A 65,197-nucleotide genomic window follows, 5' to 3' on the forward strand; every position below is an offset into this window, starting at 1 on the left:
ATAATCTCCAAGGCATGAGTGAATTCAGCTCCGCAAAGCAAAGTTCCCAAAATAACATACTAAGCTGTCAAACCAGTATGACTGTTCCAAATTCCTTACTAGAGAGTTAAATTTTGTCCTTAAACTGGTAGAATAAAATTAAAAATTGGGATGGAATATAGGAAACCAGTACTTGCATACAAGTTCTGCTACCTCTAACAAAAATAGAATTATCTTCCTGACATGTAAAAAAGAAAAAGATGATCAAATACCAAATCTATTGAGAACCAGGTTATCAAGTCATGTATATTTTGATTTCTCTCCAAATTAGAAGTCTGAAAGCTATTATAGGATAAAATACACGTGTAAATATCAATGTTCTAACCCGCTGAAAGGTCATTCCTATTGTATTTTATTGTTTAAGTCTAGAACAAATGGCAAACTCGTGCAAGGAAAACCTGGTGGGAGATGCCAGCAGTTTTTTGAGATAAAGCCAATGACACGGCCTCAGGAGTAACGTCGCCAACATCAAAAATGTCTGGTAATTTGGAGATGCAGCCAGGATTCACTTTTGAAACTATCAGCTCTAGTAACTATTTTCAATTTCAGTTTTACTACACGCCTTTATATACTTTATATTACTTGGAATGCTGCTGTTCTGCAGAACAGCTATGTAGGTATGAAAATCACTTGTCTCTAGAAGTCTTTGAAAATCTTTTTTTTTATGCAATCATAATTTTTTCTCACCTACGCAACAAAAGTCTTTGAAATGATACGTATCTAGCTTCATTAAAGCTTTTTTTTTGTTGTTGTTGTGTTGTGGAAGTACATTACATGCTCCTAATGTGCTGCAGTGCACTGCGTTTTGTTTAAAATAAGTTTCTGTGATCACCAAAAGGTCTTCTGACAGGTTTAAGAAATACTCTGGAAGAATTTGAAGTGATATTTTCTCCCAGATTACTTATTCCTTTTATTTTCATATCTCATTATGCAGTCTAATCGATAACAATTATTTCTGGAAATTACCCATTGTTGTACAGTTGTGGCAGCATTTAGGATTTACCCCACTTTTCCCCCCCCTTTTTTTTTTTTTTTTTTTTTTTGTTTCCCTTTTGGATGTGCCTGTTTTGATCTGTGTGCCCGTGCTAGAATAGGTGATGGGAGCTACTTGCGTGTAGCTGTGAATTCTGGCGAGCAGAACTTCCATGATGTTGCCTGTAGTACGGTATCACGTATTGTCGATACTTTATCAGAAATAAAGTACAGCGTGGGAAGTATTTCGAAACCGAGCTTGTTTTTGTGAACTGAAGTTTAAAAAGAAATTTAGGAAAGTTCGATCGACGAGAGAGGCAAACCGTGGTAATCTACCGCTTCCAGCCACTTTCTGACTCTACCTTCGCAGTCCCCCACTGCGGCAGCTCCCTGCCAGGATCAGGTAAACTTCTCTGCGGAGGTCACGGATGTGGCTGTGAGTCCTTCCTTCGGAGTGACCACAGGACCCTTCTTCCAGCCCTCAACCCCCGCCTCGAGCGCTCCGTCCCCGCGGTGGTCTCCGCTCTCCTGAGAGCAGTGGGTGGGAAAAATGGGGGAAAATTTATCTGGGTCTCCTGCGTGGTGGACACAGCACGGCTGCTGAGAACTTTTTGCTGCCATGGTGCCTTTCAGTGATAACAATAATGACAACTTTTTCTAGAATTCTTGGGAGTCGGTGTAGTAAACAAATGTTGTTTGACAGGCTCTGTGCTGTGCTTGAACAGTCTCTACTCACTAGCTACCTACTGTGTCATAAGTGGTGAACCTGGCATGTGAGTTCAACACATTGATACGTTTGTTGATGCAAAAACTGAAAGGTGAGATGTCTTTCGTGTAATGCCTTAACTTCCTCCTTTCTCGAACACACACTGTGCTGAAGCTCGTTCTGGTGTGAGCAGAATCTCGTAACAGTAGTTTGGGAGAGGTTTGTTGCACTTACTTTTGCTTTTCGTTCTCATCTAGCATTTTGTCTTTGTGGAAGAGATTTATGAAGCCTTTTTTTTTTTTTCCTCCTTTTTCAGTGGTTACTTGGGGGAAACAGGTAAGCAGCAGGAGGTGTTCTGGAACTGTTTTATTTGCCTCCTTCCAAAGGCCAAGTTGAATTGGTGTCTCAGCATGCAGAGTCTAGCGTGTCATATGTAAAAGATCACTCCTTGTTTAAGTCTGTCACAGTGTTGAAAGAGAATAATGCTTTTGGATGTCTTGCGTTTTGTAGGGTTTGTGAAACTTTTAATTATGCGGTGTAATTCTTTTGAAGAAAAAAGAAATTAAGACCTTTACTTTTTTTACGCTGCTTAAGTAAGGACAGGCAGATGGGGATGACCGATGAGGCCATAACCTGTTATTGTAGAGTTGTATCCATTAGCATTTTCTCAGAAGTATAATTAAAAAATATTAATTTAATTGGAATGCCAAGTGGCATAAAAGCATCAACGGGATTCATCATAGAAGCATGACTTAAATTGGAGACTAGTTAAAACGCAAAATTGGTCAAGGCAGTATTTTTGGTCTTAGTTAGCCTTGTGCATGGCAATTGTATGTCATTTGATATGTAAATTCCTTGGGGATGGGAAGTCCCATCCATCTTTGGAGTTCTTTGCAAGATGGATCTGTAAATAAGTCAGAAATGTAAATAGAAAATACTTTACTGATTGTATGGGAGCTTATTTTTAATACGGTCAATCAAATAATCAAATGTACTCTCAGGCACTTTGATGTGAGATTTACTGGCTCCTTCATGTGGTATCAGTTTAGGTGTTAATGTTTCTCTTTGCAGCTTCTCTTTGCCATACCGGTTCTGCACAGGGCTGAGATTGTGCAGAACTTTAGATCAATACATTCTTCTTTGTGATGTACTGTCAACTAATTGCAGCAAAGCATTTAAACTGCTACTGCCAGTTCTGTTAGTAATCTCATGCCCGTTCCCCCCCCCAGAATTTGAAGACTGGGTTATTTTGAGCTGTTCAAAATTTATGTCAACAAGTAATCCTCATTTTAACTGCATGAATTACGATCCAGAGTCTCCTGGTACTAAAATGGAACTAAACTTTAGTTTGGCAGCTGAAAATGGCTGGCTTAGATGTAACTAATTTTTATTTTTTTTAAGTAGTACTACATATGAAGAGAGAAATGAGGCAAAGTTAAAAAGAGAATTTTTTTCAACATAGCTGATGAAGAGGTTACCACTTCACTTGTCAAGTGTCGTGGCTTGGTAAAATCAGTTAAATAACAGATAATTATAACTTTGTAATGTCAGTTGAATAGAATTTGTTATACCTTAAAAAGAAAACTTCTGTCTTCTAATTAAGATCTCAAACATTAGGAATTCAGATGCTTTCCCGGTACTTACTCTTTTTCATAACAGTTCTTTCATAGCTGATGTTGCTTTAACTTGCACAGAATCAGACTGATTTTGTGACTGTCTTCACTTCTGCATCATCAGTTGCTGAAGCACAGCATCATGTATGTATGTAGTTAATTCATTTGGAATTTCCTTGAAATATAAGATAAAGAATAGGACTCATCTCTTTGCTAACTGTTCGACAGCATACTTTGAAAGAAGAGCCGTAGTGCTTCAACGTCAATTCTGAGGACTTGTTAGTCTGTAATAATACAGATGATTTTGTATTTCCGTTTGTGGCATGGGCAGGTTTTCAGAAGCTCTCTAGTCAAACTGGAGTTGTATCCACCTGGCATTTTTCAAAACAACTTTTTTTCTGGTGCTTCTGTTCCCTTTATGCAAAAAATCATTTTGGTGAAGACCAGAGAGAGGAGAGGTGTGGAGGGGGTGGAGTAGGGAATGAGTTGCAGTGACATTTGAAGAAGGAACTGTCCTCAGGAGTGGGCTGATACGGAGACCTTGATTCAAGAAAGCAGAAGGAATGGTAGGATTTATTTATTTTTGTTTTACACAAGGAGCATGGGAAGGTAATACATTGGAAAGAGTGGTAGTTGCTGGTATGTGCAGAGCATCTTGCCTGTGAAGCAGCCAAGTTTGCAGCCCTTTTGCATCTTCTACTGTTCAGCAGATATAATGAAGTTGGCATTTTTCCCTTTGGATATTTGAATTTATTCTGATATAATCTGTTCTGCTTGTTCTTAACTATTGAATTTTTTTTTTCTTTCTAGTAATGTGGAATTTTTTTGTGCTCAGAGTGACTGCTAATTTTGCTTGTACTCATGTGTGCGTTTTAAATTAGTGGAAGTTAGTACTTCTAAGACAAATGGTGGAGAAGGCACAGAATTTACATCTGCCTTTAAGGTTAAGAATTGAGCTGAAAATGCCTGAATTAATGAGAGCTGGGTACAAAACAAATAACAGGCCTGCAACCTGCTGTCCAGGGGGTGGAGGGACTGGAAGGATGGATATGAGTCTATTTTGGTAAGTGTAAATAGGACTTCCTTCTGAAACTGTCAGTTGTGACCAAGGAGGCTACAGTCTTTTCTCCTTTTTTTTTTTTTTCTCCTTTTTCTTCTCCTTCCTCCCACTTGTGGTAGAACCCAGTACATGTTGATGTTTTATTTAGGTTATGTTTGCCATTGGTTTTGTAAACAGATGTTAAGGTTTAAAAATCTTCCATGTGATTCTTTGACTTCAGTTTGATTTAGCATCTAGTCTCGAGTTGGTGGTTTTTAATGAAGCAGAAAAAGTCCAATACTGGGGAGTTCACAGACATTAAGAAACTTTTCTAAGTTATGTTGTTCTGCTATGTTGTAGATATTCAGGAGGTAGCTTTCCTGAGCTAAAGAAAATTGTCAGAATCATGGTTTACGTGATGCTGGAAAGAAAAATAAACTTGAGTGGTCTGTTTTGTTTTCAGTAGATGAGAACTATTATGATCAAGTCTTTTAGTAGCTTTGAAGCTGCACATACTTTTGTAGGTCCATTTGTTTAAAAACCATGCAGCTCTTGGTGCATAGTCAGTTGATTCTCTGGGAAGAAAACTGACTGTCATAAATTTCATGAACGTGGGTAATTCTAGCAAAAATAATAGGAAATTTGCTTTGTGAAAGTGATTGTCGGTTTATGAGAGAATCCTGTTTCTTGTGGCTGTAAAGTCTCTAAGTGCATTGTGTAAGCGTCGACTTGTATGTCTTTCAGGCTAATGGGCTTGAAAGTATTTCTTCTGTCTCCATTCATCTTCCAGTATCTAAGCAGGGATTCAGTACAGACAGCTGGCATATTTATTAGTTGCTGCTATCTGAATTACATCCCTGAAACAGATTCAGTCTACGGGTCTGAGCCTTAAGTCTTCTGCAGTTTCAAGGAGCCTTAGGTATAAACTTGTTATCATGCTAGGCTTTTTTTTTTTTTAGTCCACACTACTGTGATAAGTCAGGAGTACTTTGTACTAGGTGTCTTAACAATGTCTGATTGTCGCTTATGCAGTCTGTCAGATGGGCCTGTGGGTTTAGGTTTTGGCTACAAAAGCTTCCCCTTAGTGTGTGCTTGTTGAGAAGTTAATTTTTATCTTGCTGAACGGTTGGGATGGTCTGCTCAACTATTTACATTTTTTTGACCTCCTCGTTACTGTTTGGCTTGGCAGGGATAAAAAATAATTGTCACTTGATGGCTTTTAAATGGTTTATTTAAAGAAAGTTGTTCAGTGTTGTCTCTAGCAGAAAGTTATTCCCACCTCCCAAAAGCAGAAGGTTTTCTGTTTTAGAGCTGTTTCAGCGTAACTTCCTAGCAGCTCAGAGTACCTTGCAGTGACTAACTTGGGGTTGTTGAAGATGTGTCATGAACAGATTACTAATCATAAGGTTAAAAAATGTTGTTTGTTTTTTTTTTAAAAAAACAAAGAACCGATATCACTCCTTCTCCAGAAGGAGTTTAAATTTATTTCTCCAGTGATACTTGATACTAGTTCTTTGCACTGTGCTAAGCAACAACATAGGCAGTAGTGGTTTTTGTGTGCTGTGGTAATCCCATTTTTGCTTCTTTCTCCCCCAGATTGTTTTGATACTTTGTTTAGCCAGTATTTTAAGAAGAGCTGGATAAAATGAGTGTAGCTTGTATGCCTTACTTGAGCTAGAACTAGTCTTAAATATAGCCTGATTGCAAATGCATATACCAGAGCCGGTCTTTAAGTGTGTCTGAAAGTGGCTCGCCATTAATTAGGAGGAAACTACACAGTAGTTGATGTTGAGTGTGTGTTTCCTCGTTGCATTTAGAGGCAGGTGTTTTTTCTCAGCCAAATGGTGACTATGTCTGTATGTAGCCATGATCTGATCTATTGTCAGCTAGTACTGAGGAGGTCCAGAGGATAATTGCTAGAACTGAATGTCAAACATACAAGTCTTAATACAATGTTCCTTGGCTGTTGGGCAGGTTTAAGTGTGTTAAAGTTTTGATGTTTGACTCCACAGTGTGTTTTTATTCAGAGCATGACATCTGGTTTGCCTCATCTTGTGGATGAGCTGAGATCTAAACACAATGAGTCTCATGTTTTTGGCATCTAGTCTAAACACAGATAAACTTTATTTTTCTGTTTGACCTTGCTTTGTATAAAGAAACCTCTTGTTCAACTTCTGTACTTTGTCCAGCGCAAATATCTTTTAAAATGAAGTTTTAACAATTCTGCTGTGTTTTATTAAGTATGTTTGTTACTGTGTTGTGCATCTTATCTTGAGTCAGTATTCATCTGTTGCTGACTGTTCATGATGATCAGATTCATTAAATGTCGCTGGCTGTAATAATGTGGATATTCTATCATAGCTCATTATTTTGAGTCACTTTGCTTGGTTTTTGATTAGTATTGTGTGGGAGACGCTGTGTATTATGTAACTGTTGATCTGCTTACTCTGTTTTTTCCAAATGGTATTGGTTTCTAAGTAAGCAATCGTATTTAGTCCATCCTAGTGTGTAGTAACATCTTATCTAAACAGTTGTTCACTTTTAAATGAGTTCTAAAACAAAACCAGAAAACCCCTGAAAAATGTAACTTTCCTGAAATAAGAAAGAGGCCTAAGCTGCTGCTAGTGGTTTTTTCTAGGTTGTTTTTAGCAGTTAAGGTTTTCCTAGCTTTTAGTCATGAATTTAATAGAGCTATATGTAGTTTGACCCATTTGAAATGAGTAACAGATAAACCAGAAACTTGTACTTTGCAAGTTACACAGAAGGATTAACCATAGTGGTTATGAGCACAAAAATGCTTCAAGGGATAAACATGAAAATAAAAAAAGCAGAAAGAGTGAATGTTCAGTGTTGTCAAATACTTGTTAATTCAGTGATGAGTTTTCAGCTTTCACAGAGGAGTCTCTTTATAGTTAGGTCTACATCCTAACCTAAAGTTCATTGTCAATTCTCGTGTTTCAGATATACCCTAAGATCTGTAACATATCGTTTGCAAAATTAGGCACCCTGTTGCATTAAAACTGCATATAAATTCTTTTTCTTATGAAAAGTCAGACTTCAAGGTTTATTTGAAATGATAGCAGTTGGATTGGAAGTGTGAATAGAATATTAAAAAGAAAGCTGAAGCAAAATCAGTGTAATTTTTCTGAATACCATAAATCCCTAATAAAGTAGACTTAAGGTGTTGTAAAATGAGATACGAACCCATAAGTCAAAATGAAAGCAATTTTTTAATTATATTTAAACGAAGGCCATCAGAATTCACCCAACCAACAGGCTTTTAAAATGTTTTCAAAAGTTACTACTTACTCTCCCAGATTTTTTAAAATCATATCTAATGATTTTTTTCTTTTGTTTTAGAGAATGCATTTCTTGCAGCATGTTTCTTTGTTGAAAGTTCAAGTCTTCAGGATTTTAACTAATTGCCCACTTGTAAGAGTAGATGACAGATTGTATGGAATGAAGAAGGTCATACCTAAAAATGTGCGGTACAGAGTATTTGTTGACAGCCTAGACTATCAAAACTGAAGGAAAATCTTAAAACTCATTTAACATACTAGCTTATAAATACTAAATACTACTAATAACTAAAATATTTTCATTTTTTCTTTTCGCCATTAATGTTATAGTTTGTAGATTGTGTTGTGATTTACATAACAGTGATTTGTTCCCCAGTGGAACTGAGATTTGTGCCCGTCTTAAGTCCATGGTGGCTCTCTTCAGACAGCAACATTCTTCTGTTATCCGTGTTACCAGGAGCAAAGGAACAGCTCTGCTCCTCAGAAGAGCAGAAGTGATCCCAGTGTGTTTTGAGAGCAGTGCTCTTACTAGGATGAGGATGGGAAGGATAATGTAGTTTGACAAAAGCCTCTGTCTTCCAGAATAGTTCTTGCTTTGTATCTGTATTTGATAAGTTTCTGTGCTCTGTAATGATAGCTGCAGTCTGCGACCCGTTCCTACTGCAGATAGCCAGCTAGTGTTCTTTAAAGAAGTAAACATTTCTGAAGGAAAAAACCCACCTCAGAGCAACTTGCAGAAAATTATCTCAGTGCTCTCTTTCTGAGATGAGAGTGTTTTCTCCTTTCTGCTGATCTGTTTAGCACAGTAACCTTTCATTTTTTATGAACTGTGACAACCAAAGCAAACTCTACTTGCTTTTTAAATTCCTTGCTTCAGTGTATTCAGACCAATACAGAAAGTGCTTCTACATTTGTGACTTTGCAATAATCTTTCCATCCTTTATTATAGTACATAGTTATTGCCCTTACTGCAAAGCGTCCAGATTCAGTGCTGATCCGATTTGGTTGTCCCATTGACAAGGTCAGTGTTAATTTTTTTAAGAAAACTTAATTTGCAGAGATGACAATGGAGCTTATTGTTAGTTCCCTTCAAACTATGGAAGCCTGGGTTCAAGTTTTATGCTTTTAATATACTGGGCTGTGGAGGCTTATGCTGAATTCTTGAGAAAGCAGTCATGCAAGAATAGTGAATAGTTGAAGGTGGAGTAGGTAACTCCAGTAAGTTAAGAGAAGGTCAGTAAAATTCCACCTTGTAAAATGTGAAAACCAAATCTTAATATTTGGCAATAAATTTCAAATTGGTTATTTAAAAACGTAAGTTGTTTTTTTCTGTATTGAGTGTGATGCTTCACAAGGATTCTTAAACTCAGATACCAAAAGTGAATTTGAGCCATGTTAAATAGCCGCGTCTTTCATGTAGGAAATTGAGGAGGTTTTCAGAGAGTGTACAAGTTTGAAAGAAACAAATTGGCCTTTTGGATTTAAACTTGTGTACAGCTCTGTTATCTTCTAGATGTTTCTACTGGCTCTAGTTAAAAATTGGCAAAATTTTTTTTTGAGTCCCATGGTACAGCTTATATGAGCTTTAAAAAGAGACTGGTTAGAGTCAGTGACAGAGTGGCAGTGTTTATAAATGTATTTGTTTGGAAACAGTGAGATCAAACCATTGCTTTGTTTCCTACTATGAACAGTTGACTCAAACTCATCTTATGCGTCTTAAAAACGTTCTGCAGTCTTGCAGAACAAAACCAGCTACAGCTATCTGAATTCAGACTAGTGGGGGTTTTAGCATAACCATTTAAGGTGATAATCCAGATGTGTGATTTTAACAGGCTTTCCTTCTACAGCTTTAATTAGAAGGCTTATTTGTGTATAAATGAACTTCAGTTCTCTAAGAAGTGTGCTAATTTTTATGGGTAACTGGAAGAGAACTTGAGGTAGTGACGTACAAGGGGGAACACTTCTGAAAATGCGTCAAAGTATGTGGGGTTAATCATAGGCAGTTTTTCTTGAAAAGCTGTTTGTCTATCATTGTATATATAAACTTCACAGCAACATTATCCAGCTGTTAGTGAGCAATTACAGCTGTCAGATTCTTGGTAGATGTGCATTTAAATACATCAAGTTTCATAATACGTGAAGAACACAGTCAGTGAAAGTGCTGCCGTTTGATCTTTTGCTTTGACTCACAGTCCTGTTCTCCGCTCCTTGTGGTTGGATGTGTGAAAAGGCTTATTTCTACACTCAGAAACTGCTGGGTTCATAGATTCTGTGTTTGGTTATAGAGACCTCTCTTTCAGAACAAGATGCTTTTCCTTCTTTTGTTCCTCTGAAAAGTTGCTTCAGTGTTTTGAAATAACAATAAATAAACCAGCCTGCCTTTCTTCTTGGAGCAGCCTGAGAGGCAGCTCAGGGGAAGGAGAGTGCATCTCCTTTGCCTTGCAGGTCTTGCTGAAGGCTTGATACCTAAGCTCCCTCTTCCCTGTAAATACAGAAGCAGTTAGCTTTGTTCAAAAAATCTGTACATGGGAGCATAATGAGTTAAGGTGGAAACATCAGTTTGATTGGTATAATTACGTAAGGTTTCTGCCAGCACAATTCCGGCAGAAAATCCGTAGTGTAGACTGGTCTGAAGCAGCATCTGGCCTGTTTACGGGGAGAGGCTTGATTGTTTAATGAAATGGAGCTCGATACTGTTCCTTGTTTGAGCCAAAGGAAAAATAATTTCTGAACATAAGAATTAAATTGAGGGGAGTATAATATATCCTGTCATAAAAATCTTATTTGAGGATTTCATTGTTTCTTCCCAATTTCTGTGTTCCATTTGTGTTTTCCCATGCACCTAAAAAGCAAAATATTCTTAAAAGTTGAAACAAAGCAAAAGAAAAATTTGTGACTCTTCTACGTGACCTTTTCTGACTGTCTTTATTTTGTAAAAAGGTAATCTGGTAATGTTTTGAGTTTTCTTTGTTACTTGATTTATCAGAATGTAATATATTCTCCTCTTTAATGTACTGAGTACTCCACTAGTCTGTCCAGGAAGTATCTAGTGCACTATATAAACTGATCAACTGGAACTTGCTTGGGAGTTTTGTGGGTTTTAATTTCTTGTCTGCTCATGCTTTTTGGACATTAAGGCATGCACCTGCACTTCACAGTCACTGCTGTGCTATTTCTCTGAGAGAGAAGTACTACATGATTCAACTTCTCCTCTGCAAAGAATCTAAATAACAAGTTAAGTTGAAGACAGTGGGAAAGAAGTAATTCTGAAAAAATGTTAACAAGCTTCAGGCTGCTCAGTGGCTGGATGGTGATCCTGTATGGGCAGTAAATCAGATGGTTCTGGTGTCCCTGGGGTGGGGTGCAGTTCAGACCAAGACCTAAAAGTAAAAAAACCCAAACCTGATGAGGAAATTTAGCACTTTCATATATCTAGCTGTGCCATAGTGGGTGTTGGCAGATCTCTCCAAGAAGAGAAACTGCACTGCTCCATTGATTGAGCCTTTTTATATTCTTTACTTCATAGTAACCTGAGGCCTTGTGTTCGGAGGTGGTGAGCTCATATCTTGGAGGCTTTCGAAGCTGCAGATACTCAGCCTGAGAATTATGTCTGAACGCATCTAGCATTTTAAGGGGTGCAGAAAATAATTGCAGCTAAAAACCTCATGAGATCTGTGAAAGCTTTTCTGTAACACAGTATGTGCTGTGCTATTTAGTTTCATACGTGGTATCTCAGTATTTGTTTAGATCATTTTTGCAAGCATCAGCTTTTCAGCCCCAACAGCAATCTCCTTTACCACTTTTAATGTCAGTAAAACACGATGCTGACTTTTCTTGCCCCATCCCAAATGTGGGTTGGGATTTGTTTGCAATGGGAACTGTTGGGTTTAAGGCTTTATAAACTAGGGCAGGTAGGAGACCATTTACAGTTACAGATTCCTCCTGGGCTTCATCACACATTGGTACGCAGATCTGGCTTTTGATTGAAAGCATTACCTCCTCAAAACATAGCAGCTTCTGCTCGAGTAGAAATTATTCTCAAGCTTATATTGGGCACTGAAGTACAGGGACAGCCACTTTCTGTTATCCTTGGTAGCACAACAGCTCTCGGTGGGTTTGCTGGTGGCAGTTAGCAGGTGCACGGGCAGCGTGCTGCTTCCTTCTCTTTTCTGAAAACCACGTTCAACTGCCTTCCATTTCTAACTAGAAAATGTTAATATCTCAGAAAACTACTGTTTATAGAGAGAATAAGCTTATTAAGAAATGTTAAAAGTCGTTAAAAAACTTAGTGTGGGAATTGGGGGGAAAAAAACTTTGGCCAAGCAGAATAGTTAAATCTAGCATATAGTGTACTCATATAGGAGGTGTTTTGGCAAAGCTTTGGTTTGTTTATGGAGTAGTGAAACTGTTTTTCCTCCAAGTTTCTGGAAAGTATTCTTTATGAAGTCACCTTTAGGAAAATCAAGTCGATGTGGTATTCTTATGTATATGTATGCATTTTTCACTTCATTACATGGAGATATGGGGACCCTAGTATGATCTCACTCCTTTTTTTTCCGTTTTGCATGGGCATGGACATTTGAGAAACGGTGGAGGGGAAGCAGTAGGAAGTCTAATTGCCTTCTCAGCACATTCCTCAGTCTGACACAGTTTTGTAAGGTATAGGTGGGAGTGAAGTGCTCTGCAGGCTGTTCAAACACGTCATATTAGAACCCGAGCTTTATAAGAAAGCTTTATGAGTTCCTGATTGCTCTTCTTGCTTTCATGCAGAATAAATATGGATTGCTGCTGAAAATGATAGTCCTGCTCTCTCCTCTGTCCTGGCCATGCGATAGCCCCTCATTCATGCAGCCACCTGATCTGGTGAATAGATCAGAGTCAAGCTGTTGGAAAAAACCTACGCTGTGTGCTGGAGTCCGCCGGAGGGAGATAGTAGGAATAAGGGTGATGAATTTAAGTGGACTTTTAGCTATACCTTGGTAGAGCAAGGTGTGTGTGAAGGTATTTCAGTGGCAAATGTACTAACTCATAAAACACTTCCTGATTGGAGAACAGGTATAAACTACTTTTTAGTTTGATGTGTCTAGTTTTGAATTTAATCCTGTTGTCTGACTTCTCAATTTTGAGTTCTTGTTTACTAGATTCTGGGTGTTTTTGTTAGCCGAGAGAGTTGCGATACAATGAATGAGAATTGTCAGTCAATTGATATGACAAATTTGTATTTGCAACAGTTTTGCATGCTTAAAAATAGCACATAATTGAGACTTATATGTTGGGTTGCTATTCTGTGGTAAGGGAGGAAATAGAGCGTATACGTATTTCTTTGTCCTTTATCTACCTGCCTCACCCTTTCCCTCTATTATGCCCTCTACACAAAGGGTTTTTTTTCTTCCCAATCGTAAGTTTCAGATTGCAATAAGTGTTTATAGATGTTTTGGTGTGAATTTGATGTTGCTTGGATCTAGTTCTTCTACTTCATCAGACTGATCACTTGTGTGGCCACTTGTTCTTGATAAATACTGGTTTGTTTTAACCAGTCTATATGTTAGTCTCAGCAGGTCATGACTGAGTTTAAACAAGTAAATTGGGATCAGAATAGGTGTGGCATTTAATGATTAACTTTCTGGTTACTCAGGTCCAGTAGGAAACCTATAATGAGTCTGTTTTCATTTTGTTTACAGGAATAGTTATCTGCTTAGTCTCATCCTTCATATTTGGCAATCTGAGGAAAAGGTCTGAGCCAGCATGAAGACAGAATCCCCTCTTCAATAGAGAAAAAGTGAGTTGGATTGAAATGGGGGTTTGTAGAATGAAAATGCTGTGTTAGCTTGTCAACACACACAGCTTGTGCTTCCTTTCAAGTGGTATTTTAACTTCGTAACGCTGCTGTTAAGTGATGGCCAATCGAGGCCTAGTCTTGGTTAAGCATATGTATAAAATTCTCAAGTGTACGCATTTTATGTAAACTTCTACACCCTACTATTCTGAAAGAACTGCTTACTCACTCTGTAACTGCCCACCTGATACACTCCTTCTTTCCTTCCAAGTCCTGTGAGGTTGATTGCAAGACCTCCCAGGATCTAGACATCATATTGAATTGAGTTCATATTGAGCTGTATTCATACTGAATTTTATTTTAATAATTTGTGACTTGTTTCTGTAGCTGTACTGGTCTCTTCTTCAGTATTCTCAGTGCTTAATATGTATCTGTGTTCTGAATTTGTTTTGGAAACCTCAGTGCAAATTTAAGAAACTCCAGACACACAGGACTGAATTTTCTTTTCATTTTTGCATTAGGAAATCCCCAATTCTGCATTTTAAATGCTGTTAGCTCACGTCTTACCCTTTTCGTAGTAGTTTTTCTTCCCCTAAATGTTCTAATAGTCTCAAGGAAAAAAGATTGCTTGTTCGCCCAGCCTGATTTTTTATTATTTTATTTGGTGCAGTATGCATCAACTGGGTTAAATCTCATTTACTTTATTTTTTTTTAAACAGAGCTCCTCTGCCACCATTGTGTACTAACGATGTATTCTGATTACTTAGCTTTCTGCCTGACGCAGTTCATTTCAAGAAGTGCACGATGACAGAGCGTGGAATTAAATGGGCTTGTGAGTATTGTACATATGAAAATTGGCCATCTGCAATCAAATGTACCATGTGTCGTGCTCAGAGACCTAGTGGAACAATTATCACAGAAGATCCATTTAAAAGTGGTTCAAGTGATATTGGTAGAGACTGGGATCCTGCGAGCACTGAAGGAGGGAGTAGTCCTTTGATATGTCCGGATTCTAGTGCAAGACCAAGAGTTAAATCATCTTACAGTATGGAAAGTGCAAATAAATGGTCGTGCCACATGTGCACGTACTTGAACTGGCCAAGAGCGATCAGGTGTACTCAGTGCTTGTCTCAACGTAGGACCAGAAGTCCCACGGAGTCTCCTCAGTCTTCAGGTTCTGGTTCCAGACCAGTCCCTTTTTCTGTTGATCCATGTGAGGAATATAATGACAGAAATAAACTAAACACAAGGGCTCAGCACTGGACTTGTTCTGTTTGTACATATGAAAACTGGGCAAAGGCCAGGAAATGTGTTGTTTGTGATCATCCCAGACCTAACAACATAGAAGCAATAGAACTGGCAGACACGGAAGAGGCTTCTTCAATCATAAACGAGCAAGACAGAGCTCGATGGAGAGGAAGCTGTAGTAGTGGTAATAGCCAAAGAAGATCTCCACCCACAACCAAACGTGAATCGGATGTGAAAATGGACTTCCAAAGAATTGAATTGGCTGGAGCTGTTGGCAGCAAGGAAGAACTTGAAGTTGACTTCAAAAAACTAAAGCAAATAAAAAATAGAATGAAAAAGACTGACTGGCTGTTTCTAAATGCTTGTGTTGGTAAGTTGCTTGCTGCTACCTTATACTATTATGCCTGTGGTTTTGGGAGAATGAAGAATTAAAGCATAAACTTGACATTTTATTTGAAACCCATCTTTTTTTAATCTCTGCATTTTAATTTTAAAGAGTAAGCCAAATGTAGAAGTTCCTGAAATAGCTTCTGCTAAGAGAGAGTGCGGAGTTCATCCATAATCTGGACAGGGTTAGACGTGTTTCCCAACTGTGCTTGGACTTTCTTGACCTTTTGTAGAAATGGATATCCTTATAACCAAATCCTGTTGTTCTGTGTAGTCGTTGAAAGGTGGAAAAATTACAAAAGCAGTCTGTTGAACAACGTAATGCATATAGTACTGTAAAAAATGCTATTACTGGATAATTAAAATGACTTCTTTTTGCTATGGCAAGATATGCTAGTAGAATCAGCAGCTGCAGCTTGGGAGTATTTGTAAACAGTGTAGAGCTTGCAACAGTACAAGATGCTCTGTCAGATGTTAAAAATAACACCAAAATATGTAGCTCCAAGAAAGTGCATGTGTAATACTGACCTTGAAAGTAATAATGTTGTATTAATACAGATACTGTGTTGTAAATGTTTACAGGCTTTCTGAAAGTATTTTTGTAGTCAGCTGCTTCAAAAAATTCAAACACCAGTTTTGTTTTGTATTTTAGTGCTTTCCTTAAGGAAATTCTGGATAATCCTCCCAATGCTGTTAAATAACAGAGACGTGAGATCAGGGTTTTCTTCAATTATTGACCTTGCGAGTTAACTTTTGTGCTGTAGCTTCCCAGAAGCAGCTATCTTGGGCCCTAGCATACAAACAGGTTAAACACTTGAAATACATAACTATTTTTAGAGTAAAACACTTCATTTGAAACTCTGGTGCTACTGGTATGTCTCATACCGTTCCTTAATGTTTGACGAAGTCTCCTCATGGTGATTATAATTGAAAAAAACTAATTTGTGGAGCTACTTTATTTAGTATCTTTGATCAGGTGTAAATATTTTTATGGGTGTCATGGGTTTGATTTCTCTGAGCTAATAAATATTCCAGTTTATTTTTGTCTTGCGTGAATGGTTGGACAAGCACATTTCCTTTTGAAAATAGTTAGATGCCTCAATATTTCCTGATACTTTCAGCTGCTTACATGGTAGCAGACATGCCGTGCTTTTTCCTTCTGAAGTGAAGCAATTGAAATTCTGTATGGTATTTCATAAGTTATCAAATACCCAAGCTCACTTGTTGGAGGTCGTTCCTGTGCCTTACAAGAGTCTATCTTGCATTCTGATGGCAATTGTATGAAATGTAATGGGTTTTATCCCCCCTCTGCTTTTTTGAAAAGTGAATTATTTTTTTTTTTACTATTCCAATGCTCACACTTTCATATTTTATCTATGTGGAAATGGTTGAGTTTATATTTAAGAATTTGAGTTTTGCAAGTATTTAATATTTCTTGTGGCTGTACAATTCTACATGAAACTCAAAACTATGTTTATAGAAATTTTCTTAAGGCAATAATGATTTGGTTCTTTTAAAATGAAAATAGTTTGAAGGGATCTTGATGAGAAAGCCAGAATACAAATGGATTTGTGTTCTGATTTTTACTACTGTTCTGCTGAAAGATTTCATCGATTCTTTTCTGTAGCTTAAACACTTACTATAGTTCAGCTTCTTAACTGAGGGGGGGAAAAACCCAGCAACCAGAGCCATTCATTATCAGTCCTTCATTTCAGAATGTAATTTTGCGTATCACAGATGTAATATTTTTCCAAATGCTCCCTGTAGGAGGAATAACCTTAGGAAGATTGATGGAAGCTTCATGGATTCTTTTGTGGTTGTCTCTGGATGTTTTGCAAAGTATCTATATTGGAAGGGTATACCAGTTTAACCAGTAATTTTAAAATCAATAAGCCACATTTGTGCCGGTTGTTTTGTTGTCTTAGTGTGACATACTTAAAACAATTTCACTGTCGATTGAACAGTTGTGCCTGAAGCATATCTCCTTACCATTGCCATCAACTTAGTTGTGGCCAGCAGGGACAGGGAAGTGATCTTGCCCCTGTACTTGGTGCTGGTGAGGCTGCACCTTGATTACTGTGTTCAGTTTTGGGCCCCTCACTACAAAAAGGACATTGAGTTACTCGAACATGTCCAGAGAAGGGCTACAAAGCTGGTGCAGGATCTGGAACACATGTCCTATGAGGAGCAGCTGAGGGAACTGGGTTGTTTAGTCTGGAGAAGAGGAGGCTGAGGGGAGACCTTATCACCCTCTACAGCTCCCTGACAGGAGGGTGCAGAGAGCTGGGCTTGAGCCTCTTTAGCCTAGTAGAAAGCGACAGGACAGGAGGGAATGGCCTCAAGTTGCACCAGGGAAAGTTCAGACTGGATATTAGGAAGCATTTCTTTCCAGAAGGGGTTGTTGGGTGTTGGAATGGGCTGCCCAGGGAGGTGGTGGAGTCCCCATCCCTTGAGGGGTTCAAGAGTCGGGTCGATTTAGAGCTTAAGGATATGCTGTCGGTGGGAACTGTGCTAGGCGAACGGTTGGACTAGATGATCTCCAGGGTCCTTTCCAACCGAGATGATTCTGTGATTGTGACTTAGTGAGTTACTGCTTGATAACCAGCTGGAGCTCTTGTGAACTTTCAACTGAGCTGCCTTGTCAGTCCTTAGCCAGACACAACTATAAAATAGGACAAGTTCATGTTAAATGTCAAGTAAGTTTGTAAAAATTGATGGAGTAAGAGTTGGTTTGTAATTTATTATTGTAGTCCAGCTGAGAAGTAGTGGCTTGATAGGATTCGGTAACTTCAGGCTGCACACCTCCAGGTTTAAGCTTAATCAGTTGTGGAGGGTCCATCTTATGTGGGAGAGATGCACAAAGTGTAGCTTTCCCTGAAGTTAAAAATAAAAATTAGAGGAGCAGGAGTAGGAGTAATTCTTGGCAGACTGGTTATTTTCTTTTCTCTTAGAAGAAATTATCTTTCAGAAGGTACCAAGGAAAATGTTTGATACTTTAGGACAGCTGTTTAGTTGAACTCCACATATTGCTTCTAGTATAAAATTATTTTTACTAGAGTTTAAATGTAATGTCAAGTTTCATTAAAAACGTGTATCAGACCACTTTTTCCCTAATCTGTTTTTTCAGCTGAAGCATGAAGGTAGATATGTATCTGGTGTGGATTTAGAAAAGTACCTCTGTGTGTGTGTGTGTATGTTTGTGGGTTTTTGTGTTTTGTTGGAGACATCCATTAACGCTCCACCCACCTCAGTACACAAACATACCATGTCATCAACGCTTCTATTCCTTGCCAATCTAGGCTGTACAAAATGTGATGAGTGCAACTCTTATATTTCGCTATTCATATTTATATGAATAGTTTCCTTAATGGAGGCTATTATTTCCAAATCAGAAGGATGAGCGGCATTCCCCCTTTCAAACTCTTCAAGTTAATGTGCTTAAATGTTATTTTTGTTACTGACTTGGTTTTTGCAGCAGCGGATGCATCCATCAAATGATTCTTTCTCAAAAGAGTGAGATTTTAGAACTGATCATTTGGTTAAAATTTATTAAAATCAAAGCAGAATATCTAGTAAATATGGCTGTTGAGTAACATGACTTGCTATAAATGCCAGTTTGAGTTACAGTGAGAAATTACAAATGGCTTCTGCAAGGACACCAATGCTTTCTACTGGACTGGCCTAGTAAATGTTTGTGTGAAGTCCAAGGTGACTCATTTCTTGGGGGTGAAGCTAATGTATATTTAAAATTAAGCTTCATCGCCTTTTGTCTAACTCGTGGTGCCTGTTGCCAAAGAGAGAGGTAAGAGAGGTTTGGTGGCCTGTGGGGCTTAGGAATCCGATGTGCAAGAAGAGCAGTACTGCTTGGGGCCTGGTGAAGCTGGTTACAGCTGGCTGTGGAATTAAGTAGTATAGATGGATGAAGATAGTCATGGCTATAAAACCCTTATAGTGTTTAGAGTTTGCTTGGGGCTTACACTTTAGTACTTGTCGAAGCTTCCCCTTTCCTGGCACTTGAGGGCTGGGTTTTACAGTGGTGTTAGCAGAGTGGGTTTGCTGCAGGGCGCTGCTGGGCATCCTTGGGTTGTGTGTTCAACTCCTGAGCTTGAACTGTAGCTCACAGATGAGAAGTAAATTCTTCTCCTTTTCCTTTCTCCCTGCTTGTTAACTGCTGCCAGAGTATGCACTTCCATTCAGGTCAGTAAGTTAGCTACTGCCGCCGTGGGTCAGGCTGCCCTTGCTGGGGAGGGTGGCTCTGCAACCAAGTAGATACATGTTCTTCAGAGCTGTGTGAATGAAACAGCTGAGTGTTTTTCTTAAATCCAAAATACTTAGAGCAATCTGTAATGAATCTTGTTTTGCAGTACATCCTTAAAAGGACCGTTAGTTCATTCCTAGTATTCCTACATATGTGTCTGCTTAGTTTATCCTTTGTTGACTACTTTATCTCTCTTACGGGGTGTTTTTTTTTTTCCCTTTGTCCTTCTCTCCCTTCAGTTTTCTGAAATAGTGCCAAATGTGTTACCCAAGCATTGAGAAACCCTGTGGGGGAAGGAAAATTGTTCTGTCCAGCTTTCAGTGTGGAGCTGGCTGGGCAGTGTCCTGAGCTGCTCTGCAGAGATGGAGGCCACCTCCTGCTCTGGGTCCTGCAGAGCACGTGGCTCTTTTCCTGACAATAAAGGCAGTGAGAAGGGACTGACATACTGAGCTGCTTTCTGCTGGCATTGCCACCCGAAGTAGTGTCCTGGCTGCTTGCTTCTGGCCTGCTGGTGTGGTTGCAAGCCAGCGTACAATGAAGGGCATCTGGAAACTAATCTTGCTAAAAATGAAACTTGACAGGCTTGATTAGGGGATTTTTTTTTAATTTTTTTTTTCTGGGGGGTGTGGTGGTGGTTTTGTTTGTTGTTTTTGCTGGTTTAGTAAACCCAGACTGGTTTCCTCATCGCATCCATTGTAGGGCTAAACCTTGATGGGGCTGTTTATGCTGTAATAAGGGTGTGGGAAGTGTATGGGTGGGAGCAAGCTGCTGGAGGTGGGGAGGGGTCATGCACCCTTCCTTGCTGGTCTCAGCTTAGGCTAGCATGAACTGTTTGGGGCAGTATAGCATGAATTAGATCAGTGATTACCTACCATGCTGTCCTTGGCTAAATATGGCAAAGAGTGTCTGTTGGGATGGTTGGGGAGGGAGAGGTTGATGTGAGCTGTACAGTCGCGCCTCCTCCCTCCCTTTGTGATTCTGGGAAGCATGACTTGGCATACTTGTCTGCTGTGCCATGTAAACAATGACGTAAGCTTACAACTTTCACCTGGGTAGGAAAACTTGTCTGTGTCCTGTACATATATTCTATTATAAATACTTTGTATGTGTATATGTCTTCCAGCGGAGATAAAACTCTGCATGTCTTACTCCTTGGTAGGAAATCCTAACTCCTGAAACACACTTGTATTTTGGTCTCTTGACTACTTTTTTTTTTAAATGCTTGCTGATGTTGTATGCTAAAAATAATTGAAAAAGTAGTTATTTAAGTTTGCCTTGGAAGCACTGATGGTTAACTTTAATATCATTCATGACTTTCCCCTGTCCAGCCTCCCTGCCCTGCAGGCAACTCGTCGGCCATTAATGCAACAAGGGGTGTGGATACCTCTGGCAGATAGGAGAGGGGATAAGGACATCTTTCAACAGTAGTTCTTACAGGTGTGCTGCTTCGTCTTGTAATGGTATGTTAGAAACGTACTACATGGACTGCGTGTATAGGTAAGAGCTGTTTGCATGGGAAAAAGAATAGGCGATAGTCATACTTTCATGCATTGGATGGCTTTGGGTTTAAAGTACATCATCTTGCAAGTTACTTATGTTTAAGTTGATGCAAGTTGCTAAACTTTGAAGAATTAAAAAAAATGAGTATACAGAAGGTTCTGTCTCAAGCTGTTATTAGCTAGAGAGTGATCTGCTGTTGATGGTGTGCTAATTCTAACAAGGGAGGTCCTGGAAATGAAGAAAGAGGAGAATGAGCAGAGGGGTGTGGTTAGAGGCCCACAAAGGTTTTTCAGATAATCCCTATTTCTCATATTAATTGATGTGTTATATTTGCTTGAAAAGGTGTTCTTCCTCTAAGAGGAAGAGTTCTTCTCAGACGGATTGGTTTTGGTGCTCAAAATGCTGGATTGGTGGAGTAGTTATGGATAATGAAACTTTTCTTTATGGCCACCTGCTGCACCCATGGTGAATAGTTGGAAGAGGTTGAGGGCTGAGCTACAGTTTGCATGGTCAAACCACAGGTCCTCAGCACTCATTGCTGGAGGAGCAGTCAGATTTTTAACAAGTGTCAGAATTTGGTTTTAATGGGTCAGTTATCAGCCCCTCACTTTCTGGAAGATCACCTTGTCACTTAAACCAGTCTTAGGATTGGTCTGTAGATGAGGAAATGAGAGCATGTATATGAGTAGACCACTTGCAATTGTATCTGAAGCAGAAAAGAAGCGGCCCAGGGCTCTTCTGTGTTACTGATCTGGTGTATTTTATGGAGGGATCTGTCTCTGCTTCTGATATTTGAAATGTCTAATTTGGTTATTAGAGAAATTTGCCTTCTCTTACCAAGAAGTTCAGGGAATAGTAAAGTTGATTACAGTTGTCCCACATACGAGGCACAATGACCTCTCTAAGATGAAGTGTTTTCTGTTGTAGTCTACTCAAATGTGAGAACACGTTGTTTACCATAGCGTTTTTACCTCTTTGAATCAAAGTAATCTCGAATTTTTGGGTTGTTCTTTATTCTTTGGCTTTGCTTGTTTCATTTCAGCTTGATCCTGTTCAACCGTTTCAAAGATTTAAAGTGCTTGCCCTGTAGTATATGGAAGACTGTGTACGTGCCTCTTACACAGTGGTGCTTTTACAGTTTTTGAGGATCAGGAGCCTCCTGCAGAATCAGCTACTGCAGCCTGGCTGACCCACTGCTTTTTGCTGCTCTGCAATCGCTCATTTGTCTCCATAGCAGTTCAACCGAGGCATTGTTGAGGAACCTTTAACTAAATTGACAGCAGAGGTGGTCGAATTGAGGGTTCTTACTCGCTTTTAGACTCTCACTGCATATTTAAACCTTGCTGCTGTTGGAGCTGTATGTGGAGCTGGTGGCCTCTGTCCCGACTTGCTAAGGCAGTGCTGTCTCCCCCGGCCCCTCTGCTTCCCCAGATGTAAATGGCAGAACTGCATCAGTCTAGGTGAAAGGTTTCATTTGCAAGTTGTGCCAGCCAGTGCACTCCAGAACTATCAGAGAGATAGCGACATAAATAAAGGCTGCTGCTGTAGGATTTTCTCTGGAAACGCTTACATCTGGCTGTTCTGAAGCCATTGGGACTGTGCAATTAAGGCAAACGGGATTGAGTTTTCTAGATACGCTTGTAAACTCTTGCATATTTTCCAGCTTTACTTAACTGCACTGAACCCTATAAATATTTACATGTTTTAAAGAATCAACTTAATAGCACGCTAGCTGAAGTAGTTTGGTTTTAGCAGCCAGGCTAATTATGGGTTTATTCAATGTGAGCAAAGGTAATATTGATGTCTAATAAAGATAGTTGTAACAGTTGTAGCAGGAGAAATGCAGGATCAAGATGGTACAAATAGTTGTCATTGGGTGATTTAATATTTTTAAAATTTAGTCTTTTTAAATAACCTTCTTAATCTCTGTCATATTTTCTGATACTGAGATTGCATATTCCTGATCTGTGCTGTCTGTAAGAGTCGGGGCTTTACTAGAAAAAGAAAAAAACCTTGGCTCCCAGTGCTGTGAAAGAATATTCTGATAAGGGGAAATGCCTGAATCGCAAGTGGGGACACCGTTGAACCTGTAAACGCAGAATACTAACCCGTGCTTGTATTCTCTCCTGACTCGGGTGCAGCGTTCTGTCCTGTCACTTAGGATGTCAGGCTGTAGCCATGTGTTTGTGCATTAAGCAAAGCAAAACTTGTTGGGGGACGCAGACTTAGACTGATGTCTTCAGTTGCAACACAAAGCTAACGTTTGTGGAGTCCACTTTAAAGAAAAACTGATGTAGACATTGAGTCATAAGGATCCGCTTGCATTTGTGTAGCTCTTGTAGCTAATCAGAGCTTTGCCCTCGCAAGAGGTCTCGCTGCTGGAGCGCTCACGGGGGCTGTGTGAACAATCTTGAGGCAAATGCCAGTCTTCCTTTTGACATTTTAACTGTCTGTGGAATGCGGTGGGTGTCAGTGGGGAATAATCCAACTGGCACGGCACTATCAGACCACGATTCAGAGGCTGCTTGTGTAAGTAATCAGGCACTTGTGTGTTATGAAGTGTAGTGAATTATAACATCAGTAAATATTTCTGTAATATTTCTTGTAAATAGTGTTTTGTTAAGCTTTATTTAAATAGACTTAATGAATTGGAGGCTCTCCATTCATCTGACAGAAATCAAAGCCATTGTAGGGAATGTGCCTCCTATTGTCAGTAAAAGCATATTAAGACCTCATTTTGGAGTGGTGATACTCAGTCTAGGAATTGCAAGCAGTTCTTAGGATTGTTGCATGTAGGCAAGTTTACCCTATGGATTTGGGGCAAGATTTGTGTTTTCTGGTTCAGACTTCTGGCAATGTGCCTGTTTAAACTATATTTTTGCACTTCTACATTTGGGTTGTAGTGCCTGGCACTGTAAGCAGGCTGGCACCTGCCGAGCTGTCAGGAATCTTTCCCTGTTCTTTTGAATCAGCTAAAATAGTGTAGGTGTTTGGTAGAACGGGTAAAGAGAAATTTGAGCTTTCTTGTTGTGGCTGAGAGGGGGCCAAAGAGGTTTGTATTGACTGTGGAATATCAGCCCTGCAGCAGTGATGCTCCAGGTACTTGGGTCACAGAATTTCAATGGAGGTCAGTACCAGACAGTAGAGTGTGCAGTGGGGTTGCAAGAGGAAGCTTCTCATAAGGAAGTAGACTTGTAGTGGGCTCTCTGGAGGAAAAAACAAAAAGGGAATGAGCTCTTTATGGCTTGATTTTTGTGTGTCATGTTTATGTATTCTCAGTTACAAAATGGTTAGTGCAACCAGAGTGAGCTTGATTTAAGAATTTCCTGATGCCTCCCTCCACCCCAGTAGTCACTTGGCTGTTTGGATTAAGGAATAGAGGATGACCAGATAGAATTCATGCACGTAGTCACGACCATCATTCCATGAGCTGTAACTCTGCTACTTTGATGTGTCATTTGGCACACCGTCACTGTTCTTCACTTTGAGATAAAGTATTGCCAATCCTGTACCTAAAACACATCTCATTTTTTTTAAATAAGGCCTAGAAAGCACACATTTTTTTCTGGGTTTGATATATGTATTGATCTTTAGCTTAAGCTTCATCAGTGAAGTTTAGAAATGTAGTTTTTAAATGCTGGCTTATATAACAATTTTAGTAATTAATTCTAGGACATGGGGCTTTTAGGAATGTCAAGTATTGCAAGACGTGGGAATAAACTGCGAGAACTGGCAGTGCTGCATACAGCACATGTCACTGATTTGGATCCTTATTGCAGCTTGTAGTAGTTAGTGCTTGAAGGCATTGCCAAACCTCACATGACCACCTATCAGCATCAGTCTTAGACTTCAGTTGTTGCTGAGGCTTGAGTAAGAGTGGGATGATAATAAGTTGCCTTAGCAGCTGAGGGTGGGAGACTAAAAGAATAATTACAAATATGAATTGACCAGGCGCTGACTTAAGGCTGTAGTAGCAGGTACTACTCTACCGTGTACTTGTCAGGCTGGCTGACTGGAACGGTTACAATGGGTCTAATCTGTCACTGAAAGATCATTTTGGGGGTGTTTGCTTAAATTTTGAAATTAGTCTGAGATATTTGGATTGTCAGAGTGTCTACTTACCAGTCTTGGGTGGTCTGTGGTATGTTTGTCAGTGGATGATGTGGTGGAAGGTGCAGGTATGGTAACAGGCATCTTTCCTGTGACAGTAGAAGTGGTTAAAATTATAAAGGTATTATGAAGTGACTATTAGTCTTTAACAAGATGTCTTTCCTAAATTATATAGTAATATTGTATTTTATATATATATTAAAAATATTAATAAAAAGAGTGTGATAAGATAGCAGAGAATCTGCTCTTCTATCAAGATTATTCTTTCCCTATGGATTCTTGGGTTTACTAGCAGGTGATCTTGTGCCAAATCTGTAGTATAACTTGTTTTAAGAGAGTGGATCATGAGAAATTGTCTGACTTTGACATCTACGTATACATACATATCTACACTAAAAAAATCCAAACTAACAAGTCAGTTTGCTGCATTTTGCTGGAATGACATCACAGGCAGCCTTGGTATTGCCTTATGAGTGGCATAAATAACCACTGCATGGAAATAAAACACTGCACCGGGCATTCTTGTTGTGGATACAGCATATATTGACAAAACCATACCTATTGCTTCCTTATGTTTTAGTTTTACCCAGAAGTGGAAATGTTGCAGCAGGAGCAGAGCTATGTTTGGTCACATCTGTATTTCATTCCTTTGGTAGATGTTTTGGAGAATGTCTTGCAGAAACAGTGAATTTTCAGTGTTCGCTTCCCCTCACTGAAACTGCTGTTTTCCATCACTAGCAGCTCCTTTCTTTAAAATAAAATATTTTTTCATCAGCAAAGTTCCAACTCTTACAGAACAAGAACTAAAAATTAGACAGACATAACTCTTGTCTAACTAGTTCCTTAACTCATCTGGAGTGAGTACACAGGCTGGCACTTAAGCAGAATGAGACATTGATGCTGGAGTGGAATGGGAATGACTTCCTATACAGACAGACCAGAAACATGCATTGTAACACAAATTGTCATCCTGTATTGTTTTCGTTCTGCCCTGGCCTCTTAGGACTTTTGAGTCCCTGATGGGTCGGTGTTACATGACTGAAATTTGCAATTGAGTTTGTATTCTGAAACTTCTCTGTTTAGACTGCTGTTGAAATGAATAGTCTTATCTGCAGAGGCTTACTAAGCAGAGCTGATAACTTTGTAGAGAAATGTCTTGCACTGATAATCTATTTTCACCCCTGCTTTTCTTCTGAAAGCTTTATTATCTCAGTATTGAAAATGATGGACTTTTTGGCTGAGCTAAGAATGCTTTCTTAAATCCTGGATTAACCAACAACCTGGCAGTTACTGTGCATCTTCAGTAGCAGGCAGTTCCATTTGTTGTATTGTGGGGTTTATTTTGTTTGTTTTGGTGGAGTTTTTTGGTTGATTGGTTTTGGGGTTTGGGAGGTTTTTTGTCTCTTTGATTCTTAGTCCTCAGTGGGAGTGAGTGCCCTGATTGAGACTTACCTCTTCTCCTGATGATCGTTTTGAGTCTTGCTAAGCAGCTTGAGTGCAGGATAGACTTGAGTCTCAATTTCCAGCCTCATGGGCTCTACTCAACTGCTGACTCTTAGGACTTGGCAAGGAGGTTTAGCTACAGAAAATAGGGGAGAGGTTTTTCTTGTTTGAGATCTGCACTCTTCTGGTTTTGAGCTGCTGCAGATAGAGCTGCTTCTCAGCAGTCAATTAGAAGTATTCTATTTACTTTTCTATTAAAAAGGTCTTTTAAGATAACTGTTTCTTCAATTCAGCATTACACTGTTCTCTGATGAAGCATATATCTAAAATAGAATCTTTATATTTGAAGGAATTTCTAAATTTAGAAACTCTTATATTGGAACCGATGCCGCCACCACCACCACTACCACCACATCTTGTGGATGGTGTATTCTGATAACTGCAGGTAAAGAATGCATCCAGCATGGGTGGTCTTGATATGAAACATGGTACAGAAGTTAAGAGATTCCCAGGGACTCTAAAGTATAGTAGGGTTCTTCCTCCACCCCCTGCCCCCCCATCTTGCTTTAGAAAGTACACATAGTGTGTGTGCCTAATTTCTCTAATTCAGTTTCAGTACAGTACCCTGAATGATAACTGTGTAAGTTCAGTTAGTAGCAGAGATGATGAGCTGAAGAGAAACTGTGCTGTGTACCCACTTCCAACACTGTTTCAAACCATATTTGGAAAAAAAACCCTCAACTTTTATTCCAAAAAACGTTTAATAGATCTATTTCTTAGATCCAGTAGTTCATTTTTAAGCTGAGTTAAAAGGGAAGATGCAATAATCAAACTAATATCTGTACTGTGGATGAATGCCTTTCCCTCGCTAGTGCTGATCAAATGCTAGTGAGTATGTTACGTGAGGTTTTTCATCCAGGGGCCTCAGCACCACTTTATGGCTGGCTTTTGGTCTGCCCTGTCTTCCAACTAGTTTGGATAGTGGAAATAGTCTAGGAGACGAGGTAAGTGTAAATACTTTTGTAGTCTTCTCTTAAAGAAATATTTGCAAGTTTCTTGGTATGCCCTTGATCTTTATATGGTTATGTCTGTATCAGAATAGGTAGAGATAAACTATTAAATAAGGTAGCTTGATCCAGAATGACTGATCCACTAGCTAAAATGGGTTGGGTTTTTTTTTTTTAGGAGTTGTAGAAGGTGATTTAGCTGCCGTTGAAGCTTACAAGTCATCAGGAGGAGATATTGCCCGCCAGCTTACTGCAGATGAAGTACGCCTGCTAAATCGCCCTTCTGCTTTTGACGTTGGGTACACGCTTGTGCATCTGGCGATACGCTTTCAGAGACAAGACATGCTAGCAATTTTGCTTACGGAGGTGAGTTCTTTTGGCTCTTACATAGACTGAATAGGAACCTCACGTAACCGCGTCGTTTGCAACCGGTGACATGTAACTTTATGAACTAGAAGATGGAGGCTGATATTGTTAGGAGATGTGAACTGTTGCTTTGTGACTTTGTTGACGTTTCTCCTAGAGAAGTGAGTTTACTTCAAGACTATGTGGTGGTCTTGAGGATGTTCCGTTTTCTCTTTAACGAGCAGTCTTGGCACAGGCTCTGACCTTACTGGTGGTGGAAGTGAGCTATTGTGAGGCTTCCTGTGCCTTGGGTGGGGGAGAGGAAATTCCCTGAAAGCAAAACACAGAGATCAATGACAGTGTAGTTCTTTTTCTGAGTTTTGTTAATGAATCAAGTCTACCTGGTCTTTCTTCCCTGTTTTTCTTGGGAGTTTCTCGTCCAGAGAAAGTCTTGCTTTGCAAAATTGCTGCATTTTTTCCCACTCTTGGCTCATTTTATAGATTGGTTGGTTCCTCTCTGTGGTCTCCTTGCTCTTGCATGTTCCATTTTCTTGTATATTTTTGTACTGTCCACCTCACTTCTGGTCATCTTTTTGCCCTCCTCCTAGGCCTGTAAGTAACTTTTTTTTGGTCTGCTTTCTTCATCTCGGAGTTCTGGTTCCTGGCCGGATCAGAGCCATATTTTTATTCTGCCTCCTTCCCTCTTTTGATGCTTAGTGCAATTCTGAAAACAGTGTTCCTAGAAAAGTAGCATGCCTGAGAAGCGCATAACGGTGATGGAGTGCATAGCACTGACTAATTAAAAAGAGTAGATGAAGCAAGACAAATGTAGCTAAAGCCTTGAGTATATATTTATATATGGGTAATATCAGTAGTTTTGTGCTGCTTACATAGCTATCTGGGTGAATGGAGTTACGCATTTGAAAACAAGTTAACTTGCTGCAATACCGCCTTACAGGTTTTTCTATTTGGTTTTCTTTCAGTTTTTGGGAATGCTTACGTAACATATCGTTTATGAAAATTCTTACTAGTGCTTGAGCCACTGTAATACTCTCCTTTTGCTAGGATATTAACTAGTGAAAAATGTGTGTCTTAAAGAGGTGTTTTTTTTATACATTCAGTGTCACCCCTGGGTCACTTACCCTGTATCACTGAATGAGTTCCTGCTGCCCATGATGATTACCATCTGCAGAAATTTAAGTATCTCAGCTTCATAGTTTTTTGGAAAGATTCTTTGTAGGAAACTGTTTTGTGCTGTGGTAGTGTAGTTCTTTGTTAAATGTAGACTGGGCTCATGCATAAGGTTTGAAGTATGTTTCCTATTGTTACCTAGCTCTTGCCTATTTCTTTTGTTTTCCTCCTTCTGCTGAAAGCGGTTAAAGAAGTATTTAGGTTAAAGAAGTATTTAACCAGCTTTGCGTTATCAGCTACATGACAAATGAGATGTTAATTGAGAGTCACTAAACATTTAAGCTTTCAGGGTACCAATGTTTATACTTCCTTTGCATTACTTGCTAACAACATACTGTCTGCTGATGGTTATCAGTCCGAAGTCATCCTATTGAACTAGAAATAATACTGAGTGCAGTAACTGTGTTATGTTACAGGTATCGCAGCAAGCAGCGAAGTGCATTCCTGCCATGGTGTGTCCAGAGGTCACAGAACAAATTCGTCGTGAAATCGCTGCATCTCTTCATCAGCGAAAGGGAGACTTTGCTTGCTATTTTCTGACTGACCTTGTAACGTTTACGTTACCCGCAGGTAGTTACAAAATCCTTCTTACTGATGGAATCTTTTTCTTTTCTTGTTACCTTGTTGAGAATTGCTTGGTTTGGATGTATTCTTTGACTTTGTGATGGTCGTGGGGTGTGTGTGCATTAGGTTTTAATAGCTTAGGTCAGATCTAGCATTTGAATTTGTTTATGCACACTTAAACCCATATGTTGTTCCTGTGAAGTGAACATCCTTTTTAGACATGAAGAAATTGAAAAAAAGCAGTGTATTCTAAGGAAAAGCTGTGTTTAAAGTTAAGATTGGAACCCAGACTATTTCTGGGTGCTAGTATGACTCTTAACATAGCTATGTTAGCTTTCAGTCCTTTCCCTTAAGGCCCAGGGCTATTCTTTGCATTTGTAGCTGGTTATAGCAATTGTACTTTGAGGCACGCCAGGATCAAAAGAATTTTTCTCTATTAACAAACTAATCTTTGCTATCTTTTGTTTCTTTTTAATAGAATTGTTTCTTTTAATAGAAATGCTAGCAGAGCTAAGAAAATTTGTAGATGGAAACTGTAGCAATCAACAGATCCGTTTGTCTTTTTTATAAAGCAGTGGCCTTGTAAGAATTGTATTTGGAACCTCTTTGGCTGAGTGTTACCTCCCTTCAGAAAGTGTGGGTAATACCACTTGTCTACAACTATCTGTTTGAGGTGCTGTATTCAGCCTTATTGTGTGGGTCACGTACGAGAGGCAGACGGTGTGGGTGTACAAAGCGTCTAGAGACTAACACTTCATTGCAGTTTAGAGGGAGAAGGGAAAGAGGGGAAACAGAATGATTTCATAACACGTGAGAAATGTTGCTTTCACCAGAACTGCGGAGTTTGTTCAGTATTTTCAAGAGATGCGTTCCCAAACCACTGTGTATCTTTTTAACGTGTAATAGCCATTAAATAATTAAGGAATGAGAATGTTCAAAAGCTTCTGTACATCAAGACTGTTGATGTATTTCCACTTCCATTACACTTGGTCAGCTGAACATATTTTGTAGTCAACAGTTTAGCAGCTGGTCTTGAGACAGCATCTCCAAGGACAGTGGTATAACTCCCACAATCCTATTCAGGTATTACCTACTTGATGTAGTTTAGGAACCAGTTTCCACTTGATCTTTCAGAGGAGTGATAGGATCCTCCTGAAGAGCCAATATACAGATGTTAAGACTGTAGAACTTTTAAATTGATTGCTGGCCACTGTAAGACAGTTTTAGTAATTAAAAAAAAGTTTTAAAAATCAATCATACAGGAAAGAGACCCACAACACCCTGCCTGCACCAAACAATAGTATGCTTCAGCAACTTGTGTGTCTGAATGGGGACTTCAATTTTAGAAGGACATCTGAGCAAGACTGGCAAGATAAGGACACTGAAATTGAGAGAGAGATCTTGCTGCCCTTGAAATACCACTTAGGACCCAGTCCTTATCCCCTAGACTGTCTGAAGGGATGCTCGATGCTTCTGTTTTAACTATTTGATTTACTTTCTTAACTTTGACGTATTTAAGTTTCACAACTGTGCTGAAGCTAGCAAAGCTGCTCTGGTTGCTGATCTGCCTTAGCAACCCTTTAGTACTTACCCTGTATTGAAATGCAGGCCATGAGCAAATCTTTAAGGTGTAGCAGATGTTTGTGTTTTGGAATGTGTGACAGTGTGTGTTTGTTTTACATGATACAGGAGTCATAAAAGAGTTTTGCCCTTTATACAATTTTCTGTCTCTTATTTTTTTAGCAGTAAATGCACGGTTGCAGATTCTGCCTGTAGAGCTCTTGGAACAGTTGTCAGTAGTGGCATTTTCTATGTCATAGCTCAATAGTTTTCTCACTTCTTGTTTTCTAACCTGCAAACCTTTGGAGTACTCTGAACTATTTCATCAAAGTCTGCATGAAATCGTTAAGGAAGTTGATATTCTGTACAAGAGCAAGCCTCTTGGCAAACTGTACCTGTCCTTTGTGGGAGACTGGGGCGGGGAAGCCATTCACATGGGTGGAAAACTATTGTGTAGGATTGAAGCTGTCCTAAATATAGTAGGGTTGAGAATTTTTTCTTTTCTTTTCACCTCAAAGTGGTTCTCCACTTCCTCCTTTAGAGAAATCCATTCTTATCCTACATGTGCTGTGATGATCCTTTCTGCATAAAAGGTATGGCAGTCAGTCTGAGATACATACCTACTTCAGCCTGCTCTGTGAGGCCTGTGCTCACAAGTGACAGATCTGAAAAATAATAGCAGCTTTTCAGAGGAGACATTAGGGATGATAGCAAAAAAGCTGTTGCACAAGTTCTCCTGAGCATCAGCTGGCAATGTGTCTCTCCTTAAACTGACTTCTCTATTTGCTTTCTTATTTTTCCAGATATTGAAGACTTACCGCCCACAGTCCAAGAAAAGTTATTTGATGAAGTACTTGATAGAGATGTTCAGAAAGGTAGATACTCTGAGAGTGGCTGGAATCTCTCCTTGCTTTCCATTAGAGAATATTTCTGTTGTTAAAAAAGTGCATTTGTGTGTGTGTGTGTATATGTGGCTTTGTTGCCTGAATTTGTTTTAAATATAGATTTGATGCTTTCAAGTTAATTTCACCCTAGAATTATCTTAATTTTAACATTTACAGTCAGTATTTGAGGCACAGAGAGAATGGAGTCTGTAGAAAATAGTGTTTGTAATGTGTCTTTGAATTTTAAATATTTTTAAAGCGCTACAGTTTTAAGTCACAAGCTCTTCCACTTCAGTAACAATCCTCAAACGAACGATGCAATGCTTTGTTTAAGGCTATGGTTTGTTCTATTTTGTTTATTTCTTTTCTTTTTATTCTTGACAGCATTTTGCCCAAGGAAGGCCTTTAACCACTATAGTTCACCTATTTTTGTAGCATGAAGGAAAACTTAGTTTTATTCATGTAAATGGGTGAATTGTTGAGATTATGCCATTACTGTGCTGTTCGGATTCTCTGAGACGTCAAATGAATATACGTTTAAAAAGAGGTTATTGTCATGTTGCAGAGCTAGAAGAGGAATCTCCCATTATTAACTGGTCACTGGAACTGGGTACGCGCTTGGACAGCAGATTATACGCACTTTGGAATCGGACTGCAGGGGACTGCCTGCTTGATTCAGTACTACAAGCCACTTGGGGCATTTACGACAAGGATTCAGTGCTGCGGAAAGCTCTTCACGACAGTTTACATGACTGCTCACATTGGTAAGTTTTAGTTTTTGTCTACTTTAAGATAGCTTTCCATGTAGCAGAGTACTACAGTATTAAAAAGAAACACAACCAGCACTCCCCAATTTCCTGTGGGTTGTGTGCCTCAAAGATGTTGAGTCACAGTGTGATTCACGTAGTAATCTAGATCTAGCGTATTTTAAATGTGAGCATTGGAAACTTGGACGTTCTGAGCTCGGTGACGGTATGTGATACTCAGCAAATAGCATTTAAAAGAGAATAAATACTTTATGCTGCGTGCTCGTCGAGAGTGTGCTAACCACAGTTATTAAGACTGGAATTTCTGTATACTTGCAATGTAAATCATGCACATGCCATGCCTTGCTGCTTGGTGGAAGCTTTGCAGAAGATTGTTAATAGAAGATAGGCTTTTATTCCTGTATAAACTTTTCAGTATTTTCATTCCATCTGCTTAGTTACAGCTTTATTCGGTATTGCTCTTTTTGTTCCCGTTCTGTCTGCTAAAATAACAGCGGTAAAGTACAGAGTGGTGACATTTAACTAGTGCTGTCATTTGGCCATAGAATTAATTTATCATTCTGTAAAAGAACTTTTGTTGTTTTACACTGGCAACCTTCCTTAAGCTGATACTGTGGTTTGCTTCTGCTAGAAGAAAAACTCTTACAGTTTGCACTCCCAGTGGTGTCCAGCAGCTCTCAAGTGTGTAACGGGATGAAGGGAAGAGACTGATAAAGACTAATAATGTAAGACACAGGTGATTCATTTTCTTATGCTCTCGTAGTCAAGGACAAGAGAAACACTACCATGCTAGAAACAGAGCCTGGCCCCTTGCTCTGTCTGCTGTACAGGATGTCAACAACAAAGGTTAATTTTAGGGGTACAAGCTTTTGTGATTACTGGCCCCAACTTCCTGCTGTTTGGAGAAACTCCCCAAATTAGCATCCAGAGCTGGAGTCAATATAAGTGGTGCTTCAGTAACAGTTCTTCCAAGAACCTGTCTCCAAAGGGAGCTGTCAGTGCTTCAGAGTTGTTTATAATGGAGCGTGCATCTCGACCACGCAGGAATGTCCCTGGCATCACAAGCAGTTCCCCTGAGGCCAGAACAGAAATTTATGATAGATCAGGTTTTGTTCTTTATGGTAACAAAACCAAGCATGGTATCCAAAAACATGCTGCAAACCGTTGAGGTTTAAAGCAATCTTTCTAAATGTTAGTGTTAACTGTTGTTGAGTTACTGTTGTATCTAACATAACTCTCATTATTTAGAGTGTATTAAATCTGGTTAAGCTTTTTAGTCCATGTTCTAGAGAATTTGCATTTTACTCTGAATTTACTTGATCCTTACTGGAAGCACAGTTTCTTGTTTTTAACTGATTCGTGTGTTCTTTTATAGTTGTTTGAATACAGTTGCCTACTTTCAGTCTGGATAATCAGATTTGTTAGTTTGCCATTGGAAAAATTAGTGCAGGCTGTAGTACAATCCTCTCCCGAGCTACATCCTTAATAGGAACTGGTCCATCTGCAGAGGCTGTTAGTGATGGAAATTCTTGAAGAATTGACTGAAGTGTTAGTGGTGATACTAGGTCAGACTGGAGACATCGTTCCTTTCAAAAAATCCAGACTTAAGGTGTGGGAGGTCTTTTAAGTTTTGTTGTAAATGGATCATCCTGTACATCCTGTACTTGGGGTGTAGATTCCATGTGGGAAGATACATTTAATTTTGTGGGCCAGGATGTGTAGCAGATAGGAAGCGGTGTTGTCGTCACTGGCTTTAATGATAATTGCTGAAGGAATAGGCTCTTAAATGCAATCCCTAGTCTCAACAGCAGTATACTTCAACAGTGGAATCGGTCTTCAAAGCTTTCACAAAGACATTTAAAAATGGGTATTTCTATAGTCAGACACAGAACAGTCATGTAACTCATTTGGCCTCATTTTATTATGTTTGTTTAGATGCTGAACAAAGAAGAATCTATTTACTAGAGACAGTCTAGGGTCTGGTACTCAGAAAAAGCTCAGTAGAGAAGTTCCCAGAGGCTCTGGCCTGTGGACTCTTTTCCACTCACCTTTTAAGTTACTACGCTTTTTTAGTTTACTCAATGTGTTCTCATTTGTCCTGTTTGGTATTCCACCCTTAACTTTTGGTGGAGAATGAACATACGCCCTAAGTAGGTTTTTGGGATTTTATTTTTTATTATTAAGGATGCATTCAGTTCTCTTGTTCTAAACTGAAAAGTTTATTTTAAATGAGATCAAAATCTTCAGCCTGGACTTCTGTCTACAGTTGTGGCTTCTTCCTGGGAACACCTACAGAGGACTGTGTATATGGCTGGCTAAATCAAGGAAGAAACTTTAGGAAAACACTTTCACAGTAGAGCTTTTGGGGGATAGGTTGTGTGGGTGTTCTTCCTTTTTTATTTTCCTTTTTTCCTTTCTGCTGGAATGTAGATAGATCAGTAGATTCTCTGTAGCTGTATCACTGTGAGCACACAGACCTTTCAGAATGTCTTACTAATAGGTCTATTAAGCCATGCAAAGGTTTTAGCTGTACTTGGGCAAGCCAGCCTGGTCGGTGACAACTGTTATATACACCAAGATTTTTAGGATTGCTCCATCTCTAATAAAAGCATAGGAAAGGTTTCTTTCCACACACACACCATTCACTGTCTGTTAATTTTCTCAGATTTTAATTAAATGAGTTCATTTCAATGACTTTTTTTTAATAAGCTGAACTTCAGAATGGTTTCTTTGTATTCACAGTAAAGGGCATTGTTTCAGAGTTGGCTTAGCACTCGTCACTAAACCCGTGTTCCTAATGTGAAGTTATGGCCTTTCCATAGTGTGGTTGGTTAGACTGAGTTTAAAATTTTAAAAAGCCAGCATCTGTTTTTTAATGTGTAGGTCATTTTTCTTTGTAATTGATGAAGTAAGACAAAACATTAGGACTAAATTAGCATACAAAAATGCTGAATTTAAACAGAGAAAGAGGAATCCTGTAACTTCAAAACTTTCAGTGTCTCATTAATCCCATTTTCTATATTTGATTCTTATTTATGCTGCTTTATAACTATTCCATACAGTGTGAAATGACCATACGCTTTGCTCCGAATACCAATATAAAAGAGATTCTGCTTCTTAACCACGGTCTATTTGAAGCTGATACACAAGTACTTCAGAGTTATTTGCCTCATGATATGGTCAACAATGGAGAATACCTGTATTGTTTGTGTGAGAAGAATGAGCAACTCTTCTGTGAAATAGAATGTCTGAGTTCTGTTCTGTATACATCAGGGTTAATTAATCGTAAATAGGACTTAAAAAAACCTCTTACAAGAAGTGTCAAGCTAGCCAGGAGCCTCTTAAGAGCTTGCATCTCTTACAGCATGTTTGCTGTAGGCGTTGCGGTTCCAAATTACTTCTTCAATGAGAATCACCCAGTGGAGTCTCCTGGATTCAAACCAAAATAAAATCTGGTTTTCCTGATGTACGTTCTCTTTCTTCCCCCTTCTTTACAGACTTGGGAAAAAGAATTACAAGGATTGAATATCACTATTGGGTGTATGGTGGTTGAGTAAATATTTTTGTGTTTACCACTCTTTCTCTCCCTAACATTTTAGGTTCTACACACGCTGGAAAGAGTGGGAATCGTGGTATTCCCAAAGCTTTGGTTTACATTTCTCATTGCGAGAGGAACAGTGGCAGGAAGACTGGGCATTCATACTCTCTCTTGCGAGTCAGGTAAGAAAACTTCTTTTATAAGATGGCTGTCAGAAAGGATATTTTAATCTCTGAAAAGAAACGTCAAGAATTTAAAGTGTTCTTCAGGAATAAGAATTTTAATGTATAAAGGAAAACATTCCTCTTAAGCCAGTAATCTTAAAGTATTACTGGGTAGACTCTTCTGCCAAGATGGAAAGGTTAATTTACAATTCTAATATTTGAATTTACCATTAAATGGTACAGTACAAAAAAGTGTGGTGTTCTTGGTGTCAGTGAAGCCTGTAGAATAAACAAATACACAATTGTCTATTTAATGTCCTGCCTCCTAATTCCTGCAACACTTACCTCCTAGAACATACCTACCAATCTGTAAACTTACACTACCTAAACCTCAGCAAGCTGATATTTTGTAACTCCCCTCCAAAATGAGATTTATGTTCCTATAAGCTTCCAACTATAGGAATATTTTTAGCTTCTCTTTTAAAGTATAAACATGATTTGAGTGCTCTTCTCTTGTCCTTTGTTTTGGATGTGCTCTTTATTTATTTATCTCTTCCTATTTTTCCATATTTACTTTAACCTGTCTTCAGATGAGTGAATTACTTTTAGACTAAGCGTTGTGTAGAGTTTCACTTCTAACTGGGAAATTAAATATGTTAGATTGAATCTGGCCAACAGGGCGAAGAATTATTACTGGCAGGTTAAGTTGTTGTGCAAGCTGAATGTTTTTGCTTATTTCTAACTGATATGTCTTCTAGTCTTCTGTTTTTCCTGTCAAAGCTAGGTTGCTCTTAAAAGCATTTTCATCCTTAATTTGGAGTCTGTTTTTTCAAATTCCAGAGTAGAGAATAAGCTCTGTTTCAAGTGATCTCTTTCTTTGTGTTTGGTTCAGCCTGGAGCGAGTTTGGAGCAGACACACATTTTTGTACTTGCACATATTCTTAGAAGACCAATTATAGTTTATGGAGTAAAATATTATAAGAGTTTCCGAGGAGAAACATTAGGATATACCCGCTTTCAAGGTAAGCCTTTAGTTTTTCAAATTTAGTTTTATCAGGTTCAGCTATAAGTCATAAACATAAAAAGTTGAGAGTGACATTAAGCTACTAGCTGGAAGAGGATGGAATTATGTTGAAGGTAAACTTTCGTTAGAAAAATAAGAAGAACGAAATAATCCCCTCAGAACTTGCAGTGTTTCACTGTATAGTGGGCATGGTGCCTGGAGCAACAGTAAAAACATGTTTTGACCTCCACTCAACATGCCTTTAGTCTCTACTTCATATAAAACATTCTGATTGTGCGAATTTACCAAAAGTTGTGTGGTTTGTACTGCTGTAAAACACAAGGAATTTAAAATTCCTTTCGCTTGTGGTGCTAACTAATGGCTGTAAACACTCATTTTGGGAACTAAACTGTATTTAGCATTTCCTAAAGGAGGCTGGTAAAGCTGGGGGCCAGGCAGGCAGAAGGTGTTTGCACCGGCAGAGCAGCAGCAGGATGTGGGACAGAGGAGCATCGTGCCTTGCAGGAGGCGGTTTGTGAAGCAGCCCTTACGAGCAGTGAAGAGTAGCCACCCTTAAAGCAAGAAGCAAGGGTATATGAAGAAGGGTCGAGAGGTTACAGTAGGGTGGAGAATGATAAAGTTGAGCTTTTGTTGTAGGTGATGAAAGTAAAAGAGGCGACAACCTGAGTGTACGGTGTGGAGGCTGAAAAAGAAGGAATTCTGTTCATAAATGCTCTACCAACAGTTACGTGCGAGGTCTAAGACTGGGTAACTTAGTTATGATTACAGAATACTGGTCGTAAATCTGGCCTTCTGCAGAAGTGAATTTCATGATGTAGTTAAAAGGAAGTTTTAGAAATTTATCTGTGTCAGTAATTCACACTTTACAGCAAGTGTGATGTAAATACTGCCCTTTTGCTCTAGCAGTATAATTTTGCTTAGCTTGATCAGGTTCTTTCTGACTTGTTTCTCCTTCTAGTCTTCTGGGCAAGCAGCCTAACTATCCTTAAGATAAATATGAAGATGTTTAGCTGACTCGGTCCAGTTTTGCTTAGACGTATGTTTGTAGATTACTGAAGATGTGTATTCTATTTTGTAAGCCAAATATGTGGTTGGGCAACTTTGTGTTGCATATTAAGTCTTTTATTAGTTGAAGAATAAAAACATAAGAGGGGATTGGGAGCATCTGTACGTGCTCAGCAGTAAACAAACCCCAGAAAGAACTGCTTGATCAGGCACTGCAGCTGTTACAGGGTGTTAGGGCTTTTGTTTCGCCCGTGGTTCATCTTCCTGCTTTCAGAGTTTATCTGCTTGATGACTACCCTGCAGTTGTTTTCATCAGCAGATCACTGTATTTATAGCTTAGCAGAGGACTTCCCAAAACATTTATTTCTGCGATTTTAAAACAGGTTCGCTAACTTTGGAAGGAGGCAAACCTGTAACGTAGAGAAGAACTCCAAGCTGTGGAGTTCATGTCAAACATGTAACCTATTGTAACTGTTCAATCTTCAGAAAATGTGAGCAACCATTCAGCTTCTAAGTTTGGGGTAGTGAGAAAACTTTTATGTGAAGAAATTAAATACTTTTTTGAAGAGTATAAAAACTTAGTGCTTTCTGTAGTTTTATTTGAGAGGATGAAAAGAGAGACTGGGGAAGAGCAATTATTTATGCGATGTATATCTGATGCTTCACGTTCTTATTGCTTTTAACTCAAAGGCTGAGTCGCTTGCAAAATTTTTTTATTTTATAGATGGGGCTTTGAGGCAGACAAGTATTACATGGCCTAAATACGCTGAAATTGTTTTCTCTTGCTCTGTGAACCAGAAGGTAACGGGGTGTCTGGGACAAGCTTTTATTAGACATGTGTTTCCAGGAATTTAGTCAGACAGCTATTATTGACTTGTGATTTTCTTGCCACAAGCTGCATCCATCCATCCATAGAAACGCACAACACTGAACAGGTGAACTTAGGAGTCCTGTGTCAAATTACCTGGAGTTACTTTTATCCCCGTGCTACCACATTTTTGTGGTTAATGTGTGCTAATTAAATGCTAGTAGCACAGCTGAAACCAAACAGCTGTCAGACTCAGAGTGGCACAGGCTGCTAAGACAAGTCTCCTGTAAATGGTACAAGACTTGCTGCTCTGGGCTTGTGTGTGAGCTTGGTGAAGCTCTGAGGAGTGCTTGGGCTTCTCCGACTTGCCGTGTAGCACCCTGTCTGTTTTTAAGATGACGTCCCCCAAAAAAGAAAGAGGAAAGAAAGATTGTGGATTAGAATAGAGATGAAGAAATCTTAATTTTTTTCAGTGCTTACTTAACATCATGGTTTAGTTGGTAGCACCTTGGAAGGTATGTAAACCCCTTATCCGCCCCCAAAATTTTTTTTTTTTTTTTTTTTTTTTTTCTCTCGAGGGATTCCTTGTTCCAACTCGGCATCCTTGCTGGTAACTGCTGTGAATCCCATAACCGACAGCCTCCTTGTTTCCTAGATTGCTATTGACTGTTAATCAATCGACTTCTTTAAATATTAAGGCTTCGACAGTGAAAGACTCATTTACTCAGCCTTAAGTGTGCTCCTGGTCTAGCTGCATGTATTTAGTGGCATGAATATACAGCTTTTAAAATTAAACAGGAAAAAAGGTGACTGACTGAAATTATCCGATCAGGTTAGAGAAACTAAATCCTCTGTGGATGTCTTCCAGGGTAGGTGTTAGGCTGTACTCTTTATTTTCCGTGGCTTGTTTGTGTGCGTGTCAACTGTTTTTACACCACCTTCTCAACATATATCCGATTGACTTTTATAAATCTTAAGAGCACTAGATTTTCTCCCTGGTAATGCGGGAAATTCCCTTCTTGTGAAGCTCATCGCATCGTGTTGAGGAGGAATGGGAAGCGTAACCCATCCTTCTGTCTTGGGGAGGGAGGTTAGTGTGGTGGTTTTACTCAGGTAAAACAACGGTGAAAAAAACCTTCCAAAATGTTGCTGAATTTCAATGTAGAGATTACGTCAAGGCAAACAGATCAGCTCCGCTCCTGAAGGGTCACGTAGCTGAGCCTGACGCAGGGGTTCTGCGTTGTTAGATGAGACATGTGACGTCCATAGAGATGAGACCCTTTGCTTACCAGCGATTTCTGTAGCCCTGACAGGGGCCAGAATCTACCAGTTTAGGTCAGCAGGGCATTAACCGTCTGTATTAATTGGCATTAAATTAAATTGACCTTCCCCAGATTGAATCTGTTTTGCCTGTGATGGTAACGGGTGAGTGATCTCCCTGTCCTTACCTCCACCCACAAGGTTTTAATGGTGTTTTCTCCCCTGTCCTGCCGAGGGGAGTGAGGGTGCAGCTGGGTGGGTACCAGGGGGGGTGTCGTGAGGAGCTGGCACGCTTTGTGAGGGAGGAGGGGACCTTTTGATACATCTCTGCGACCATAACTTGTGGGAGAAGAGGGGTAAACGGTCACCCTGAGGGTGCTGATGCTTTCAGTTCTGAAAGGCCTCGGTAACCCGAGCGACATGGCACCCTGCAATAGCAGTGTCCCACCCTCGCTGCTTGCTTGTCTTGCTGATGCTTCAGACTAGAGGTTGGAAAAAAGTTGATTATTTCTCACAGTGTGTGCATGAAGAATGAATTTCCAGGAATGGAGGGACTGTCTCTATTACATTTGACTGTCAGTATGTTATTTTCAGTATGACTTTGAATTTTGGCCGGATGTTTGGTTCTTTCCCTAAATGTAAAGGCTTGAAATTTTTTGGTTAACGCTTACCCCTTGTTCTGCATCTTTTGTGTCTACAACTGAATTACAGTGAGAGGTCATTGTAATGGGGATGGGAGGAAGGGAGCGTTAAGAAGGTATTCGACGGATTGGTGCTTAGCTCTAGATGTAAAAGCTTGTGTGAATATTAATCTCAAGGAGATACTTTGAGGTGTTTCTTGATTGCTACTTGAAGAAAGGGAGGGGGGGGAAGGGACAAATATTTACTGGTAGCCCCCACTAATTTTTGTTACAGCAAAGCGAGATGAGTTCTAAACCTAAGTAAAACCTCCGACTCCATCCCCTGCCTCAGATTTCCATTTTAGCGTTGCCCGTCCATCTACATGGATGTTGGGGAAGTGAAGTGCCTTGTTTTGCTGCCGCGTTTATTCCGAACTTACTGGCAGCAGCTGTACTACGAAAGGTTGCTATGCTACATGTGCACTTAAGTTTATGCATGGCTATTTTTAAGCTGTCACAAGGTAAGGTGTGCTTTCGCTGAAGATGTCTTGCAGCAGTACACACCAAGAATTATTTATGTTCCTGGAAGAAAGGATTTCTAGTTTTATTTTGAGTCTTCATGCACCTCCAGCAAATTGCTGTCTTTACTGCTAAAAATGGAGGGGAGAAAGAGTGCAGTTTCTTTCAGAATCTGTGACTTCGGTAATTTTTAGTTGTCTCTGAGCAAAATAGTATCAGCTTTTCGCTGGTGGCTTGGGTTTGGCTTTTTGGGGGGGGCGGAGACTAGATACGCATAATTGATGTGGGTTAATTTAATCTATTCATACCATGTTTATGCAAAGTCCCATTGTCTCTGGGATGGGCTACATACTTAGGTGCTGAATAATATTTAGTGCAGCAAGTTCTTTTAATAATAATTTTTGTAAGCAGATGGTGGAATCTTTGTTCTGGTAAAAATAGACATCTGACTGTAGCTTTTATTTCTGTGATGCAGAATCAGATATTTTTTTTTCCTTTAATTTTTTTATTTATTTTTAAGAAGAGTTACCAAACGTAAGACAGCTGTTCTAACCTTTCGTTCATTGCTATACTGTAGACCATAGATTTTTAGGGGAATGGTAATGTGGTACTCTTTGTAATTGTAATGGCTTTTATGGCTAAACTTTTAACTTTTTAAAATTAGAGATACTTGACTAATCTCAACCTAATAATAATTAGCTGTACTGAAAAGTATGACCTGTATTAGTATACATCAAACCAATATGTTTTAAATGCTTGTTAATGTGCTGCTGGTGCTGTGTTTAGCCAAAAGCAAGAGGTTTGTATCAAAAATTCTTTGTCGATGACCACTGTAATTCTGAGTCTTACCCTTCCGTTTAACTTGTTGTAGGTGTGTATTTGCCTTTGTTATGGGAACAGAGTTTTTGTTGGAAAAGTCCTATTGCTCTGGGCTACACGAGGGGCCATTTCTCTGCTCTGGTTGCCATGGAGAACGATGGTTATGGCAATCGAGGTGCTGGTGCTAACCTGAACACTGATGATGATGTTACTGTTACCTTTCTACCGTTGGTGGATAGCGAGAGGAAACTATTGCACATTCACTTCCTTTCTGCTCAAGAGGTAAGAACTAGCTGGTGGCTTTTGTCACAGCTGCTCTTTAAGCTGGGACCTCAGCAATCTCTGTAGCCCCACGTGTTTTTGCAGCTCAGGGAATTACGGGGAGTACACTGTCCTGGTTAATTCATACTGCTCCCTTTCCCGTCACTGGAGAAGATTCTGAAACATATTTTCCCACAGACTTGATGCTTATTTATAGCTTTGTAAATTGAATGTAACTTCACTGCGCACGTGAATACAAGTGTACCTTGAGAAGGACTCGGAAATAAGGATTCTGACACTAACGTGAGACTGAAATAAACCTTTTTATGAAGGATGCAATGAAAATATTGGCCAGTACTTGCAGGACGCTCTACCTCTTTTTCTGATGAAACTCAACTAGTTTCCTATCAAAGACAGGGAACCACTTCAGTAAAGTGTGTTCCTGGGGGAAGGGAGGGAGAGTTGGAAAACTTGAAGTAATTGCAAAAAGTGGGCATCCTTTAGATAAAGGAGAAAAAATATGGCTAAGTCTAGAGAGGGATATTTTTTCCAGCAAGCCACATCTGTTATGCCTTACAAAAGGAAATGTTTCATGTCAAGAAGTGCTAGACTCCTAAAAAGTGCTTTGTAAAGCCTCAAGGCCCTTTTAGGACTTATCCTACTTATATATGGTACCTGGCATAAATAATTAGTTGCTCACAAATAATTGAAATTTAGGAAGGCTATACTGGAAATACACCTCTAAAGAATTTAGCAGGGCAGAACAGCTGGCGAGTGTTTCCAGAGCCTTCAAATTTGGGTTGAAAACACAGCACGGATCAGCGTGGCTTTGGGAGGCTCCAGCTCCCTTGGCTCTGGAAAGGAACTGCCTCGCTCCCCGAGCCTGGGCGTTCCAGAAAATCGCGGGTGGCTTGCTTAAAGTTTGCTGGTAATGTTTCAGGCCTCGTTCTCAATGGGTTTTCTCCTTCCCCCCAAAGATAGGTAATGAGGAGCAGCAAGAAAAGCTGCTGCGGGAATGGCTGGACTGCTGTGTGACAGAAGGAGGGGTTCTCGTGGCCATGCAGAAAAGCTCTCGCCGGCGCAATCATCCGCTGGTCACCCAGATGGTGGAGAAGTGGCTTGATCGCTACCGACAGATCCGCCCTTGTACGTCCCTTTCCGATGGTGAGGAAGATGAGGATGATGATGATGAATGAAGGAATTGGGGGGGAAAAAAAAAATAAAATTATCAGCGCAAAGCGTCTGACCCAGAGTTAGTGTCGTGCTCTAGGAGTTCGTTGTGGAACGACCCGATTTGAGGGGAAACATGCTGTAAAAGGCTTTTTCTAACCCGCATGGAGAGAGTCTAGAAGCTCATCTGCTGTGTGAAGAGAGCGAAATGGGCTGGACTACCGTTTGTATAAAAACAAAAAGAAACAAAAAACAGCTAATTTTATTATAAAGACAGAAAAAAAATTTTTTTTTTTCTTTCTGATTGTAAATCTGTCTATAAATGTACCGCATGTGGTTGTGTTAAGAGGTTGTGTAATAGGAAAAGTATACCAGCATCTTAATTATTGCAAAGAAATTTTTCAAATAAGGGCACTTACGAAAGCACATGTTAGATGGATCTCTCTTCCCTCCAAGATTCTTTTACAGTAGAACTTGCTATTCTACATCACCTGTTCAATACTCTGACACATTTCCGTGAAAGGCCCTTTTTTGTGAACTCTCACTAGTGCCCAGGTCAGATTGTGAGGTGTTTTTTGTCTGCACAAAATACCCACAGCAAGTCATAAGCAAAAATACATTCGTTATTTTACTAATATCTTAGTATGCTGTGCCCGTATAATAAAATCTAAACTCTACGGAACAAACTGGAAGAGAAGCTAAATTTTTCATTGAGTGAAATGATTTGTTTTCCTGAAAAAAGTTTTAGTTGGTTTTGTTTTGTTTTTTTTTTCCTTCTAATAGTTAATAGATTCCTTTCAGTATATGTAAGAATATTTATTCAGAGAAGTGACCTAAAATATAGGGATTTTTATTCCAGTGAGCATATATTAAGCAAAATTGTGTGAAATTTTAGAACTCGGACATGATTGAGAAGTTCATATTGTCAGAACTCCCGTCTTGCTGTGATACAAACTATGTATTATTTTTATCATTTATTCTTTCACCAACTTAACCATTGCTGCGAATGAAAAAACTCCTTTTTAAAGGGTTACTCCTCAGTCATTAAATCTAGTGAGAATACACTTGGCAGTTCTAATTAAAAAGAAGAATCTATGCTAAAGGTTTTTTTTTTTTTTAAAGAAAAAAAGCACTGTGTTATATATTTCTCAGTATGTAAACCTGGGAATTTCTTGCATGTTGATTGATGTGGCCATACTTAAACTCATGTAAGTTCCTAAGATTGTAAGTTCAGAGTATATTCTCCAGTAGAAATTTTATTATATTTGATAACTTTAGCCATGTAACCTGTAATGGATAAAGTTTATCTAAAAATCTCACTTAAACACTAAAGGTTAATGCCAGTTTTTACATATACAGTGCAATTCAGGTTGTCTTGAAAAGCACTTTTGATGGTGTGGTGGTTGAATACGCAGTTTTGCAGTAGATGAAATTGTTTTAATTAGAATTTGGAAAGAAGCCCCATAGCACATATTTTTATGTAGTTCAGAGCTATGGAAACCCCTGAGGAACTTGCTGCTTTTTCTTCCAAATGCTGCTTAGATGGTGTTGAAACGTGCACAACTCCTACATAAACTTGGTGACGACACCAGAAGTATAGAAATAACGAAGTACTGTATTAACTTAGCAATTTCCCCATCGCAGATTCCATTGAGGTTTCTGAGGAAATGTCTTCACCTTTTTTTTTTTTTTTTTTTTTCCTTTTTTTTTTTTTTTTTTTTTGGCTGTTAGATCTCCTCTGATTGGTGCATGCGCAAATCTTCAGGTAAAAGCCTGCATGCTTGTCTGCACCCTGCGTGTGATTTACCTGAATACACAGCCAGTCCCAGACACTAAAGAAGTTCTTCACAGGCATTTGGTCCTGTTTCAAGTTTGCTTTTTAAATATTTTTCTTTTTTTGGTCCTTTTTCTTACCTTGCAGTGAAATCCTTTTAGACCTTGCCTAGCTGAGGACGTGAAGCTTTTCTGTCAGGGGAGACAGAAGGCGGAGTAAGCTGGGATGAGAATTTCCCTGGTCGGAGGTGGCCGGCACCGCGCGCCCGGTGGCATCGTTACCTGTCACGGTGTCGCCCCGCACGCTCCTGGAGGTGCTTCTAGTCCAGGGCTCGGTGTGCCAGCATCAGGAGTGTTTTGTTCCATGAATAGATCGCTGTAAATTCAGATCCTAGCTTACCCAGGCCTGGCTTCCCTGTGCAGCCCCATTTGAGTGGACAGAAGGATAAGCTCCTGCCTTCAGTAGGCTATTTCGAGGGGTATATGCAAAAACGCTGTGCAGAATTTTAATTCCCCCGTCCTGCGCGCTTTCCCCGTAGTTCTGTTCCGTTTGAGGAAGTCGCTTCCTTGTAACATGGGGAAAATAACCAATGTGAACGTCTACCCTGAGCCAGATTGGAGGAGCAGGCCTTGGCTGTGGCCTGACGCGCCCATCCCCAGCCAGCCCCTCACCACAGAGAGTTCAAGTTCACCCCGCAGTCGGTTCAGCTGTTGTTTTTTTTTTTTATTCAAAAGCATGCAGCGTGCTCCGTGGTATTTACCTGGCTCTGGTGTGAGAGGACAGTCCCGGTACTTCAGAGCTCTCGGCTTTTTTTGATCTTTATTGTTTTGTTCTGATGTGCTGTAAAATGGTATGTTCAGGTTAACACGCTTCACAGGTCATTTCGGAACTGGTGAAGTAGCTTTTTTTTCAGAATCCAAGTAATCCAAACCTCATGTACCTGTAGATTAAAGAGCTGCAAACCCCTGCTTTGTGCTAGCACGGTAGTCAGTGTATGTTCATGGGTACGCTCCTTCAATTACAGACTTGAAAGTTTACAAATACTGAGATTAATTTGCAAATGCTACCTTGCAGCTTGTCGGCAAGTTTTAGCCAAGTATATATATGAAATCGGGTTTCTCAATGTTATTTTTCCTCATTATTATTGCTCGCAGCAGCACACGCTTTCCTAGCACAGAACTTGGCTTTTCATTGCTACCTCCTTTACATCTGGTCGTTTTTTCTGGTTTTATTTATGAATTCCTCAGTGAAAAAAATCCCTGTATTTCTTTTGTTTTTAATATATTAAAATTTAGTAATTCTGAATTCTTCCAAAGTTCTGCTGCATGGCTTACGGCAAATAGTACTACATTGTGTTTTCTCCATTAACAGAATGGGTTTGTGTGCCTTTAGAGACCCTTATTTAATGGCCACTTCTCCTTTTGTTCAGTAACTTCCCTTACCACTTCTTCAAATATTCAGTAGCAACTGCTTATCTCCTGGGTTTTGTGTTGTTTTGTTTTGTTTTTTTTTTTCCCCAATAATTTTCCAGTTGCAAGTTGCAGCATGTTCCCAGAGTATCTTAACGGCGAGGATGCTCTTCCCCTCCTGCTTCCATGGAGCTTCTCTTTGCACTTGAAACCCCACAGCAGAAAAGCCACCGTCGGGTACCAGAACGTGTCCTTTAGGCTGTAACCCCCAGGGTTTCTTCAGTTTCTACTCTTGGAGCTTGTAGCACTTCAGTAGAGGCTGCTGGCCCACGTTTGCATCCATCCTCAGTTTTGGCTGAGAGGGAGGTTGGGTGTTGGGTGAAAAGCCGAGCGTTTGCTGTGCTGGGGGGTCTGAGGGAAGCCTCGTGCTGTCCGGGGGCCGAGTCCGCTGGTGCCACCTCCCACTGGCAGCGGATGCCCGAGATCCTGGGACGCAGGGAAGTGCCTGCGCCCATCTGGGATGCAACTGCTTATTTAAAACCAAACAAAAGTAGCACAGCTAGTTTATTTTTAAAACAAACCTCACATCGATTAAATGTTTCCCTCTTGGTTTACACTGTCATTTCAGTGTTTCCCAAACACCTGCTCTGTAACCAACCTGTTTTATCCTCCTGGTTTCTCCTCGTCACAAATAATCACTGGTGTGCTGTGTTGGTCACTGGCAGTGCTCACTCCCCGATGAAAGTTTTTTTTTTTTTTTTTTTTTTTTAATGTGTTTGAAGCTGATAACTAGTTTTCAGTTTAATTTAAAGCAAACAAAATACAGACTTCTGTAACCTGGATGTTTTTTGGTTTCAACTTTTGTAGTCCCCTTCTAGCCCAAGCTCTTTGCCCCATCTAAGGCTGTGTCTGCTGGCACCCGACACTGTGAAAGGGTGGAAGTGAAAGAACAGGACTTTTGTCTAGCAAGGCTTTACGCTGCTCCTGACTCTCAGGCGTGTTTTCAGCCTCATTTCCAAGCAGTTTGTTAATGCTGCATCTCGAGTATGTACAAAAAACATTGGTTGAGGTGTACCTGCCTTTGTAGCTAATGGAAACCAGAACGATGATTTTTTTTTTTTTCCACTTAGGCTGCTTATAATGTCCCACTTGATTTTTAAATATTCACAAATTAGAAACAAGTTTACAGCTTCTGCGTAGGAAACGAAACTCAGGCAGCGTTTCCCTAGCAGCACGATTTTAACACTGACCTGCACGCAGCGAGCTTGAACCGAGTTTCTGCAGCGTTTCCCAGAGTGTCCAGGTCCTCCTGCCGCGGGCGAGGTGAGCGGGTCCCAGCTGCTGCTCGAGGGCCGGAGGTGCCGCAGTCCCAGCAGAACTCACCTGCCCTGCGCTGCCAGACCCTCGCTGCCGCGGGAGGGCACAGGGTGCTCAGAGCTGGGTTCTGTACCTCACGGTGCCGTCTCACTGTCTTCAGCTTAGAGCAGTGGTCAGACTGCAGCGAGAGCTCTTACCTTTCAGAAATTATAGAAATTTTATCACTTTTTATTGAAAACTGCACTGAACGCTAAATGTCCACCTTTACAATAAACAAATACAGTAACGGTAACACACTAAAACAAAACATACTTCTGATAGCCATTGTTTTTTTTGTGTTTTTTTTTTTTCTGTTTGGGACAGCTTAAGATTTTTTTTTTTTTTGTCACAGAAACAGGAATGTACCCATACAAAGGCTCAAAATAGGCCATCTTTTTAAAAACAAAAAGGCGATGATCCACAAAAGACTATGAATATAACATGTAACTAGTTGATACAAATCTAATAGGATTTGTTAAAATCAGTCACATCTAATAACACATTTTGAAGTGTTCTTGTATAAAATATCACGTGAAGAAAAGGAGACTTTTATCAATGTCTAAAAAAGTGGGTTTTGTTCATAGACAGTCTGACAAGTTACCATAAAAAGTGTTTCCTGAGACATAAGGAAATGCAACATTATTCTTGAACCCTTTCCAGCTCAAGACTTTTTCCACTTGATAAAATAGCTGCAGATTTAAAACTGAGAAAATATATTTGAGTACAAATAGTGTGTGAAACTTAATACTTTCTTCTTTTTTTTTTTCCTTTTTTTTTTCTTTTTTTTTTTTTTTTCTTGCATCATTGCAGGGCGTAGGTGAATGCACAGCTACTTTATTCAGTTTGTTTTTTCCTCAGCCCGGGAGGGCAGTGGCCGTTGCCAGGAGCCCTTTCTGCCCTCCCCATCCCACGGATCCCAGCTGGAATGGCTAGAACTGAAACCTGGCAGGAGAACTTCTGTTACACTGGCCCTGTGAGACTGCAGAAAGGATTATTATTATTTTTTTTTTCTTCCATTTCTAAGCCAGTACTGATGCCTCCCATTAGAAGAGGTAACCACATACAAGAGTAAGGAAAGGGCTGAAGCCACATAATGGTTTCCTCTTACATTTCTACGTTAACTCTGTAAGGATTGCTTAATGCAATGGTTTGAAAACAGGTGCAGCAGCCCTGTCCTTCCCAAGGAATTGAGGGAAAAAAAAAAAATCTATTTTTATTCATGTGATTGATGCACAGATGAAGGAAACTTAACACACAATAACAGAAGTTGATCATTAATGTATCACATCCTAGTTTTCAGCGCTTCAGTAAGCAGGTGACTTCTTCAGGGCTTCTCCCCGGTCTTGACTGCTATCACTTGGTCGTTAACACTGGAACATCAATGATGCGTCTGTCCAAAATCAACATTACAAATTTTGTATCAAATTCTTTTTTAGTTCATGTATAACTTCTTTTCCAATGTCTCTTGGTCCCAAGTTTATTGAATGATTATTTTTTTTTTTTTTTAAATTATCTGCTATTGCTCATTGGGATGTTCCCTGTTGTCCCCGTGTTTTGTGGGCTGGTTAGGAGATGGAGCTTGGGAAGGATGTGCCACTGTGGGAAGATTGTGAGTAACAGGGATGCCTCCGGGAATGATGCCCTCCATTGCTGCCGGTATTCCTCCCGGTGCCACACTGACCATCCCAGGTGGATACCTGGGAGAGGGGACAGAGAGAGGCAGGTTTGTCACCTTGGAGCTCGCCACAGGCACTGCCAACCACCCAACCACCCTCACAGAGGCTATGGAGAAAGCCAGCAGCAAAGAGTCCACTTCTCTGCTCCAGATGAGTTTATTTTTATTTTTTTTTTAAATCACAGAGGATAGCTCAACACTGACTTTAAACCAAAGCTGCTCTGTCTTGTTTGAGCTTCCTCCACTAAGCTACCAGGGCTGCGTCATGGTCTTATACCTTCTAAGGTGTTGTTGAACCGTGAGGTTTAACACTTAATATTCTCTTTTGAAAATTGGGTAAGGAATCATCTCGAACACTCTCCGAAATGCCAAGCACTAGCACGCTGCCCTGACCATCCCCTTTGAACCTCTCCTCCTGGTCTGTAAGTTTTCCCTCTTCCTGGTGTAACCAGGGAGCACAACTCAACAAGGGGGTTGGATCTAGTCCCTCTTCCTTTCAAAGAGCAGGGTGAGTTACACCTAGTGAAGAAACAACAGCAAGTTTGAGAAAGGAGAAGAAACACCAATTTCTTGAGCAGTCCAAGCTCAAGATGTGGGTGCAGTGAGGCCAAAACCCACTGGGGGTCTGTGGGAGAGGAGGGGCCTGAGGTGGAGGGGGGAGGAGGGAGGGGAAGGGGGGTTTTACTCCCCCGGGAAGGCGATGAGCTGACCCCAGCTTACAGGGCCACAGCTCCTGAGGAGCTCGGCGAGGCTGAAGCACCCAGCAGAGGTTAAGCCAGGAAGGGCTTGTGCTCAGGTCTGGCATTGCCCACGGGGTCCTGAACAGGCAGAAGCAGGGCCCAGGGTGCTGCCCTTCACCAGGGTCGGCTGTTCCAGCCTCCACCTACACCCATGGAAGTGGAATATCGCTGCCTGCGGCCCACAAGCAGTTGTGAGCTCCAGGACTCTGCTGCCAGATGCACTCCTGCCTGCCCCTGCCCTGTAACACCCCCTGACGCACCCCACAGGCTTTTTTTTTTTTTGTATTTCAGAGTTTTTGGCAGCGGAGATATGCTGAAGGCTGCCCGTGCTCAGGCTAAGTCCTCAAGCCTAATGGCAGCATGCTTTGAGCCATCCAAAGTGGAGCAATCCCTAAACCCAATCTCGGGGATTTAGGTGGAAATGAGACCACCCGGCTATGGGCCTGTATTTGGAGTTTTCACCCTGGCTCATTAACGCAGGAGCTGGGCCAGGCTCACAGCGGCCAGTGCACGCACAGAGGGGCAGAGCAAAGCCTCAAAGTTCTCTCCTGCTTGTTTACAGGTCTGAGGGGGGGGTCCTGCCACTTCGGGAGGTGCTGTACGAGTGGCTCCCAGCCCACCAGAACGGAGGTTTAATCAACGGGAGGCTTTACAAGCCCGGGGTTAAATCAAGCAGCACCAGTCCTGCAGAGATGTGGCTGCTGGCCCCAAGGAGGGGGATTTCAGAGTCGCCTGCCGAGCTGATGAAGCGGCTGTTCCTTTGGGATTTCTCCCTGGATTTGCAGCCAGAAGCCTGACGCCTACCCCTGCAGGGAACCCGCGGCGGGCTGGGGTGCTCCTGTTCTCCGGCTTACCTGTACGTGGCACCATTGAGCTCTGGATGAATTGCTTGCTGATCTATTACTGACCACGGAGCTGTTGTGACAAAGAATTCCTTGTTCACGCAGTTTCTTAGGCTTTCTGGGATGCGCCCTGGAGTTGGTAATGAAGATAAGTCTGTGTCAGTTGGGTCCCAGATTTATCACCAATAAGCGACATTTTCTTATTTCACTGTATTTGTTACTGTAAAGGATGGGAAGAAAAAATACCCCATAACTCTTGTCTCAGGAGGATGTTTGGGCTGTTCTGAGGTGTAGGGTTGGAGTCCAATTCCCTCCCCTCAGCCCTACCTCTCTGCTTTCAGGAACGCTGTTCCCTTGAGCCTGCTGCTCCCAGGGAGATGGAGGACAATTTTTAGGGTGAGAGAACCACAACTTTGCTGGAGCATTGTGACCACCACCATGAAACAAGCTCAGTTACAGAGAAGGGCAACGGAGCTGGGGCAGGGTCTGGAGCACAGGTCTGCTGGGGAGCGGCTGGGGGAACTGGGGGGGTTCAGTCTGGAGAAGAGGAGGCTGAGGGGAGACCTCCTGGCCCTCGGCAACTCCCTGCCAGGAGGGGGCAGAGAGGGGGGATGAGTCTCTGGAGCCAAGGCCCCAGCGCCAGGCCCCGAGGGAATGGCCTCAAGCTGCCCAGGGCAGGGTCAGGCTGGCTCTGAGGAAGGATTTCTGTGCAGAAGGGGCTGTTGGGCGTTGGAATGGGCTGCCCAGGGCAGGGGGGAGTCCCCGGGATCCCTGGGGGGGTTGAAGAGTCGGGCTGAGCCAGCGCTGAGGGATCTGGGGGAGTTGGGAAGGGTCAGGGGGAGGGTCATGGCTGGACTGGAGGAGCTGCAGGGGCTTTTCCAGACGAGATGATTCTGTGAGAGTTGGACACAGGTGCCTTCACTGCTTTAAAATGTGGTTTTGGCATATAGTTGGCTGTGGTCTACATCATCTTTGGGGTTAGGACCATTAAAAGTGGCAGCAATTATTGCTTCGCTGTCCTTTTCTTCTGAGTCACAGACACTAGTCTTTGCCATGCTGCTGATTTACGAAAAACCCCAACAAACCCACAAAACCCCCCACACCCAAACCCCTCACCCAACCACAAACACGCCCAACTGACAGAAAAGTAAAGTTTGGTTTCTCAGCTCTTTTGCTGGGAAGAAAATGAGGGTTAGCCCGGCCTTTCCCAGGCTCCTGCTGAGACACAGGCAGGGTGATGCCCTGCCTCTGCCCCTCCTGGCTCACGTTCCAGGCACACCCGTGAGCTGAGCCCGGCTTCTCGGCGGCGCCGGGTACCTGTGATCGCGCGTCGTATTTCAGTAGCAGCAGCTTCTCTCATCTCTAGCGACGCCTGCTCGCTGTACCAAGCGGTGTGTGGAGTACAGATTAAATTAGGAGCATCTTTCAACGGGCCTTGAGCAAAACTGGGAGCAGGGAGGAGGAAAAAAAAAAAAAAGGATGATTAATCAATGTTTAAAAAGAGAATAAAGTATGTTACAAGCGGCAAAAGGCTCGTGGCCTGCCTGCTGCACATGCAAGCCTCAGTCCCCAGTGCCCTGCCTGTGGCACTGGGGCTGGAAAGAGCCCAACAGTGTCCTGCCAGCCCAAAACGGCCATGGAAATGTTGGGGAGGAAGCACAGCTCCAGTGCAGGCACAGACTGAAAACGCTCCCAAAAAAGAGCCAACAGGGCTGAAAAAACAGCCTAGAGGGTGGTGGTTCATAATGTTCCCACAGGAATCAAGCTGACCCAGCACTGAGGGATCTGGTGGAGTTGAGAACAGTCAGTGTGAGGTTAACAGTTGGACTGGAGGAGCTCCAAGGGCTTTTCCAACCGAGATGATTCTGTGAATAAATGCCTGGGGGTGTCCCTGCAGCAGTGTGGGGATGCGGGCACAGGCTGCAGGTCACCCAGCCCAGGGGTGGGGAGTGGGTGAATATCGGGGTAACCCTTTTGTAGGACCACACTTTCAGGTTTTTTTCTGAAAACACAAGTAAACTACTGGTATTACCCCTGTCCCCAGGCTGCAGTGAGGGAAGCTGCACTCCCACTTATAACCAACCCCTTCCCAACTAGCAGCAGCCTGTGGGCAAAAATGCCCAGCGCTCAGTGCAGTAAATTTACTCTCGTGGACATTTTTATTTTTAAAATACAGGCCCATTTCTTGTTCTGAGCCCCCTGTGTCCCTCTGAACACCTGTTACTCCACTGCCAGCCCAGGCCTGAGGGATGCAGCCAGGTGCTGTAGCCTTTCCTCAGCCCAGCAGGGCTGTCCCCCTGTGTAACAAGAGACACGGGTGTTGTGTACCCCCCGCTACACTCGGCAACCCACAAAACGGCCCCGTGAGCCAGAGCTTTACCTAAACGGTTCGGACTCGTGCACGTCCAGCGCAGCCCCTCGTATCCGTCCCTCCTTCAGGGCTTGAGTTAAGGCCTTCTCGTCCACCAGCCCCCCGCGCGCCGTGTTCACCAGGAACGCTCCCTGCCTCATCTGCCAGCGGCCGGGGGAGAGAGAGGAGAGTGAGCTTGGTGCTGTGACCCCGTCCTCCCCCCACCCCAATGCAGCGGTGGGTGCCCCGGGGTGTCTCTGGCCGGGACTGCACCCCGCTTTTCGTGCTAAGCAGCTGCGCTCCTAACCCAGAGCACTGCCCAGCCACGTGCACGTGTGTTTTCTATGGTTAGTCCGGCTGTGGCTGGTATCAGCAAACAAAACATGGTCCTGCCATTGCCTCCACACCACACCGTGGGGAGTGTTTTTCAGTTTTGGGCCCCTCACCCCAAAAAGGCCATTGAATGACTTGAGCGTGGCCAGAGAAGGGCAACGGAGCTGGGGCAGGGTCTGGAGCACAGGTCTGCTGGGGAGCGGCTGGGGGAACTGGGGGGGTTCAGTCTGGAGAAGAGGAGGCTGAGGGGAGACCTCCTGGCCCTCGGCAACTCCCTGCCAGGAGGGGGCAGAGAGGGGGGATGAGTCTCTGGAGCCAAGGCCCCAGCGCCAGGCCCCGAGGGAATGGCCTCAAGCTGCCCAGGGCAGGGTCAGGCTGGCTCTGAGGAAGGATTTCTGTGCAGAAGGGGCTGTTGGGCGTTGGAATGGGCTGCCCAGGGCAGGGGGGAGTCCCCGGGATCCCTGGAGGGGTTGAAGAGTCGGGCTGAGCCAGCGCTGAGGGATCTGGGGGAGTTGGGAACAGTCAGGGGGAGGGTCATGGTTGGGCTGGAGGAGCTTCAAGGGCTTTTCCAACTGTGATTTATAAGCCAGTGCTGGTAGGAGACCATTTACAGTTACAGGTCCCTCTTGGGCTTCATCACACATGAAAGAGACAGGTTGTTGGGTGGCAACCAGCTACTCTGGAGGTTGCCCATAGGCGCATAGGGCCCTGGCTAGCTGTGGCCCTGACCGCAGAGTTTGCCCGTTGACGAGTCGTGCATGCGAGATGAATTACCTGCTTAATCGTGAAGTCGTTGATAAGGTGGTGGTTATGTTCATTAAGGTTACAGTGCAACGAGACACAGTCGCTCTGATAGAGCAGGTCCTGGAGCGTGTAGACCCGCTGGACCCCCAGGGACCTCTCTATCCCATCCTGCAGGTACGGGTCATAAAATATCACGTTGAAGCCGAAGGCCTTGGCTCGGACTGCGACCGCCTGTGCAGTGCGACCTGCGTGTGAAGGAAAGAGGGGGGGTAATTTAACTGATTCCCACCTCCCTGGCTCCACACAGCTAAGCTGCCTCAGAGCCTGACACCCCCCAGCCTGGCCCAGGGACTGCCATGGGGGTGCCCGGGACCTCCTGAGCTTCCAGAACAGCCTGCAAAGGGACGCTGGCTGGAGGGCAAACCTGGGCCATCTTGGTTTAGCTCTAGCAAATGTGATGCTTGTGTCAAAATCTGAAAAAAACCCAAAAAAACCAAAATGAAGAGCGAGGCCACCAGGCACCTGCCAGCTCAGGGCCATCTGAATGTGCTGGACCATCCGTGGCCACTCAGGTCTGGCAGGGGAGGTCCATGGTGTGGCTCAGCCCCACCGATGTGCAGCTCTGGATATCACAGAGAAACAATCCCCTGCAGTACCACATCTACCAAGAAAAACTGAAATAGGAACGGAAAAAGCGCCGCCTTTTTCAGGCCACTTGTTTGTGATAGGTTTGTCAGCCTCTCGCTGAACGGCTGGTTAATGGGGCATGACAATGACAACTGCTGTGTCTCGGAAGCAAAGGGCTACTACAGCCTCTGGGCTGGGGAAGGATGGCTGTGGTGTTGCTGGAGACACCCCTGCCTGTCCTTTTTGCACTGATTAACTCAGGGCTCTGCAAGACAACAGCACGAAGCAAGTGGGGAAACCGGCTACTGCACAGAAAGCAAGTGGAAATAGTGCTGCAGCATCTGGGGTTTGGCTCTTGGTGCTGCCCCAAATGGCAGCTGCCCTTCAGCTGCATGGGGGGACACAGGCCTGGTAACGCAGCCAGAACTGCTCCCTAAACCAGCACCTCGCCAAAAAAACCTCCTCTGCATGAGTTTCTGTCCCTTTGCGTGTGTGTGATTGGCCACCAAGTGCTGGGTGAGCTTCTGCTGCCTGAAGGCACCTCCTGAATCATCGCACGATGGCTGGATTTGCTCCCAAAAGGGAATTCCAAGAGGGCTGTCAGCAGAGGTGCTGTGCTACCTCAGATGCTGAAACTCCCTATGAAGAGGTGAACTGAAGACAAACTGTGTTTTACACAGCCCTGCCGAGGTGCAGGGCAGAAGGGCTGTGGAAGAGCTGGGTTGTGTAGCTGTGGCTCAGGGATGGTTTTTTTTGGGAGAGGACGGCAGCGCTGCCAGGTGTGGTCCCTCGTGGGGCGCTGCCGGGTTTCACCCACGCTCCCAGTTGGACTAAATGATCTCCAAGGTCTTTTCCAACCTAGATGATTCTGTGATCCTCCAAGGACTCAGCCAAGGCTCACAAAATCCAGATCCTTCCCCCCAAACCCAGCCTAAAATGTTCTCCCTGCTTCAACTGATCCACCGTGGTGGTTCTGGTTTTGAGAAACACTTGGTTTACGTCTTTCCCAGGGCAGGGAAGTAGTGCTGAGCCTTCCTCAGAGGCTGAAGAGCGGGCCGGCAGCGCTCCACGCCCCATCCGCAGGCTCCCTGCCCCCGGCCCACGTACCGAAGCCGATGAGGCCAAGCGTCTCCCCCCTGATGCGGGCGGCCCCCGAGGCCACCTCCCGGATCTGCTCCACGCTCTGCACCCGCGTGCCTTCCCGCAGCGCCTGGTACAGCCACGTGTTCCGTCGATAGAGGTTGAGGACGTGGCAGACGGTGGAGTCAGCCGTCTCCTCCACGGCGGCCGAGGGGATGTTGCAGACGGCGATTCCTGCAGAGGCAACACCACAAAGTAAAACCATGGCTCGGGGCGGGAGCAGCCACGCAGAGGGGCTCCTGGCTTTTTGTCCTCACATCACCCAACCAGCCCATATTTTTTTTTAAGCACTCAGAGGAACACGAGAAACACTTTCCAAGGACGTGAAATCTCTGCAAAACCCACCGCGACTGGTAATGCTCAGGGGTGCCCTACACCCCGGTGTCACTCTGGAGCAAGGACAAGTGCAGATTTCAAGTGCGACAGCTACGCAGGAGTAGCTCCAGCAGCAATAGAAAGACTTAGTCCTGTTTAGTTTAATCTACCTTCAAAGCGACTTCAATTGCGCTGGCACAAGTCACTTCTTCTCCGCAATCAGACTGTTCGACCGTTAAATTGTTTAGGGATGGGTAATTTGGTGCAGGATGCTGCACCAGGTCGCCACGGCCAGGCCAGCTTCCCCTTCCACCACCAAGCACCAAACCAGACGGCTCCAAACACCCCACGGCAAGGCTTGGGGTGACCCCCACTCCCACGGCACGTGCACTGTCAGCGGAACACCCACCCACACCCCTGCGAGAGGAACCCATAGTTCCTCCCACAAAATTTGGAGGCTTTCCCAAAATTTGGGAAGCGCAGGGGGCACGGCTGCGCCAGAGCAGCTCTCCCAGCCCAGTGCTGCTGCTGCACACCCGTCTGCCCTGGCTTGTTCCTTTGCCACAAAAGGTTTATTCTAACCCACCGTGTCCCCGCTTGGAGCTGCAAATATTAAATTCACTGGAAATCCTCCCCGATCGTTGCCCCATCCAGGCTCTGGCTTGGTAACGTGTGTAAGGGTGTGCTTAATTTCAAATCTATTCAGCAGAGCAGTTAAGCACAGGCTTATATCCCCCCAGATTCAACGGCATTTAAACACACATTTAAAGATGGATGTGTATTTAAGTGCTTTACTGGACTGGGGCCTTTGAGTAGAAACCATGAAAAAGTAGGAGATAAAGAGAGAATAAGATATTCAGAAAAATCCCCTTCCACTGTGAGGGGCACTGATTGAAATCAGTTTCCCATCCCCCTGTGAGTATCCCTGCTCCCAGGAGCTGCTTTTCTGTTTTTAAAACTGTTTTCCACCCTGTGGCTGTTTGAAAGACCTGCAGAAACGGGGAGAAAAACTGACTGACCCTACGCGGTGAACACCCCACCCCGCAACCGACCCCTGAAAACACCGCCTGCCTCCTTCAGGTGACGGGGACACGATGCTCCGGTCCCCACCAGCTCTTTAAGCCGATGCTGTCTTGTTTTACATCCCCCACCTTTTCCACAGAGGGTGATTTTGGGTTTACCTGGGGGACGTGGGTGCCCAGAAACCACGCTGACTGCCTGCCCCAGTCCCTAACGACACAGGAGGAAGGGCATCACAGGAGGAAGACCACACGTTTAGCTACCAGGCTACTGCTCCTGGCCAGCTGTAGGCAGAGGCTGTGGCTGCTCACAAGGGAACAAGAAGTTTGGGGGGTGATGGGGGCTCCGGCAGTGCTCCCCATCAGCCTGCAGCTCCGCCGAGGGTCCCCATCACCAACCCTGCCAGCACTTGTCCCTTTTTTGAGGGACCGCTTGCTTACAGAGCTGGGTGACACCAGCTTGCCTCTCCCACCAGCTTCTTACGCTGTTATTTACTCTTGTGTCCCCAGGAGCAGGAGCTGCCAGTCCCGGGGGTTAAATACCCACTGCGGATGGTTCAACACTGGCATCTTTTTCTCGGGGGTGTCTTTTAATGAGTCAAAACTGGTCCCACCAGCCCAGCCAGTAAGGCGCAGGCGGCCGCTAGTGCGTGGCCAGGCACTGTGGTTCGACACTGGTCATTTATTGACTGCACAGTTTAAAAACTACCTTATGGAAAGCAATACCAATTAAACTTTACGCTACATTTGTGGGTAGTCATTACATTTTCTACTCGAAACCACATCATTTGGCCACCCAATTTGCCAAGTATAAAAGAAGGATTATACTGCAGTATCCCATTACTTTATTCGTTATATTTTTCCTTTCTTGATGTTCAAAGCCTCAGAACATTGCTATAATGGATAATAACAATAAGAGTTAAAAACATGAAGAAACCATTACACTGAGAAGACACTGTTCTCCTCTCGAAAAAAATAATTCACTATATTGAGAATTGCTTTTTTAGGAATGACTATTTGAAACTCTCTTATCGCAATTATCTTTGTAAAATGGCTCACGTGAAATGGCTGTTATTCTTCACTTCCCCAGAGATAACCTTTAATACAAGATATCCTAAACACTATTGTAGGACTGCTTGATAGACTGAATCTTGGAAGCAGATGATCAAAACTGGTTGTAGCTCAGCTGCTAAAATCGTGGCTACAATTAAGCTCTCGCAGCTGGGAGTGGGTGACCAAAGGTCTCCGTGACCATCCAAACCAGTATGGAAACTGGGTGGCCCCAGCACCATCTGACAGCCACGTAACGCAGCCTGCTCGCACCCGCTGAACCCCGGCGTGCAGACAAATCCTGTCGCTGGATGCAGGGGCTCCTCTCTGGCAATGCGAGCCTCCGTATTTTGGCAGCCCATGTAACAGGGACCCACAGTAAGTGTCTTTTTCAAGTTCCTGAGGCACCTTTGGTGAGGTGGCAAAGGAGGCAGCAACCACCCAATGCACAATTCCTGCTTCACCGACCAACACGTCGCCTTCCCAGCGGCGTGGGCGTGACTCTGAGAACCAGATCAGATCAAGAGACTAATCTGGCTTAACAAAATATAATTAAACACCCTTTCTCCAATTTTTCTAAAACTAGATCAACTCTCCTGTGCCAGAAATAGAACAGCCGTACAAATATCCGTCGGTACAAGGGGGCACCTGGAACTAGGGACAGCCTAGGAACAAGGGACTCAGGGCAGTTTTAACACAGCATGAGCCTAAAAGCTGCCTTTTAAAACTGCACCATTTTGTTTACTTCACGGTCAAGTTTTCTCGTCATAATATTCTCTCCATGCAAAAATTATAAACTGCACCTGGAATTTTAGAGGCTGAATCACCCCCCTTTGGGAGGTCCTGCCAGCAGCTCTGCTTTGCCAGCACGCTCCCACGGGAAGCTGCAGGTACTTGTGCAGATTTTAAAGACTTGGAAGGACACGGAGGGGAATCAGGGTGTAGAGCTCAGACCTACCAAGTTCTCCCGCAGCTTTGATGTCAATGTTGTCATAGCCACTGCCTATTCGAACAATGACCCGTAAGGCCTTGAACTTCTCTAGATCTTCTCGAGTTAGTGTGATGGTGTGGTACATCATCGCCCCAACAGCTTCGTTTAATACCTGGAACAGAACAGAGATGTCAGGAGCCACCAGGACACCTGGAGGGGACACTCGCAGCTCCCGAATTGGGAATATTACACAGAAAATTGTAACATTTTTACAGCTGACCTACTGTCTGACCCAGGCACAGTGCAACCCCAGTCACCAAAACCATCAGGGGTGTGACCCACTGCCACGGCGGCCGTTCCCTTTGGGAACAGACTGGATGGATACCTGAAAATTATGATCTGGGGAGACAAGGCAGAGGAAAACTGAACCAGTCACTCACCTGGACCCTTTTCTGCTAATCCTTCTGCTTCCAATCAGCAGAAATTCTGCTTTTAAAAAGGATTTAGGTTTTACGGCAGTATCTGTTACTTTTGAACGCAACTGCGTGTCACTTGTAACTCCTCAATCTTCTGTCTGTTGGAAGTACAAAGACCTGTCACACTGTTCACGTTAACCTTTCCTGTATGTTTGCAAGAGTACCCAACGTGACTTGTGTGAGGCTGTACAGTCATGTAAGGCTGTACTTCATCCCCTTCAGTGGAGATTGAAACCTTCATCGGTGCTCACCATAAGCCACCTCGGTGCTTTGGAAACCCAAACCCAAACCAAATTCTTCAGAATCGGTTCGTCTGTCATCTATCAATACGTGTCATTAAAAATTTCTGTCCTCCTTCCCCCACATTTAATATTTGAAGCATTGCAAAAATCATCACCGATGCTATTTGTAGTTCTCTTTCCCAGATCCTAGCAGTGATTTCTGATCACTTCAAACCTCATTTGAGTTGTCTAAATGTGCACAAAGAATACTTTTAAAAGTATTTACAAGTAGCTGAGCTTCCAAGCAGAAACACCCACCCACACTACACGTATTTATCTGCCTGCCTGCTGCCCAGCTCACTGCTGGGGAGAAATGAGCTGCTGGAGGCGCAGGCAGCACCCGAGGAGACCCACCAGCTGCAGCACAGGGTGGTGATAGCAAAGCCAGAGCAACTGTGCCGCACCCCAGGGAGGTGCAAGAGGACTTAAAATAAATAAGAAACATTAATAACATGGATGTAAAAAACCTGATGCTAAGAGATAAAGAGATAAAGTGACTATTATTTTTTTTTTCCCCAAAAGAACATCTGGCTTTTAAAGCAGCCTTACTGAATTTTAATCTGCAGAGACTTCTGTTGATGTTAGCTGCTGATCGACTTGAAGTGCAGATTTGTACACGTTTTGTTCAAGAAGAACTGGAAGAGGAAGGCCAGAGCACGCTGTCCCCCAGTCCGGCCCGCCCGTGCCCTCGCGGCACACGTTACCTTCTCGTGAATCTCCTGAGTTGATTGTGCGTCACAGAATGCAACCGTCGCCAGGTCCTTCAAAATAGGCATCTCCACCGTGCAGTCCCTCCCGTCCAGCAGTGCCACCAAGGGCCGGGGGTGCATGGGGCCGTTCATGATCTGAGGGCGAATACCTGCAAGCAGAAGGAGTGTGGTTTTTAAACCGGCGGCAGCAGGAGGGTCCCCCAGCAGCAGTGGTACCTGCGCACAGTTCCCGTGTCAGGTGAGGGGCAGCAGCACACGGTTTCAGCTTGTACAACAGATTTTCAGGTGGCAATACAATGCAAAATTTAGCACAGGGGCCAGCTTTCTCTCTAGGAGTACAGCTGCAGTTTTGCCCCCGTACAGAGAGAAAACCCAGCAAAACTTGCCCCAGGACAGGGACGGAAAACCCCGCTTCAGCCACCCGTGACTTTATAGGCTGTATCTCCCCGTGCCAACCCTCACCAACACAGGCCACATTTCAATCAAACCACACAAGTCAGACCTGCTGGCCCGTTTCACTGTTTTATTCAGCATCTTAGGAGTGAAACCCAATCCAGTTGTAATTCTTTCCCCTGTCTGCAGGAGGGCTGGGATTTCATTCTGCAGATGTACACTGGGAATTGGTCTAGGTTTTTTTTAAAACTCTACTATTTTGACCACCTCAGAAAGCCAAGTCCAAACAGACAATCACTAACAAAAAAGGATTACGGGAAAATCATAGGCAGAACAGGACACTGAAGAGCTCTAGCATACAGGCATATATTCTGTTTTATTACCAGCTACTAAAAGGCTTCAAAAGGTGGGAACAGCAAAGCTCAGCTTACTCTGTAAAACCAAAGCCGGTCTAACCCCGCATCCCGCAGGATGCTCTGGGATGTGCGGCTGGAGCCAGCATGAAGGACCGGCACAAACACGATGAAACAGCTGCAGACCCAGCTCGTGCCAGCACAGCACACGTCTCTTCTCACGCTTACACACACCTCACCATGGGCTGAAACTATTTGTATTCAGGGGTCTGTTCAGATGTGCTACGTTTTTCTCATTTTACAATGACATGAGGTGAGGAAAGGAGCGATCACCACCAAGGGCCACAGAAAGCCAATTTTTCTGTCCTATTTATTGCTCCGCCAGAGATTAACCAATTCATTTTTGGACAAGTCACTTAGAAATTTCTACGCTTCCCTTTACTACTCAGTAAGGGCATTTCTTGTAGCAGGCCAGTACAAAATCTCTCATCTATCTTTTTCAGCTACCCAGGTGGTTTCTGCAAAAAACACATGTGGGGGCAAGCAAGTGCTCTGGGCATAAAGTGGTGTTTTATTTTTGCTGTCGCACCATGACATGGCCAGGCCTGGAGGGTTTGGGCTCAAACCTTCAAATCCTCCACCCAAGCGTCCCCAGAAAATCCTTCCTTCCTGACCAAAACCTCCTTTCTGCTCAAGAACCTTCCAGGGCTACCAGCCAACATGTGTCTTGCCTTTAGGCACAGCGGTTGTGCGATCCTTTGATTGAGGGGCTCACAGGCACAGCAAATGCCTTCACTCCATCTGGATGAGCACATTTTCCACCTCCAGGTATCATCGCTTGCTCACAGTGAAACTGCTGATGCTGGTGAGTGGACAAGCATGGGGTTTGGCTGAGGGAACTCCGTGGAGTTGGTTTTGGGTATTTTGGGGGGGTTCAAACAGCTCACAATGAGTATCAAAGAACAAACGCTACTGTGTGTGGCACGTTGGAGATAGTTGGACCCAAGGGGAGAGCGGGAGGCTCCTTCACTGGCCCTCATGTGCAGGGCTGGGTACTGCTCTAGCCCTCCGGACTGCGGTCAACACCTGGAATTGTGTCACTGCAGCCCCACGTGCCAGAAAAATGACAACAAGGGAAAGAAACTAATGAGAAGAGCAACGCCGTTTCCTTTTTTTTTTTTTTTTTTTTAAGGGAAAATTAAATGTGTCTTTTTGTCCAGATTGCCATCATGTAAAGTATTAGCAAGATCTCCACCAGCTGATGAGTATGTGACAGACGTGGGTGCTATGGGCCAAAGCAATGCCTCCCAGATGACGCCAGCACCAAGAGCATCGCCCCAGGGAGGGATCTACACTGCTGCCTATGAAACGCGGGAAAACATGCAGTTACATTTGTTTTACATGGGAAAAAATAACCCCGTGGAAACAGGCAGGTTTAATGGAGGGGGTTTAGTGCTGCTCTGTTCCTGTTTTACTGAATCTGCTTTAAGACGAGCCAACCAACCCAGCAGACCTGACTGAAGATTTTCAGCATTACAAGTGAACGTTTTTGGAATAGGTTCTTCTCTCCATCTTTCCTACCAAGATCATCCATTAGCATGTACTGGAAGTAATACATTATGTTTGCCTGCATTTCATCCAGATGGAAGTGCAATTGTGTCAGTACGCAGGGTAGAGTGCCGAGACGATTTGGATAACCGAAAGAAGCTTGCCCTAAGCAGATAAGCAAGAATAAAAACATGTACAAATCTCAGAGCGCTTATACAATCCTTATGTGAAGCACTATACCGCAGCTAGATTATTCTCTCAGGTTAACAGGCCAGCGAATTATAACACTGACTTAAATGCTTACTAACGTGTATGATCTCCCAGGCTTAGAGCATCACCTACCAGACTCATACCGCAACTGTAAATACAAAGGAATCTGATGCAGGGGTGGAGGTGGCCGTGGTGGTCCCAGGCACCATCCCCATCCCCACGCTGCACAGCCATCTGCCTCTGTCTGGGCAAGCTGAGCTCAGAGCTCGGTGCCCACCAGGTCAAGGCTCATTCTCAGGCAGAGCAGCGGGCACACGGAGGGTGGTGGTGGCTTCCCGTGAGCCTGGCACATGGAAGACAAAACCACTGGTTATCTGAAACTTTGACATTTAATCCGAGCCCCAAAATAACAGTTTTATTATGCTGCCATTACATAAGCTTCTTTGAAAGTCAAACGAAACACAGCTTTTTTTTTTTTTTTTTTTGAAACAGCATCTGTGTCTTTGCTCGGGATTAGGGATGTAATTGTGCACGATGACACAGGCTTCTTAGGCATGTCACCCTCGCCCGCACACAACGTGCAGTCGCCGAGGGTGAATGCTGGCTGGAAACCGTGAGGTAGTCACAGGAATGCCTCTCACTTCTACTTCAATGAGGGAATTTACTTCAGCTTGACAAGGAAAGTTTTGAAGCAAATCAATACGAGGTGAAGTGCATAATGTATGGAAATTACGTTTTAATAAAAACCATTGGCAGGTTTGCAACTTAACCCGTGCTATATCTTCCTCGCTTGCCTCTCCAACACTCTGCGTCTATTCCTCACCCTCCTGGTTCCTACCTCCTGTGTAAACACATTCAAACCAAAACATCTGGGCTGACAAAACCCGCTGAACTCAGTCCGCTTTTCTTTCTACCCAAGCTCATACAGCACGTTTGTTCTGCGTGCAACTGCTTCATTAAGAACGAGGTATGCCATGGATCAGAAAGTAATTAAACAGCCAGACACTCCCCCCCCCCCCCCCCCC

The 65,197-nt window shown here is 42.5% G+C and overlaps 2 protein-coding genes across 6 annotated transcripts in view; one reads left to right on the plus strand and one right to left on the minus strand.

Moving 5' to 3' along the window:
* Positions 1 to 1,131: 1,131 nt before the first annotated feature.
* Positions 1,132 to 43,930, plus strand: ZRANB1 (zinc finger RANBP2-type containing 1). 2 transcript variants are annotated; one of them, XM_026851316.1, is made up of 11 exons: positions 1,132 to 1,414; positions 13,350 to 13,447; positions 14,212 to 15,062; positions 27,576 to 27,763; positions 29,350 to 29,503; positions 31,861 to 31,932; positions 32,507 to 32,705; positions 36,308 to 36,428; positions 37,303 to 37,432; positions 42,518 to 42,747; positions 43,704 to 43,930. In XM_026851316.1, exons 3-11 carry the CDS (start codon positions 14,249 to 14,251, stop codon positions 43,920 to 43,922), a joined length of 2,127 nt encoding a protein of 708 aa, XP_026707117.1. In that variant the 5' UTR covers positions 1,132 to 1,414; positions 13,350 to 13,447; positions 14,212 to 14,248; the 3' UTR covers positions 43,923 to 43,930. The 2 variants fall into 2 exon arrangements, with proteins under 2 accessions (XP_026707117.1, XP_026707118.1); XM_026851317.1 differs by lacking the exon at positions 1,132 to 1,414 and adding an exon at positions 12,702 to 12,723.
* Positions 43,931 to 48,188: 4,258 nt separating this feature from the next.
* CTBP2 (C-terminal binding protein 2) overlaps positions 48,189 to 65,197 on the minus strand; it is a 64,065-nt gene continuing 47,056 nt past the window's right edge. For all 4 annotated transcript variants that reach the window (XM_026851048.1, XM_026851050.1, XM_026851047.1 and 1 more), the window contains 8 exons: positions 61,663 to 61,817; positions 60,229 to 60,373; positions 56,854 to 57,060; positions 55,150 to 55,364; positions 54,073 to 54,203; positions 53,010 to 53,137; positions 51,705 to 51,822; positions 48,189 to 50,132 (listed from right to left, as the gene is read on the minus strand). In XM_026851048.1, coding sequence (XP_026706849.1) covers positions 49,952 to 50,132; positions 51,705 to 51,822; positions 53,010 to 53,137; positions 54,073 to 54,203; positions 55,150 to 55,364; positions 56,854 to 57,060; positions 60,229 to 60,373; positions 61,663 to 61,817 — 1,280 coding nt within the window. In that variant the 3' untranslated portion in view covers positions 48,189 to 49,951. The remainder of the gene's footprint in view (positions 50,133 to 51,704; positions 51,823 to 53,009; positions 53,138 to 54,072; positions 54,204 to 55,149; positions 55,365 to 56,853; positions 57,061 to 60,228; positions 60,374 to 61,662; positions 61,818 to 65,197) is intronic.

This window comes from Athene cunicularia (assembly GCF_003259725.1).
Source record: "Athene cunicularia isolate RWA chromosome 6 unlocalized genomic scaffold, athCun1 chr6_part1, whole genome shotgun sequence".
NCBI classification, from domain to species: Eukaryota; Metazoa; Chordata; class Aves; order Strigiformes; family Strigidae; genus Athene; species Athene cunicularia.

Bases quoted from the DNA above. Each gene is read 5' to 3' on its own strand.
- ZRANB1 (XM_026851316.1), top strand. From the start codon at position 14,249: ATGACAGAGCGTGGAATTAAATGGGCTTGTGAGTATTGTACATATGAA. The intron at 31,933-32,506 runs GTAGATACTCTG...GTCATGTTGCAG, and splicing joins TGATAGAGATGTTCAGAAAG to AGCTAGAAGAGGAATCTCCC. The intron at 42,748-43,703 runs GTAAGAACTAGC...TTCCCCCCAAAG, and splicing joins ACTTCCTTTCTGCTCAAGAG to ATAGGTAATGAGGAGCAGCA.